Source organism: Pollicipes pollicipes, unplaced genomic scaffold, assembly GCF_011947565.3.
Source record: "Pollicipes pollicipes isolate AB1234 unplaced genomic scaffold, Ppol_2.1 Scaffold_7231;HRSCAF=8579_pilon_pilon_pilon, whole genome shotgun sequence".
Taxonomy (NCBI): Eukaryota; Metazoa; Arthropoda; class Thecostraca; order Pollicipedomorpha; family Pollicipedidae; genus Pollicipes; species Pollicipes pollicipes.
The window spans coordinates 24,924,006-24,984,632 of NW_023597034.1; the positions used below are offsets into that span (position 1 = coordinate 24,924,006).

Here is a 60,627-nt window from a genome sequence, read left to right on the forward strand (position 1 = left end):
CTTATTTACCTTTCACATGATGACGGTCGTGTTACACGGTTACACTGTCCCGGCGTCTCCGCCGCTCCCCTGGCCACCCCTTACGCGAAGCTCGGTACACCCAGTCCCGCATGGCGAGGGGTTGTATGCGCCCACGTTCGTACGCACCACGCATCACACATATTTGGACGGCTCGCGTGCGCACTGTCAATGCTTGGAGATTCCTCTGGCGTCAAAGATTCAACTTCACAACCATCTTTGCCGCCGTCGACATCGACTCAGACTTTCTTGTCCAGCGACGCCGACACGGCCCTGGGGTGTTCGAAGGTGCCCATGAACAATATGATTTCCTGCGAGTGATCGTAGATGACGTACATGAAGGGGTGGTTACAGATGAACGCCGGAGGCTCCGCAGGCCGAGCGCTGCGGAAGAGGAATAATGCCGTGGCCGCTGCCGCCTCTGCGCCCTCTTCGTTGATCTCCAGGAAGGACTTGTGTAGCGCTTTCTTGAGCGCCAGGTTGCCCGAGTCCGAGAAGCCGTTCAGGTTGACGGCCGACGCGTTGAAAAGGTTATCAAAGCCCAGGGCGCTCAGTTTCTGAAACACGTGGCGGACACGTGGTGAACACCCTGCCGTTGGACACGAACAGGCGGTAGCACACAAGCTTAATCATGCGATCCGTCAAGCGGAACCGTCTGTTCCGATTAGGAAATTGTGATTGAGTTACACAGTTTTAGTTTAAGATTCAGGCCGTGGCTCCAGGTCGCATGGTATGCCCATGAGAAGCCCCATTCTTTGATGACTGCGGGACGGTCTGCATCAGCCCCGCAGTCATACATCCCACACGAGTCCCTTCGGCCACCAGCATGGGGCTGGCCTGCCCCGCTCCGGCCTCTGACCTCCTTCATCTTGTAGCTCTCTTCGATGCGGAACTTGGGGATCTGCACATCAATATCGACGGGCCACATCATCTCCATGTTCGAACGCAGCGTCTCGGCCGTTAGCCGAGACACAGTCGTGTCTAGTGCGCCCTCTATGAACGGCGGCAGCAGGATAAACATGGTGATCTCTCCGCCCTGGTACGGAAGCTCCAGGATTTGCGCCTGCAGGTCCTCCGACACGCCTGGTGGCAAAACAGCGGCAGATAAAATCGCCGGCTATCAGTTCCTTAAGTGGGGGTCTGGCTATAGTTATGAACATGTAGTATTTGTCCAGTGCAGTTTTGAGGCACGTCAAGACATAATCAATTATCTGATTTAAGTCGTCGACAGGTTGAAAAGACATACCTGACCTGAAAGACTTGCCCCACCCAAACAAAATTATATTTGATAGCACTTTAGAGGTACCAGGCTCACCACTGCACCCAACCAAAACTCGTGCACAAGCTGTGCAGATTGTTGGAGGCATTGAGTCCACGAAACCAGAGACACGGCTTGTAATAAGAACAGGATAATTTAAACTAAATGATTAATTAACGGACAAGAATAGATCGCGCATATTTTACGACACATTAAATGAACGCTGGCTACCCGGAGGGATGTATCTTGGGCCCAGCATATTTTCTACCTAGAAGGACCAACAGACAAGACGGAAAAGAGCTCTGTTCTACTCTGACCACAAATCACTGCATGCATCAAATGGTACGCAACACGTAAAAACGTGCAGAAATGTATTCAACATTACATATCTCACTGGAAAGTAGCGTCAACCTTTGCCATAACTTTCACTTCATCCGAAACCGTTTGCCGCACATCTAGTAACAACGCTCAAAACCTCTAGCGGACCATGACATTCGCAAGACAAAAGATCTTCCTCACGGAGGGGCACAAATATCTTGGACTCATTTTGTATCAAGGCCTCACATCCCCTAACCGTGTCGACGAACTAGTCCGTAATGCTAATACCGTTCACAGCTCGCTGTGCTCTGTTGCATCCCAGTTCCGATGACCTATTTTGGAAAAACGTATGTGACCTACACCCTTGTTTCGTGTGCAATAGCCTTGAGGAAAGTAGCAAGCTGGTAAGTCAGTGCGAGCGTACCTCGGCTGTTTCCAGTGCAGGCACGACAATTGCAAGTTGAGCCATGCGCTTCTTTGCCTCCCATTTTGTAGTAAAGGGCCAGGGTTGCGGATTACAGTGTGATATTATAGCGGGTTATTATGTCATTGCGCTAAAAGGTTTTAATGTTTGCAGGTTCCTGCGCATAAACACCTTCACAATAAAGGACAAATATCTCAAGATAGACATCAAATATACAAGACATGAGGTTCTTGAGTAGTGTCTACTGAAGCATTTAGCGTTCATTTACCGTAGTTGAAATGTGCCTTCTGCTTCATCATCTTGACGAAGGTGACCTCAGATCTAGATGCGTAGAAGAGTTCCTGCTTGGTTTTGCTTGGCTTGAACTGCGATTGCCACGTGCCCTTGAAGTACGCCGCATTTGCCTGCGAAGTGTAAGGTGTAAACAGTTGGGCAGAAGGAAGATAATCAGGCCATTCGATAACGACCAGAATCCCGTCACGTTTATGCGTCGTGACACAACGTTACGTTATCATAGCCCGTGACTGATTAAGAAACATACCGCTTAAGCCGCTCGAACAGGTACTGTGCGTGAAATTCGCAAAAGACTAATTATCATTCTCCACGCGTCTGGAGTCCATGCGAACTCTTCACAACATGAGCTCAGTTTTCATGCTTATCGACTGAAAGATGCTCCCACATCTTAGTCACACCAACCGCTCCCACCATTTCCAAAAGTATTCTTACCATCGTCAAATAAATATTTCACATTTGAAGATGTTGGAGCTAACACCAGATATGATGGAATAACCGCGCTTTTATCTCGTAGTACACTGTTAAGTGGAAATGACTGCTCTCGACACCCCAACTGTTCTGTGTAAAAGTATGCCCCTCATCAGGTCATTTTTTATTGTGTCTTTGCACAGTGCAACAGTGATTAAAAGCCGATTAACGGCTATTTTATTTGTAAATCGTGTTCACGAACACCAGATATGAACGACTCGACTCGTTATATTCTTATGGGCCTTAGTCGTCGCATGGCTAAGAAAATGGCAGGATTTGAATAACGTTATTATGTCGTCATAGATGCCTTTGTGACCTTGACATAATCACCCCGAAATAGTCTGCGTATCTTCGCGGGCGTGTAGCTCTAGAACTACGAATTTAGATCTTAGGAAGGGCAGGGCTGTGACCTGCACCGAATTATCTTCAAAACGGCTATTTCATTTCGAAACCCCATACAAAGTGTAACACTCCCTTTCATCGTGGCATATAACATCACTGTCGTCGTATGCGACTAACTGACTCCCAACCCAGCTCGTTGTACTTATAGATACTGAGTCGGCTGTCCTTTCTCAAATACCGGCCAAAAACCAAGGGTTGCGATCCGGGCGGCCTCTTCAGCCACGTGACCTGCACGTCAACACCGCAGTTCAGAGTAAACGACCACCGGGGTTTTTCCAAAGCGGCGGCGGTCAGAGTGGCGTACCAAACATACAAACCCACACATCAACGTCGTTCTGCCAGGACAGGCCAGGCCAGGCCAGGCAGGACAGGACAGGAAAGGACAGGACAGAACGGGCGGGGCAGAGCAAGGTGGGACAGGGCACGGCACGGCACGGCACGTCACGACACGGCAGGACAGGGCAGCATACGGATAGAATAGAGTGGGTGAGTGCGTGATGTGACGAACGAAGCAAGCAAACACTGCAACGAACCGAAAACTTGAAAAGCCACCTTGTGGATGAATTTTGAGCATTCACATACATCATCGAAACATGGAGTATCGAGAGTGAAAAGGCCTTGCCGTCCTGAGTCAGTGCCACTTCTGAGTCGCCGCGCAACATCGACTTCCGCGCCGCCAGGATTACGCTTTTCAATCCCTGATTTTGTGAGAAGTCCGCTCCCAACTGTGAATGCTTTGCTTAAACTCGGCAACAGTTAATAATGTACCGTTCTGTTTGTATCATGTCGTCCAGATCCATTATGGGGGACTGGTACTATTTTCCTGGTCACATGACTGCTGCACTAAATCAAATGCCCCCACATCTAAGTTTCTGTGACCCTTTAAACTCAGTCCACTGCTTCAACTCATTTCTTATTCCTAGACACATAAGTTTGTTTTTGCTCAACCGCGCTTAACCCAATTGGTCTTAATACGCACTCCGGTAGCCGGCTGATTCCACGCGCTCTGGTGGGGGCTCAGTTGGGCACCGCAGAGATCTAAAAAACTGACAGCGGTAGAGACACTAAATTTACGGAGTACATTAGCCTTATGCGAACTCACTTGTGCGAAAAGTTCCTATGTCCTAAAAGTTCCTAGGTCCACAAGTAGCATGAAATCAAATAAGGTCAGATTCAAGATCAGTTTTCAAAGTGCTCCCAGACCTCCACATACAACGCCTTGGACCTAGATACCTGTTCTCAGCATACGGTCACTGGTGTTTGTCCTGGGTCAGTGACCCTTTAAGTCATATTGGCCAAAACACTGCAAAGCCTCTTTCAATTTTGAAATGGAATGAGAATCAAGAATGACGTTAGCGGTGCGTTCCTAAAAATGTCGCTCTGGGTCACTTCAGGTCAGTAGGTGTACTCTAACTAAAGAGTAATTGTACTTTTTCCCACAAGATGTTCATGGAAGATGTCGCTGTCGGTCCCGTTATCAAGACATTTAAATTATTCGACAGGGGCAACCCCATATACAGTCTCCAACACAAAAGCGGGTTCGTTTCAACCTCGGTCTGACCTTCATATCTGACCCAAGGTGCGTAAGTTACGTAACGTAAGTTGCATTCTATAATGCATTTTCATTCACAAGCTTAGCTCACAGATAAAAAATTTCAAATATGTGCCTGTTTACAGCTCTTTTTTAAATCGATGCGAAGAGTGTGACTGTATGTATTCAATAGGGCTGCTAAAGAGCATTAGATTCCATACGTCGCCACTTGCCCGATTAGTCCATCCATTGTGTTTGGTCACCACACGACAGCGTCTCATCTAACGCGGGCTGGACCTTCCGCAACAGCGATTTGCAAAGATTCGGCGACAAATTTAAGATGCGTTAGTCGTGCCGGTTGCGGATAGCTGGTGCACACAATGTCATTGTGGAAGTATTGCGGAAGCAATATCGGCATGCTATGGAATTCGCTAATCGGCCGACACGACCATTTTTCCATTAGTTTCTGTGGCCTGACCAAGGCCATACAGATACTAAGGAAGAATAGCCCTAGTCTCCGTAGATGCGGAGCCTGACTGGGGTCTGAGCCTGAACGCTCGTAGCATGATGGCTAGCATAAGGTGGCCGTTTAGATAAGTTGTAAGCGCACGTGAAGAGAAAGCCTGTGTACTTAAGATGGCGCTGCTCTACGAGTGTCATCTGCAAGCATAACATGCGAATTTGATAGTTGAGGTCAAGCTTTATGTGGAGCATTCGGCCCAGAGCACACCCAAAACAGTTCAAACACAATTACATTTATTCCAGCAACCGTATCATTCATTCGGTTCAGACCATACGACAGCATCTCAGTTCACGCAAGTCGCGCAACAGTGATTTTTTTTAAAAATCCGTATGATTGAATTCTCCTTTGGGCTTGCGCTGTGGGTGCAGCCCCATGTGTATGCAATGCCACTTTCGGATCACCAAGGCCGTACATGGCCGAGGTAAAACCGGCCGACGATTCTTGCTGCGTCTTGACTTGGTACACTTTTAGCCTCTCAGTCCATTGCATTTTTTTTAAAGGTTCGGCTGAATATCAGTTCGCAAAGCATATGATCATGCTTAGCTTCATTTCTAACTTATCAGACTCTGAATCTATGTACCTATCAGTAATAATCTGCATGCTACGTTTCTGGTGAAAAGGTAGTCTGAAGTTCGGGCCTCCGGCCTACAACAGTTCACTTTGTAAACGCATTCGCTTTTCACTTCTGATTGCATTTCACCCGCTTAGCATGCCAACTGCAATTAACACATCACCATTCTTTCTTACTGACATTTCCGCATCCGGATCGCTCGCTATATGCACTTACCCTCAACAGTTTGTCCATCATCGATACGAGGGCAGCCGATGTCTTGGCCGCCCATCTCTGCAGCATTGCTGCATAAGCGTGTTTCATTTCCGCGCGATTTCGTTGAAATGGTTAACCGCAGAAGCCTGCAAAGCACATAATAATATTCGACGTCGGATTCCTTGCAGCTGACTGCCTCATGAGCCTGTCGCTAACAATCTGCTCTATCGATACGAAGAGGTCGATGTTGTGGCCGTCCTATTTTGTATAATTCTTGCGTGTACGCATTCCACTTTCATGCCATTCCGTTATCAGTGTCTTTATTATCTATACGTTCCGATGTTCCGGCTGTCCGACGTAAACAAGTGACGTCACTGCCGTGCATACAGCGGTGACAACCTGACTTATGGTAAAGCCCATGCACAGCAGTCCTCCGGGGAGCGCCATCGGCTGGCAACTTAAATCGCTCATCGGCTGACGCGATCTTGTGCGTTCAGGCCTCCACTAGACTGCGCAATGATATCTGCGCCTGGACGCCCTGCAGCGTGGTGGCAGCTTACGGCGGTCTTCGAAAAACACTTAGTCGCGCACGAGTAGCGCGACAGTGAGCATTTCACAGCGCTATTCGCTATTCGCCATCTTTGCCTAGCACCTTTTCATACGGCTATCAGTTGTAAGCATAACACACTTATTCGATTACGACATTCATTTCATCAGTCGACCCCCCGCCCCCCCCCCCCCCCCCTTCCCCAAAAGGCGGCACACACAACGCTGGCGGCCGGCTGCAGCAGCGACCTACAAAGCTAGGGCGTCCAGTGTAAAATGGTTGCAGTCGTGTGTGGCGTGGAGACCACGTGCACACTATGTCATTGTGGGAGCACTACCGGCCGGCCATATAAATATGTGTTCGGAGGACATGAACTGTTTTGCATTTCTGCATGCGGCCAGCCAGCCTGTAAAATCATATCAAGCGTGACGCGGACGCCGCAAACACTGATAATCGCGCGCGAAGAGTGAGGCTCTGTGCATTCCGCAGCGCTGCTTTAGGGATATCAGCGTCAAGTACAGCTCTCCTGTCTGATTAGGGTACACATTTTATTTGTTCGATCTCCCGCAGCATCCCACCCAAAGCTGGTGCGCAGCGAGGGTTTTCAAAGATGTGACATATATTTTAAAGTTTTTTTGTAAGCTGTGCGCGGCGAGAGTGAGCACGGGCACACGATGTCACTGTGGGAAATCGATCAGCCGGAAATGTATTTCGCTCATCGGCGAACGCGACACTTTTTCTTCAACCCCCTCTCGCCCTTAACGGCGCAATGTTCACTGCTGCGTGCCGGCCTGTGGCGCTATGGCTAGCAAAAGGCTGCCCGGGAAAAATTGTACCACGCGCAAAACGTTGGAATGCGTACGTTAGATACCGCAGCTGTATAGTTATTACCTGCCATTACAATGAACTTGTCCGATTAAGATATCCATTTTATTCGGTCGACCGCTCTTGGCGGAGTCTACAGTGTTCAGACAGGGACGCGACCCGAAAGCCAGCGGCCTCCTGTGTTGGCCGAAGCCCTCTGACAATGAAAGTAGAGATAAAAGTTGACGATGTGACTGCACAGCGCGATAATGGAATGCCCTTTGTCAGACGGGGCCCCGGGACCGAATGGGGGGCTCTTTATCCTATTCCAGTCACGGACCCGTTATGCCGAACTGTTGTCTCCATGCTAATTATGGAACACCTATGACTATAAGAACTTTTTGCATCAATGAGGGCCCTTGCGTCCACTTGGGAACAAATGGCCGGATCCGGGGGCCCCCGGCATCAGGTAGGCGACCAATGTATGATGCATCCCTGTCAGGGTTTCTGTTTTGGCCATGGGAGCCCTGCGCCACCGGTATCATAGCCAGCAGGAACCCCACACTGCAACCAAATGACCCTGAAGCCCCTGACCAAAAAATATAATGTACCCCCTATGGGTTTAATCATTGGGTCCCTTGCCCACTGAACGAAAGAAGTTTCCTTAATGTTCAAAGGGGTGGATCACAATGAAGTCCAAAATGAAAAAAAAAACATCACAAACGAGGTGTCCATCCTTGTTTAGAATAAGCATGTAAAACTCATTGCATAAAACAGTTTTGGGCCTGTGTGCTCACAACCTTAAGAGCAAGAACACCAATGGCCGGGGTTGCAGCTTCCATGAGACCAGGACGGCGTTGGCTATTGCGGCCAACACCGGGTGGCAAGCGCCTGGCGCCCGAGAACAGCCATCGTGAAATAATGCTGCCGAAAGTCTTAAAACCAATCCGTACCGTTCAGAAATTGAACTACGGCGTATATCCCAGTTGAATGATTTTGAGCTCTGATGACACATACAGCGGCAGCAGCACGAAAATAGAGATTCTGCCTTTGGTTGTTTACTTCTACCATAAAAACCTTGAAACGCTTCGCTGAATGAATGCTTATCCGTCTATGTCATAAATCTAAAAATTGCACAGGTGAAGTAGACTCCTGGAACATCCTCCAAGCGCTCCAATTGACATCATAAAGCGTTCAAAGGTACTTCCTTCAGAAATGTTGCGCTTTCGTCGTCTGCCCGTTGGCCACCGCCCAATGTTAGACACGAGACCGACGCGGCACGGCCTCCGGAGACTGCAACGCTGGGCACTAGGGGTGCTTGTTTATGTCAGATTTACGAGCGCGCATGGCCAAAACCAGGTTAGGCAATTCTTGCCCTAGTTGATCCTGAACAAAGTTGAGCATTCTGAGACCAAAACAGGTTTATTTGACCGCAAATATACGACTTTAGTTAAATCTAAGACCTACGTTTACGATGTCCCTATACAACCCTGTCCCTGTAAAGTCCTGTAGGTACAGCCACTGAGTGCCACTGGCTTGGAAAGGGTTCACTGAAGCATTGTAAAGTGAATGGCACCGGTGTATTGTTTTCAGCTTATTGACGTCAAAATACAAACAGCATTGTATCTATTGGTGACTTCTGCTTTTTAAAAAGGGCAGGACTCTGCCCGAAATGAAATGGGCCGTACCCGATGACTTCTTTTCTTGGGTTAAAGCCTTTACCCAGGGAGAGAGCTTGGTCATCCCTGTGTCCCACCCACCCCCCCACCCCCCAATTACCAAGACTCTGGCTGGCTCGTCCCTGCGCTGGTATGCTCATTGGGCACCGGACATGTGAACGTAAGTATCACTGTATGAAAACTGAAAGGCCATCTCAAGTAGCTCTTGTAGCTCTTTTGTGCAATTGCACAAAGTGCAACAACAAATACACTTGAGCAAAAAAAGGTGCAATTGGGTGATATGGAGTTCCCGTCCATGGAGCCCGCGTTTGACCTTAAAGGGTGACCTTGAGAGCTCAGGACTTTTTGACGGACGCTAGCTCTTTTTGTGGTAATTGTTCTGATCTTTGTAAGTTAAAAATCGGCCGGTAATTTTTGGTTGATATGAAGCTGAAGCTGAAGTTGATATGGCCTGAAATCCTCTAGTTTATAAGCTACACGCCCACAAAAATGCGCAGGCTATTTCGTACACGCTATTTGAAGGTCATGCAGGCATGCATAAGCCATAGAAGCACAATTTAAAGGAACATTTCACAGCTGAAGATCTTGAAGCAAGTATCAGATATGATCAAACAAACCCACTTAAACTGTTGGCATGCATCTTAAGTGGAAAAGACTTCTCTAGACAGCACCGTTTTCTGTTTCGTGAAGATATTTCTCAATGCGTCATGATTTGATTACCTTGCGTACCTTGCACGACAATGGTTGAAAGCCAAATGACGGCTGCTATATCTGGAAGTCACGCTCACGAACACTCACGAAATACATATGAACGCCTCGACAATTGTATTTTTGGCTTTGCTCGCCGCTAGGCTTATAGACTGGCAGAATTTGAGTGGCGTTATTATGACGTGATGAAGGCCGAGGTGACGTTGAAATACTCTCCCCCATATACTTTTCCCCATTTTCGCGGGCGTATTGCTCAGAAACTAGTGGGGCTTAGGTCTTAAAAAAGAGAGGATCGTGAACAGCACCGATAGGTCTTCAAGATAGCTTTTTTAGTTCAAAACCTCGTATAAACGTGAAACACCCCCCTTCAACTCCTATCATTCCATTGGCCATGTGACGTTCAAGACCGAGACAAAGATAATCGTCGAGCCGTTCACATTTTGCGTTTGTGCTGACCATTTCCAGACGTAATGGGCGTAAATTGGCTCTCAATCGACGTTGAGCGGGGTGTGCAAGTTTCAATAACGAAGTAGGTTTTGTGCTACACAATAAGTTGAACATGGGCGCCGGGGTCTCAGATAAGGAATTGTCACTGGGGGGGGGGGAGGGGCAATCCAAAAAATCATCATAGCCTCCATCCCTCATTAAGCAAACCTCTCAGTCGATTTCGCTGATTTTTAAGATGGCACCAACCGGAAAATCAATGCAACAACTGTGGGTGGAGCTTTTCCAAAAATGTTGCTGGGGCCCAGGCCCCGCCAAAAGCATAACAGGAGATTCCGTCCCTAGAAGAGTCGTCCAGATCAATGATGAAGTAAAATAACTTCGAAGCTATCTCCATTTCAGGTTATTTTATCCGGAACTGTCAGCTGAACACAAACGAGACATGTTTGCTGAGTTTCAATTATCTCCATGGTGTACAGTTGTTCTACTTCTTCCGCAAACACTGGAGAACCGCTATAAGTTTTCGTCACGTAGAAATCGATCCGAATACAATGAAAGCCTGCACGACACATCTCACTTAACTCATTTTCAGCAATGCGGCTTCACGTCTTGACGTAAATGCATGGTAATGGATGAATGCAGCCTTGGGACATCGGACGCCAATGCCATCTTACTCAGGTTCCGAAGCTTCTAGGAAAAAGATGGATGTCGTGAATCAGGTTTAGATATTTCCAAGCTGTTTTACAACCTCACTGCAACTGACTCATGACATGTTTGAACTCGCTTCCTTAATGATTAAACAACAGGCAGTTTTACCCAGGACGGTTTGTTATATGCACATCCTGTGTCATGCACATGACAGTGCATCATAACATTTGAACTGTTGACAATTGGATGACAATCAAGCAAATCACGCCAAGAGTGGCATCAAAGCTGGAAACATTCAAAAGAAAAGTCAAAAGTAGGTCATTCACATGTATTGCAGGCGGCCATGGTCAGACTGGAACCAAGCAGCTTCTATGATGCCACAGTTCGCTGACACGCGTGCTCCCAACGTGACCCAGTACACTTTACAGCGATCCCTCGGAGCGGAAGAACCTCTTGGCAAATTCATGCTGCTTGTATTTCTCCGGGTCCGGCTGACGGTTGCGCCTGTCTTCATTTGCCAGGAAGGCCGCCACCGCCGGACGCGGTCAAACCTCGTGGTGCCCAAGCAGTTGGCACTGATGACAAGTCGGTCGTTCACCGTTGACAGACGCATGCCCAGACGATGGCAGCTGCGCACAGTGTTGTAGTGCGACGCGGCACGCTCGGTGCCCATGCTGTGCGGAGTGACGCAGAGGAGCGACGACAAGAGTTGCTTGCAGACGCCTTTGGCGTTTTTCGTCATCGCCATCAGCTTGCCTCTCATGCCAGGATGCCGGTCTCTGGCGTCGCTCATCTTGCGCCACTGGTCACAGGCATCTCTTGTGAACTGGGCCACGCTCTCTCTGCCAAACAGCCCGGATGCCAAGTTGCGACCGGCAGCGATGAACTGTTTCGCTGACCTGGACTCAATCATAGCGACCACGTCCTGCACAACTTGCTCATGCTCGACATCGAGCATGTCGCCAAGGAAGTTCGTCGCGGCCTGGTCGATCTCATCACGCACAGCTTCAAGTGTTCTCTTCATCAAAACGAGGCTGTTGTGTGCTAAAACGGCTGGTTCGCCTGCAGCTGGGACGAACTTTTCCTCCTGTCCACCGGACAGAGGCTCCTCTTTTACTAACTCAAGCTGCAGCAGCACAGCATTGCGGGCCTCCAGCCCATCTGCTAACACGAGGTCCCCGCTTTGAAATTTGTCTGCATGTGGCAGAAAATTCCGCAGATGTCGGCTATGACGCTCGTCACACGGACTGCGGTGTGGGCCGCGGCCGCCCGCGGGCCATTTCCTGATAAAGCCCTCAGCTTCAGGCTTCTCTTTCTTGCTGCATTTCGCTGTTGTCTACTGCGATACTTCTCTACAGGCCACTAGGTTCGTCAGGACAGCGTTGACTGACGACAGCAGGTGCTCGGCGAAAGGGACCTCGACGTGCTAGGGGAGAGTGACCACCTTCTCGCTGTTCTCGCGAAGCATTTTGTTCCTGGACTTCGATGTTCGGAATTGCGTTATTAAAGCACACAGGCCCGTCTTCCAGTGCAGGATCTCCGATACCGTCTTCTCCACACTCGAGAGAGCTGGGTCACCCTTGTGACACACGCACCAGGTGGTGACCAGGTCACGTCCCAGCAGGTCATTGAGCCTTTTCCAGAGACCACTGCTGCGACCCGTGTTGGCGCTCTCTCCGTCCGTGGTCAAGCCAACCAGCTTGTCGAGAGGCAGATCCAGCCCTTCAACAGCGGTTTTGACCGCCTCTAGTAGACCTTCTGTGCCATCTCCTTCCGGTTGCACCACGCTTACAATGTAGGTCTGCAGCTCAGCGTCAGCATCGCTCACTCTGGCAGTGACGAATTTGTTGTCTTGCTGCTAACGGTCCATACTTCCCTCGCCCTGTAGGCTATACAAAACTTCAGCGGCCATCTTGGCGCCGGTCTTTGCCCGCTCTAACTTGGCGACGACGCTGAGCATCTCCTGGTACATATCCGGATATCTGAAGTAAGGAGCTGCAGGAGGTGGCTCTGTTGGGTACAGGTCCACTTCCCAACCACCCTCGCTTATAGCTGTCCAGACTCACTGCTCGTGCAGCGCTGCGAGTGAGTGGGCTGACCACGACCAAGCGGCCAGAGTCTTGTGCAGGCTATCGTTGTAAACAGCAACGGCGAGATCCAGAAGCGTTTTGGTAACACCAGCGGCAGTTCTCTTGAGGATGGACGTCCACGAGTGTTGTGAGCTTCCGCTATTCCACTACTGCTCCAGGTTTTTTCGTATCCACAATAACAGCATGAGATTTTCCGTGCATGTGATCTACCACGCCCATCAGTTTCTCCTTGCTATCCACTCTGACGCCGCTGGCTATGTAAACCCACCCGTTTACCGAAGCATTGGCTGCCACCACCTCGTGCTCTGCGCAGATGGTGCACACCATCACAGCCCGCTCCCTGCCGCTTATCTGCTGGTTTTCTTGCACAAGGCAGTCGAAGGCGTTCAATAACCACTGAACGTTCATTTTGGCTCCAATGTACCTCTTGTCAGCTGTCGCACTGCTCTGGCTCGTTTCCGCTGGAGTGGCAGGGTGCGTCTCCGAAGCAGTAGGGTAGATCGTCGAAGCAGCGAGGAGCGCTCCAGAAGAGGCGGGTTGGGTATACCGGGTGGAATCTGGGAGCAGGGAAGTTGCAAGGACTGGAACTGACCAACGAAGAGGAGGGAATTCTCACCAAAGGGCACAAGGATAGTAAGACCGACATTTTCTGACTGCATGTATCAAGTTACCAGCTTTTGGTTTCTGATATTATTTTCGGAGATATCATGGCAGTGGCAGTAATGCAAATACTGAGCAAGTGGTTTCCTCCTTTGTGGGGAGTTTGAGGTCCAATCGTGTGTCGCGTCGTGTTTAGACAAACATCCTGATAAGATAGCACGACAACGCTCGTATACATTCTACATAAGCGTCAGGTTTTCAGGGCATAAATATCTCGCCGCGGGTCATTTACACCAGGGTTATCACCAAACGAGTCACTGAACATGATAACGCGTTTCGCACGCTATCTTCAGTCTTAGATCAATGGGATATGTTTCGCGCTGTATTAATTCAAAAGGTGCATTTTATGGCAGCTTACAGTAAAATGACGCGAAGCGCACCTTTGTGAGCTATTTACTGTCCTGCAATGCACCTAACATCAGTGAGATGCAAACTAAAAATGCAGCCCTCTCAAGCTTCAACAGGTCAGAGTTAAATTCATGCAGCCTGCTGCTGTTGATATATAACCAACAGCATGCCCCCAAAATTTACCTCCATCATGTCGTCAGAGGACCGCGACCTTAGGTTAGGCCACGACCCAACGATGTGGGTACATGTAAAACACAGCCTGTTCGTCCATAATTGGCAGTTTGTTAGACTGCAAGGCAAAAATGCACGCTTGATTCTAATTCTCGGTCAAAATAGCCTTTACTGACATCGAAGATCAAATAAGGGTCACCACGAGTCTTCCGAGGTCAGTGACCTGGTTTAACCTCAGGTGTGCGCGAAATATCTTTTGGTCGTAAATGGGCCGTTGTGGTACATAAGGACAATGTTAAAAAGCAAACAAAGACATTAAATTAGATGCTAGATGAACATAAGAACTTCCCTCATGCATGCCGTGGGCAGCAAAAGTAGCACTGGGGACCGGAGGTCGTACAAGTGCAAGACAGGTAAAATGCATCTATTGACCTCTCACAGTGATCCCTGGACGTGCTCTTACCTGAAAAACATTATGTTACAATGTCCTTGTTAAAACACTGAATTATTCGATTCTGAGCGTTTGAAATTCCGACCTCACTTGACTTCAATCTTGACCCTTGCGTCACCTAAAATGACACTAGGTGCTTTGTTACCTCCTCACCTTGGTGCTTTGTTACCTCGCATAGTCATACATGTAATTCAGCCACAAAAGTTTGGTCACGAGCAAAAAGAAAGAAAATATGTTGTCCTTGTCCATGTGGCCCATTTTGGAGTAATCATATACCTGACCTGACCCAAGTGAAGAGTTATGAATTGTTTCATTGTATCCCTCATAGCCTCAAGACTCAGTATTTACCGTTTAGCCTCAGTTTCCCCCGGCGAGAATATGACATGTGTTCATTTAATCCCACTCATGTATACTGATCTATTCGTGACCTGTGGTGACCTCAACATTGACCTGGGTAACAAGTACACGTGCTTTCGCCTTATACCGTCAATACTTTTCTGCAGGTGCCTTTTTTCCATGTCATCGATGGGGGCCGAGGTCACTGGGAAAGGGGGCGGAAATCCGCCCTTTCTCCGGCCGGGCGAAGGGCCATCTGAGGCCCGGCGGGGACGTGTTTGTTAATGATCACTGGAATCAAATCTCGGTAGCGCTTTGCTGCTGGTTCAGCTGATAATTTGATCGGGGACGTAACATTCACCCAGGAACAAATAATGGGTGGTGATCACATATCAGGAAAAATGGTTTACAACAAATGCTTTGATGGGTAGAAACGTAAAACAATAGAAACAAAATGTTGTCCTAACTAACCATGTTGTCCTTACTGACATATGACTGACCAAAAACACACGATACAATACACAAATCATTTTCAGCAAAGCAGACAACCAATAAGCGGCATCACTTGCTCACCCTGTTTCGGGAATCCAGAACACGCAGGTGAGAAAAATGCAAGCACATCTTTCACTTCCATGGTCATGCAGCATGCTGCAATCATCAAGCTGCTTTACTAAAAAATAACAGGAAAAATTTACATGTGGTGAAATGACACTGCAAACATGCTGACCTTGCACAAGCTGGAGACATGACAAGTAAATGTAGTTATGGTTGGATGGACAAAGTGCAAGGAAGTAATGAAGCTGCCAGTGCACACAAGGCTCATGATAAAAATATTATTAAGTGCTGTCCAAGACACCAACAGCAATACTTTTCCACCTTTCTCAGCACCCAGCATTCCACGCAAGTTGCAGTAACTATGACATTGCTTACTCAGGAGCAATGCTCGCCTGCATATAAGATTCGTGAAGACGTTGCGACGCGTATCAGTAATAATAAAAGCTTTATATTTTCAGAACTCTTTAGGGAGACACAATTTTGCAAAGCCATATAACTTGAGCCTATACTGAGCATGTCCATCAATGAGCTGCACGCACCAGCCCATTCCTTTGCCATGTTTAAACAAACATAAAGGTAGAAGCAGGTATTAATATATCCCATTTAACTGAGAGTCAGCATAAGCAAACGATACCAAAACAATGTTCTCCCTCAGAAGTACAAAACTCGCACGCACACTCCCCATCACATTAAGATCAATACAAGGCACTGGCGCACACCAACAGTGATCACTCACATTTCAGGCACCGATTCACACTCTTTTGACAAATAAGTGCGATCTCACACTTGCACAGCTCGCGGGACTATCAAATTGAAGGTTTCATCGCAATTTCCGCACAGATTTTCAGTCATAACACCGCATTTCACCGTGACCCTCTTAAAAACAAAGTCCTATGTGCAGGCTCTATTCACGATTGATTGTTTGGGTTTGCATGGATTAGAGCGCTTTCGACCAGAAATAATCATTTGCAGCGCTATGGGATGAAGGAAAGTGGTTAACGGTGGGGCAGACGTGCATGCGCCTGGGGGGCCAAACGCCGAGTTTTGACCCGCGCATGTGCGCTGGGTACCCGGTCGGGGGTCCTCCTTCCCACGGGGCTCCCCGCCCACTCGTAGCTGATGCATGCAGCCTGCCCCGGACAAGCGGGATGTCGCGAGGATGTAGGATGAAGCAAGACAGGGGATAAGAGGGACGCATGTCTATTCATGAATCACGTTTTGCGCTAGATGATGTAAGTAGTTGATCATGGTTGGTAGTTATTGCAGTAAGTTATTTTGCTAGTTTGCTAGTTATTGCAGTATTGCAGTGACATTTGTAATCGAACCATGAAAGAATAACGCCAAAATTGAATATTTGAACACAAGTACACATCCGAAACTCATTAATATCCAAGAACACAATGGGAAAGGCAAAAAATACGAGCACAGTGTTTGGCTCAGCCGCTACAGCGGTGTTCGGTATTAAGCAGCATATTTACTGCATAGAGAAGTTGCATCATCCAGAGCGGTCTTTTTCACTTAAGAGTGCAAAGACAGTCACAACTTACAGGCGAGCTTATTTCATCATAACTGATGCCTGCTCCAATGCCTTCAAATGTGGATCATGAAAGGGTGGGTCACGACCTTCCTGTCTCTTCCCTGCTCTTACGCCCGTCCGTGCTCCATTCATTTCAGAAAGCTCACATCACCGTTCAAATATACTGAGCAAAACAGCACCCTCCCACTCTCCTCCCCCTCCACTCATTTCCCTCCGCGACCCCACAACAGCTACGCAGACCGCAGACCAAACGCGTGTTCTGCGTTTCATTACCCCGCCCCTCGCAGCTCCCGCCCCAGGGCATGGAAACCGAGCCGCCGCGCCAGCCGTTTGCCCTGCAGTCAGCTGGCGCCAGCCGCGTGTGGCCGCGGAGATGGCAGTTCCGCTAGCCGTGCCCGTTGGGGCTGGAGGTGTGCCGCGCGTCTCTCTTACCTCGCCTTGGCCTTGTGCGTGGGGACGCGGCAGCTTCTGGAGGAGCGGGGGAGGAGGTCCGTGGAGGTATCGGAGGCATGCGGAAATATGAGTGGTGTGCTTGTGTAGCGTGTCTGTGTGCACAAGACCAACCGGACACGGTGCGTACGCGCGTGGTGCGGTTGTGGCGTCCGTTGATCTCCAATGCCCCGACGGTGGGACGCGGACTAGGACCTGCACGTCTGGCACAGCTGCAGCTCCCCGGCGTCTGGGCGGCGGAGAACAGGTGAGACACCTCATCTGCGGCATGCGGGGCTTTGGGGACGATGAGCAGGGGTGCACGTGGGCAGGGCAGGACCTAGCACAATGGGGATTCTTCAAGTACTTCACCTTTTTTAGAAGAATAAAAATCTCCACCGCGGGCATTTTATGCGCAGTACGAAACGGGCACAACCAGCTCGCGTTAGCAGGATTGCCCAACTTGGAAATCATATAACCCAAACAACATCTTTAGCACCAAAAATGATGAGCAGGCAATCAGCATTATTCATTTTGTCGTTTCGATCATTGCTACTCACAATGCTCGCATAAGCACCCATCATCTTCAAGAAATTGTCGTCTGACAATATAATTTCGGCAACAAACCAGTAATGTGATTTTTAACACGCAGGCAGCAACGGTGCGGTACACGGTTCGGTACGGTACACATACGTCTATTAGCGTAGTGCACCTCACACACTAGTCCGGATAACACATCGTGCTGACAATGTCGGTGGAGCTGCAAGACTTCAGTCCGATGAATAACACCCATGCATTGCCGTGAGATGTTGCCATCATGTGCGGACGGACTGCAGTAGCACCCTCTTCAAGTAGTGCACCTCTTGCATAATTCCAATTGGCGAGACCTAAAAACCGCTTCGACATCCAGACATAGTCTACCGAGATAATATGCCAATAGAAATCCTAAGGAAACGGACCACGCCCCGGAATTCGAAGACTGAAGCAAAGCCAGCGTGTTCGGTACGGCACATATACGTCCATTACCGTATATGTGCTGTACCGGAACATCCAAACCGTACCAAACTGACATCTTAAGACATGCTCTACTGAGAGAATATGCTAACAACAATGCCAAAGTAATAAGCCAAGCCCCGGAAACCGAAGGCCGAAGTAAATCCCACGTTTTCAGTACGGTACATGTGCTGTAATTGGCGCAGTGCACCGCATACACGGGTCCGGATAATGCAATTCACACTTGCTAGAAATAAATACGTCGTGCGGACAATGTCGGTTCAGTTACAACACTTCGGTTCAATGAATAAAACCCATGCATTGTCGTGAGATGTTGCCATCATGTGCGGACGAACTGCAGTAGCACCCTCTTAAAGTAGTGCACCTCTTGTATCAATACCGATTGGCGAACCTAAAAATCCAGCTCTGATGTCAAAGACATACCCTGCCGGACCCCGATTAATATGCGACAACGAACCCCAAGGAAAGAACCGAAGCCAACCCTGGGGCCAAAGCGAGGATCCGAAGGAAAGGCCACACGCTTTCTGGTACGGTACATATCTACGTTTATTCGATACGGTGGCACCTGTAAACAAGAGTCCTTATAATGCCATTCACCACTAAGTAAGAAATAAACACATGGTGCCCGACAATGTCGGTTGAGCTGCAATACTTTGGTTCAGTGGATAGACTCATGCACTGTCGTGAGATGTCACCATCATGAGCGGATGGACTGTAGTAGCACCTTAAAGTAGTGCACCCTTTTTATAATTCCAATCGGCGAGACCTAAAAACCGCTTTGACATCCAAAGATATACTCTACCGAAATAATGTGTCAACAGCAATTCCAAGGGGGGCGGGGGGGCGGACCAAGCCCCGGAAACCGAAGACCGAAGCGAGGCCAACGTTTTCGGTACGGTACATACATGTTTATAAGCGCAGCGCACCTTATACATGAGAGTACTATCTCTGTAGAGAATGTTCTTGGATGCCAGAGGCGCTTTCAGGTTTCGCCAACTGGAATCACGCAAGAGGTACACTACTTTAAGGGGCTGCTTCTACGGTCATTCCGCACAACATGATGGTGATATCTCACGGCAATGCATGAGTCTTGTTCATTGAACCGAAGTGCGGCATTGTCGCCACGACGGGTTTACTTCTAGTAAGTATGAATCGAACTATAAGGACTGGTGTTTCAAGTGCTGCGCGCCAATAAACGTATATGTGCCGTGCCGAAAACGTTGGCTTTGCTTCGTTACTCGGTTTGCGGGGCTTGGCCTATTTCCTTGGGGTTGCTGTCGGCATATTATCTCGGTGGAGCCTGTATTTGGATGTCAGAGCGGTTTTTAGGTCTCGCCAATCGGAATTATACACGAGATGCATTATAAGAGGGTGCTACTGCAGTTCGTCCGCACATGATGGCAACATCTCACGGCAATGCATGGGTCTTATTCATTGAACCGAAGTGTTGTAACTGAACCGACATTGTCCACACAACGTTTTATTTCTAGCAAGTGTGAATTGCATTATCCGGACCCGTGTATGAGGTGCACTGCGCCAATTAAAGCATATGTACCGTACTGAAAACGTGGGATTTACTTCGGTCTTCGGTTTCCGGGGCTTGGCTTATTACTTTGGCATTGTTGTTAGCATATTCTCTCGGTAGAGCATGTCTTTGGATGTCAGTTTGGTACGGTTTGGATGTTCCGGTACAGCACATATACGGTAATGGACGTATATGTGCCGTACCGAAAACGCCGACTTTGCCTCAGTCTTCAATTTCCGGGGCTTGGTCCGTTTCCTCAGGATTTCTATTGGCATATCATCTCGGTAGAGTATGTCTTTAGATGTCAGAGCGGTTTTTAGGTCTCGCCAATTGGAATTATGCAAGAGGTGCACTACTTGAAGAGGGTGCTACTGCAGTCCGTCCGCACGTGATGGTAACATCTCACGGCAATGCATGAGTCTTATTCATCGGACTGAAGTTATGCAGTTCCACCGACATTGTCAGCACGGTGTGTTAAGTTCCAATAAGTGTGAATCGCATTATCCGAACTCGTGTGTGAGGTGCGCTACGCTAATAGACGTATATGTACCGTACCGAAAACGCTGGCCTTGCTTCGGTCTTATTTTCCCGGGGCTTGGTCCGTTTCTTTAGGATTGCTGTTGGCCTATTATCTCGGCAGAGTATATCTCTGGATGTCAGAGCGATTTCAGGCCTCGCTCGTTGGAATTGTACAAGAGGTGCACTACTTTAAGAGGGTGCTACGACAGTCCCTCCGCACGACATGGTGGCGGCATCTCACGGCAACGGAGTGTTCATATTAATTGAACCCAAGTGTTATAGCTTAAGCGACATTGTCGTCACGATCTGTTTGGTTCTAATGAGTGCGAATCGCATTATCCGGACTCGTGTATGAGGTGTACTAATAGACGTTAATGTACCGCACCGAAAACGTTGGCTTGGCTTCAGTGTTGAGTTCCCGTGACTTGGTCCGTTTTTTTTTAATATTGCTGGAAATGCTTCGGTTCAACCGACATTGTTGGCTCTTTTTCTGTGTTGTCCGTTTGGAAATGTCAATTTAAGTTTCACAACTGGAAATGAATTAGGAGTGCAATAATAAAGTAAGAAGTAGAAAGAAGTGCAATGATAAGGTAAGAGTGTAGGAGCCTTTCTGGTCTGCGCGCGATGAGCCGTAAGTTATCAAATATTTGATAAAAGTTATCAAAATTATGTTACGCACGAAGGCTCAGCGCACCAACAGATAATTCGAGACACGAATGTGCAGAACTGGGATACTATTCTCGGTTTCTCGTGTCCGCGATTTGGTGCTTATATTGCCCTTTAAGTATGTGTTATAAATCGTCTGCTGTCTGCATGTTAAAAATCACATTACTGGTTTGTTGCCGAAATTATAATAGTGTCAGATGGTAATTTCTTGAAGATGATAGGCGCTCGTGCGAGCATTGTGAGTAGCAATGGTCGAAACGACGAAATAAATAATGCCAATTGCTTACGCATCATTTTTGGTGCTAAAGATGTTGTTTAGGTTTTATGATTTCCAAGTTGGGCAATTCCGCTAACGCGAGCTGGTTGTGCCCATTTCGTGCTGCGCGTAAAACGCTCGCGGTGGAGATTTTTCTTCTTCTAAAAAAGGTGAAGTACTTGAAGAATTCCGCACAAATGGGCGAGGGCTACTTCACTCGCGAGGATGCGAGGAATCAGACGTGCGGCGTCGGCGTTCACTAACCTTATCACAACGACTCAGACATGCGCGTGATCGCCCTCGCTGTCAGAAGCGTGGACACGGCAGGGACTAAACGGCAGGGACTGATCGACCAACGTAATGTGTAGTATGCGCCATGCTTACGAGGCGTGCGCACGTACATACGTACACATGCCATCAGCAACATGTAAGGAAAGCCTGACGTCAAGATCCGCGTATTATGTGCCTGACATGTATCGGTTTAATACTTGCCGTTCCAATGTCATTGCATAAATTTAGCACTTGGTCGCCCTGCGTGACAGCCATCCCAGGGCCCCGTTCTTGATGGGGAAATGCTTCCAGATGCTCCGCCTTTTCAGGTAACAACCTGTGACGTTCCACAGCTACGTCATCTACGCCACGGGGAACGCTTTAAGTAGCTCCTAAACATGGCGGCTGGTAAAATCAGCGGTGCAGGTATACAGTGGTACCTAATGTTAGACGAAATCATTGCACGTCATTCGTCATGTTTAAGGCGGAACATATCGTATATAATCGTAAAACATGTATACTCATGCTCCTACCTTCGAATTTTAATAACTACGATAGCGAGCTGCCGAGTGCCGCACGCACCCCACCGCCTCGACTCCCCAGTGCCGTTTCGTTTCGTTTCGTTATCGTTGCGTAATTATAATATTTCTGCTGATCAAGAACCATAAAAATTGTACAGGGCCAAGGTAACAATAATCATGCAATGAAAAGCGTTTCTTTCCGCGTCTGGGTACGTTTATGAAACGGACAGGCCAGAACAGTCCAGAAAATAGCCTAAACTAGCCTAACCTAACCTAACCTAACCTAACCTAACAGAACCTAACCTAACCCTAACCCTAACCCGACCCTAACCCGACCCAACCCGACCCGACCCCGACCCAACCCAACCCAACCCAACCCAACCCAACCAACCTAACCTAACCCCCCACCGTATCCCCTTCAGCCCAGTGTCCCATTGGCATCCATGTTCCATGCCATATGTATGTACCATATTAAGAAGTTTTGTTTCGCCCGCCATATTCTCATTTTGCTTTTCATTCCCACCCTAAACGTCATATTTCCCCACCATGTCGACCAATCTACAAACAATACGGAAGACTGCTTGGATACGCAAGAAACATATTTCATTGGATTCCTGTTGCCTTGGCCTCCACATTTTTATGGTTCTTGATGCGCAGTAATGTGATCACGCTGTAATGTGATCACGCGTAGCAATGGCGCGGGGATCGCGGTTGCTGCGTGTTTGCGCTCGGATGTTCGCTATCGTAGTTATTTGAGTTCCAAGGTAAGAGCTTAGATGATCTGTTTTACGATTAGTTACGATATTTTCTGCCTTAAAAACGACGATTGATGTACAATGCTCTTTTTTAACATGGGGTAGCAATGTATACCGTGACCAAATCAGCTGTTTTCCAACAAAGACGTTTGACGCGCAGCGGAGATGATATTGACGAGTCAGAACAGTTGAGGTGCAGCCCTCATAACGGCTGCCTACACCACGACGACGTTGCCTTAACGAGAATATTACAGGGTGCCGGTAGTGTAGTGGTTAACGCGTCTGCGTTAATTATAAATTATATATAAATTACATATAAAAATACAAAGTTAATCACTGCACGTCTGGGAAACCAGAGGTACGGAATTCGATTCCCCGCGGCGTCCGCCCTTGCTGCCAGGGTGAGAAGCAGGCGACGCCATATAGCCTCAGCAGCTGAGTGCGTCGTAAAGCCTCCACGACACACACACACGAGAATATTACAGCCAGAGAACGGCTGCTCATCGCCCTCGACTCCGAAAGACGCTTCATTATTTCAAGTGTTGCGCGAGCGTAACCACATGCAATCAGTCATCCCACGGACACGAAGTTCAACAGGCGCTGGTAACTTAACGCCTTATGCCAGCTAAGATAATCGTGCACGTATTTTGAGGTCGTCCACATGCCATATGTTATATGTTACGCATGGATGAGTTTTGGCGCGTGTGGCTGCAAGCAGGGATACAGTTTTGCTCGGAGCACGTGTGCAGGGAGGAATCTCATGTGACAAGTCGCATGAAGGAGAGTTCTATAGATAGACACACAGACGAACAATACCCATGGAAACATTTGACGCCGGGTTATACAGTATGTTTACACTCCAAAGCATTCAAGGTACAGATAAACTTTCCCACAAGCATACTGTCCAGGCAAACGATTTGTTACAAGATCCAGAAAGTGTAACACATTGATGCAGACGCCGACGTAGCGGTTCTGGCCCTGCCAGAGCACCAGCGTTGCGTAAACAAAACAGAAAATTATGTACATGACGTCGTCCAGGACATGATGACAAAGGTTTCAAATCGCAGTATCGTATCTCGCGCACATTTTTTCTCTCAGAATCTGTAGGCAAAGCTGGCTCCTCATTATGACAATCCTGGCCAGCGCAGGGGCAACCAGAAGTGTCCGTTGGAAGATGTGATGCCCGCGCTGCAATATCTTGCCGAGCCCCGACACTATCTTGCCCAACACTGTCTTGCCCAACACTCCGTTGGCGACAAGTTTGGAACTTCAAAATCTGGGTCACACTATTATCTGACAACATTTTGCGAATATGTTGCTGTCGCGCACGGTGACGCCATCGGGTGGCCAATAGGAGCGCGGCTACATGAAACCATCGCAGGATGCAGCAGCGTAAACCGGCTTCCCGGGTGTAGTTGCAGCCATCGACGGGTTCTTTCTCTTCATGGATGCACCCAGCAAGGAGATAGCAGCTGCTCATAATACCCACAAGCATCGCCAAAACAGTACATCTCTTGGCTGCTTGTGATCACCGCAGCGCACTCACTGATGTACTTGCAGGGTTCCGCGATCCGCCCACGATTCTCGTGTTTTTTTCGGAGAAGGCCCCCCTCTGCTGCGACCTCAGAGAGCATCGGCAGCAGCTTTTCCAATCTAACGCACACCTCGTCAAGGGCAGGAGCTTTCCCTTCCCCCAGAGATCATCGCCCCTTCCCGAGACAACGATCACCTCAGCCCCACTCAGCGCCACTTCCACAGACCATACAAAAAAACACGTGTCCAAATTGAACGTGCTTTCAGCATGCTGAAAAACAGTCTGCAGCAACTAAAACATGTAGAAGTGAAAAACATGGGCAATGTGGCTGAGGTTATCATTACATTGGTCATTGCACCATGCATCGATCACTACATTGTGCATCATGAGCATGGGGCAGGGGATGACAGTGCCTTCAGAGCCCCATGAGGCAGAACCTGTGGAACGGATCGACATAGGTGCACAGTTGCTTTCTAGCATACAGAACCTGCAGGTGCAGTGCGTGGGCATCACAAAGCGACGGCACATGGCTGACCACCTCATGGCAAAGATGATGCATGCAGCCTGATCCAGGTAAATGTTGCAATGTGAAGATGGAGAAAGATAAAAGCAGATCAGAAATAACAGTGAATTCATTACATTCAAATCAGCACACACACTTTGGGAAACAGATCGTTAAGGGGCAGCAGGAGGTGTCTTTGGAAGGATCATAGACTGAAAAGCTTGGAGACTCTCCACGTCTAGAAACACAACAATTCGTGTGCACCCAGTTACTGGGACTACTTTGGGCAGCGTACATTGTGGCAATTCCATTGTTTATTTGCCTAGGGCATGTCAAATCTCATCGACACGTGTTAACATTTGGCACATAACATTTTAAGAATTAAATGTTCACTGCTTTCCATAATTTACCATTTAGGTTATATCATGAGAGTAAAAGCTCATTCAAACAAAACTTAAATACAAGATGATGACATCTATGACATGCATCAATTTTTTTACAACTCACCCACCTTGTCAAACACAGCAGACAAAACCATGGCCATAGTGAATGTTTCTTTGGCAAAGTAAGCATATATAATGGCCACATTAGGAAGATTCAATGTAAGTAAGATAAGGACAGGCCATAGCTTCATGTGTACAGAACAAATTGCTCAAATTATACATACAACCTTTATCATCAATACAAATATTCAACTATGACAATTTTATGTTCCTATCTTGCCAAAACTCGACCTTCCCCTTGTTGTTCATAATCTGTCACGCATGCAATGAAGTACAGTTCTGTGAAGAAGTGACCTAGAAAATAAGTGCAAGCATATCAATAATATAATTTTCATGCAGCATAATAATCATGCCTGCAGGCCACAGAACTGCAAGTTTGTCTGGTTAACCTCTACCAACCAATGCCTGTGCAGTCCAGTCATTCAAAATAATCAATCAGGCCTATGAAACAAACCAGCTTGCATTACAGGAACACTTAACTGATATGCATATAAGTGTGTATCTACGATCAAATCACTAAGCGGGCAATGATGGCTGACAAATCAGCGTACCTACTGCACCTTGGCCAGGTATGTCGTGACCTGCAACCCTTGAACTATCATTAACGGAAAGCAAGCGAGTCTGACTAATGCATTTTTCAATCAGTAGTAGTGAACTACTCTATGGCAATAGCGTAACTTACAAATGGCAGATCTAGGGGGCTAGAGGAGACCCTCCGCATCCATCATACCCCATCCGCAAACGCGTCGTGGGCGTTGCTATGCGTTGCTATGTAAATAAATGCGAGCTACCGCACTTACTTCGTCTCTCGGCCAAGTAAGGAATGGGCTTGGGCCGTGACGTCATAGGAAAATCGGTAGCTACGTCATCCATCGACTGGGCTTACTCGAAGTAGGGAATGGGCTTCGATTTGGTCATGAAGAACGGGGCCCAGGTGCAGTGTGTCACCTACCTGAAGACATGAGACCTGAACAGCTGGGCGTTCAGTGCACGTTTCAAACAAGAATCACGTTTTTGCTACGCAATACAGGAAGTTAGTGTTGTTAGCGATTACAGAAAGAAGGTTTTTCATCAAACAACACAAGAGAAGTGCCATATCCGAGCACGTGAATGCAAGCTAATAATTTTAGATCATGGATTAAAGAGAGTGTTCCAAGGCCATGTAATAAGGTATGATCATCCGGGGATTTTTCCGGCACTTTTCCTTCACTATTACGGTGACGTCACAAAGTCGCAGCCTGGCATCACCGCGCCGCCTGCATTACCTTCGCGCCTGCCACACCGGTGCATCTACTAACAAATGCATTTGGTGATCGCCACAGGGCACTTCAAAAACTACGATGAGGAAATATGAAAGGGGATTTTTGTCACACATGTTGTAAAACAGCGGACATAGGCCTAGGAACCAGGAACCCATGTTCCATGGCACTCCCATTTGCTGGGGATGCCAAACATTGAGTCTATGGGGATGCATTGAAGTTGACCAGCCTACAGCTGCTTAAATGCAAGTTAGCGAATCTGCCCAAGGTCCAGCCACTGCCAAAGGAAGAACTGAGCGGCACCAGTATCATCATCCGACCTGTCGCGTTGGACCTCAGCACTATACATAATAACGCGCTGGGTTGCACTGGTGTGCGATTGAGGCAGTTTGAGACGATGGAAGTGGTACGCTGCCTGGTAGGACCTAGGGCATTGTGGACATTGCACATTGCGTCAACTGTGCCGCGAAGCCTCCGAAGGTCGTGGCACATGGCGTTAATCAAGATCATATCCGTCACGCCATGCAGCCAATTTATCGAACACACGTATGACCCATAATTCGCCGTATTTTACTACAACGATTCTTGCGCCCAGCATACACTTCATTGTGCACACTCGGCGAAGACCCAAAATAAACAGGGGGGGGGGGGCGTAGAACACAGCGATAGGTTTTTCAGCATAAATCCAGATTTATGCGACATGATAACCAGTCTGAAATAACCCAAACGTTTATGTGCGAAGGAACCGTCTATACCTCAGACAGACACACAAGCATGCAAGACAAAAAAAGAAGGCATGACGATGCTCATTTAAGCTCACTTTCGTATGTTCACATAAGCGCAACGATGTTCACTTCGCGCTGTCCACCTGATGTGGCACCTGTTTAGCTGCGCGCCTGGCAGCAGCTCGCTCAGCCCCAGCCTGATTAAGCCACTTGAGGTGCAGATGGATGCGCGTCTTCACCAGCTTCCGAGCAATCCGCTTGTCCAGCGCAGAACTTCCTCAGCAGGAGTTTTGTGGGGCGGTCCACGATGCGAATGGCTCGGTTCATGCCTCGGTCAATCACTAGTTGGAACACGATGTCGAAAGCCTCAACAACGCTCGTCCAGGCCGGCAGCGGCACCATCAGACCACCCTGTCTAATCGTGAATATCCAGCTGTCTGGCACACAGCTGGGTGGTGCCTCTCGGGTCGACAGTCCCATGCTTGGATCGAGGTGTTTGCACTTGACCGCCACGAAGCCCGCAACGAAAGCCAGCGCCTCGTGTTCGATGTGTGTCCTCGTCCATCTCGTCGCCGCAGCGGGGACTATTTTCGGTCCTCTCGCCGTCACTGCCATGGAGCTTGCCTTTGGCCGACTCGTTGAACCCGCCGTTCTCGTCCACTTTGCTCAGGACGGGCATTGGAGACATCGCAGCTGCTTGCTGGTAGGCGGCCTCCATGTCGTCCGTATGCGCTGCCGCTTCCCCCACAGCTGGATCTTGGATCTGCGACACAACGAAACAGTCATTTCCGTGTACCTATCAGGCGCATTAATCGGATCCTTTTACAAATCACCAGTTTTGTTTTTCATTACGACAGCAAAACGTCTTGGACCCGGACATGCCCATTCTTTTGTTATCGCATGCTTCTTTTTATACACAACCACCTCTTTTGTGGTCCAGCGTGATATAATCCGAGCGGGTAAGAGGGACGGCCATCAGCCGACGAGTACCGCACTGCGTACACCACTCTGGTATCTCCGGCTCCTGGCCATAACCACGGATCTGTCTGGATGGACCCGTTTCATAGTCATTTCATTGCATCGGCTGTCCCAGGGCGCTGGCGCCGCCATTACTGTTTTTCGACGCAAAAATACACCAGAACAGCACGGCCCTCCGAGGCTCCACCCCCCCCCGCCTCCATTCGTCTCTGCGCGTGAGGTTCAAGGCCTATGGTTTAGGCACAGCAGCAGTTTTTTACCACGATATTAGCATACGTGATCCCGGAGTTTGGTGACGTGGCAAATAGCCTTTATTTGAAATCTCAGGCATTACCATGAACAGTAACACGAAGAACCCAAAAGTGTTTCAAATGTAACAAGACTCGCAAAAAGTCGAGTGAACATTTATGGTACAGCTGAAATAACTGTTTAAGGCACCAGGGCAAACCAATATTGGAAGCTCATTGATGCGCTAGGTACTGTACCTATTAACGGTTGTGGGGTTTGTTGGTCAGTTCACAGTGCGTAGATGTACTGTCAATGGGACTGGGACTCGCTCGTGGAAACTAACCATCCCCCCGTCGCAAACTTTGGCTACGTCCCTGACCTTCACCCCCTATGGATGGCTGTGCCACTTGTGTGCAGTGTCTGAAACTTGGGTGTTTCTTGGTGTTTTTAGCCTCAAGACATTTTGTTCTCCACAAATATACACCTAACGAATGCAAAAAATTCTTCTCTGTGAGCGATGGAGGCAAACTGTTCCTCCACCCTTAACAGGATGACGCGCCAGACTCACGGCTGAACGACGGATACTGCTCGCGGGTTACAGCCGAATTTCTCTACCACATCACACATAATCTTTCCTTGCCATGCATTCAGCGCCCAGTTCTGCTGCGGCTCACCAGCACATGTTCAACTCACCTACCGTCCAACAACGGCACCAACGCGCTCACACAACGGGCCCGAGCCCGCACCCAAAACAACAACAGCGTCTCTGGATGGACCAGGGAGAAGCGCAGAGAATATCTCGTACACGGCACGACTCAACGTTTCTGGGTTGTGCGTAGAAATCATTGCAACACAAGAAAAAGAAAGTATATAATGTCACACTTACATGTACCCCTAAATATAGCCTGCATTTGTCATATATTGATGAATGAATTTTAATTTTTTTCTTCAAACCAGCGCTTCTATTGATGTTGCGTTTGAAACTATCAAAAATCGGTACTGTATAGAACGTATAATGGTGACGTCAAACACCATCCAAATCACTCGCTTGGGCACGCGGAAAACCACGGTCCCTCGAGTCTTCGGCCCTCGGAGAGGATTTAACATTGGAGAAAAGACATATTCTCGGCCAAGAAATCCAAGCTGAACACGTGATAAAAATGCATTAAATGGTCATTAAATAAAAGCATGTCATTTTTATATCGGTCTACTGAGCGTCGCCACAGAGTCATGAGCTAAGTATAGGGCTGAAGCGGGCTTTTTTCTTTTCCGTTCATAATAACTTTTGCTGGTGTATTTATCTGATTATTTACGTCTTTAGAGAGCTACCTTTTGTTCTAGTCGGATTTTGCCAGCTAATAGCTAGAAAAAAACAAAAAGGTCCTAAAAAGCAATACCAAAACCGATAAATAACCTACAGCGTCCGTGTCGTTGAAGACTGCTATTGTGTGGTAGTCAGGTCCCACTTTGTAAACAATATTATGGTCGGAAAATCTCGCTTGAGTGTCGTATAATAGTCTACAAACTGCACAGGGCGGCATGGATCATGCATGCATTAGTGACTGAATCGGGTTCAAAGATTTCTGCATAAAACACGGTAATTTCCCTTTTAAACACGCGCATGCTCACTTCGGCGTGCCGGCGATGTCCAGTCGCATAGAAGGAACTGCACTTGGTCGAAGGCATGGTTTAACATTGGGTATGAGACTGGCCTTAACCAGATGGCCAGGATCATAGTCATAATCCTGAAAATGATCAGATCAGATTACCGCATTCTCCGCATTTATAGTCTAAGTCCAAGGGCAACGGTGTACTCATGTTTTCAGGACAGTTGCATCGTTTTTTGGAAAAGTAAAAAAAGGATTCATTGTGCTGTTTCACATTCTTGCAAGAGGCCACTTCACAGGATGGCATCTTGCTGCCAAAAAAAAACTGACTGATGCTCACTTTTGCCCCACGCCCACACACCACTTCAAAACCCTCCCATCTGCGATATAATATCACGCAATGAGGCCACACAACAATACAAACTTGATGCTACACTGCACGATGATCACGATATTACATGTGCTACCTTACATTGGTTTTACACGGCCTTGATGAAAATAGACAAGACCAACCACAGCATTTCTGTGCGACGACTGCTCTTCACGCAACGCAGTCGACGTTGCCATGCAACGCCGCAGCGCGAGCCATTGCGACTGTGTGACGTCACCGCTTAACGTTAACCAGGCGCCAGCCCGACAAATTTCCCAAGCTGCGATGATGGCCCCCTGGAGTGTTCCATATTTCGATGCGGTATCTTTGTTCCACATTTCCGTTTAATAGCCTTATGTAGAAATGGCCATAGTTTATTCTGGCCATGAAACACGACGCCTGCAGCTGCGCTGTAAATTAGTTATTTTCCTACGAGTAGGAGCAACTGATTGTGCATATTTGCTAGAGGACCGTATCCTGGAAGCCGTGGGGTTCTATCCTTACTCTGGTCCGCGAGTCTCGTCGCCCCGTAACAATCAGCATGCTATGTGTCGGCGCCGAATGTCCTTACAGGGGAATGAATGCGTGGCTAAATCTCCGCAGCGGTTGTAAGTATTGTTCTTTCCGGGAAGGGATTGGTACCGCCCACAAAAGTTATTGGTGTCAACATGGCCAAAGTTATGGCATATCTGCGCTCTTGATTTAAATGGGTCTTTCGTTTTGCCGGAAGTTTTTTCCATTACGCTGAAATGATTTGGCAAAGTTTCGACCTGAGAGGGGTTGTAACGTTGTTCTATAAATGAGTTGGTTCTAGACGCAGATTGTTGAAGGTGGTAGCAGTCGAAAGTAGCTGCATTTTCCCGTAGACAGTATCATCCGCGTAAGCTAACCTTTCAAAATGCGTGGTAATGGCATCGCGTGCTTTCTGCAGGATGCCTGATGCACTGTTGTTCATCTCTGAAATCCCTAAGCAAACACAGATAATGATGGCATGCAATTTGTAAAGGGAAGTTTTTGGCGACCACGTTCTTAATATAAAGGTATACCGTCATACGAGTATGCATTTTTCTTCGCAGAATGCGTAATTTGCCCGAAATTGTTGAAGTTGGTGGTTTGCCTTGTACCATCGGGAAATGGTCTTGATTAAGCATGCATTTGCTTCGTCAAGTATTAAAAACCGTCCACCCTCTGACGCTAAGTTACCACGGTAGCGGATTTCACGGGCAGTGGCCTGGCTTTAACAGTGTGTTGGCTTTTTTGCATCTGAAATTGATACATAAGACTGCGTTACTTGTCAGGAAGGACAACCGCCCAGCCCCTGTGGCACTGACGTTGGAGGCGGACCTCACTTGGGCCTGCATTATGGCAGCATAAATAGCATTGGAGCTTAATACCAAGCGTGCGAGCGGTACGGTTTTCTTCGTCTCAGGCGGCAACGTTTCATCCATGTGATCACCCGCCGTCGGATGCTCACGTTCTCTCGCATTGTCGCCGCCTTGAAGTCGGACGGCGACCCTGTGACTAGACGATTTGGCGATCTCGCAGCCCAGTGCGGCTTACGAACGACGAAGTCAGTTTGGGTGAAATTTGGGTTACCTACTTGGCCCAACGTCAACACGGTCCATGCTATTACGTGATCCAGCTGTTAACACAAATAGCATAAGAGTGTGAATGTTGATTTGCGTGCTGGTATCGTACAAATGCTGCATTTTCTGCGTGGCGATAGTACCGGGCCACGCGTCTGGCGCTCTCGTCTCGGCGCCATCGTGTGCATGGACACGACCAATGTCGTGAGTACCTCGCGACACGTAATTGAAGAGTCGGATCCAGTCCGGTGATGTTTGAGGCGTCGATGCGCCTCGTGGCCAACCATGGAGTCCCAATGCCCGCGGCCCAAGCCGTCACCGCTGACCTCAGCGGCGAGCTCCGGTACGGTCCTGAGCAGTGCGGTCAAGCATGGTCCTGAGCGGCGAGCTCCGGTGCGGTCCTGAGCAGTGCGGTCAAGCATGGCCCTGAGCAGCGAGCTCCGGTACGGTCCTGAGCAGTGCGGTCAAGCATGGTCCTGAGCAGCGAGCTCCGGTGCGGTCCTGAGCAGTGCGGTCAAGCATGGCCCTGAGCAGCGAGCTCCGGTGCGGTCCTGAGCAGTGCGGTGCGGCGCGGTACTGAGCGCTGCGCGTGGCGTCGTCCGGCGCCGCACCCTTGTGCGCGTCCTTGTTTGCAGTTGGTGATGTCACGTGTTTCCTCACGACCGGACAACACGGCCCTCTTTATGGAGGCGGGAGTGGCCGGTCGGGTGGCAGCCTTGGAGGGGGGGGGGGGGGGGGGGGGGCGCACCGATAACACAGCGTCCGTGACCCGAGACGAGGGACGGGGTGGCGGCCGTCCGGCTCTCCCTCGGCGCCGGGGCCGGCGGCGGCGCCGCGGGGCCGTCTGTCAGTGTCCGGCTCAGAGACGGGGCGGGTGGGCGGCGATCCCACTCGCAGTTGACGTGGGCACGGGCGTCCGCGGGGTGGCGGACGGCGGCGGAGACGGTCCGGCGCCGACCCAATCAGGTTTGGAACGCCTCCCGCGCTGTGCCTCGTGCCAAACGCCTGCATGCATGGCACGCCACGTGTCGTGCACGTGTCGTGCTCATGTCGTCACCGTCGTACCATTTAGCGTCGTATTCCCGCCGGAGTCGGACTACACTAGCCTGCCCTTGATGACGTGAGCCCTGTTGCCGCAGCCGCGCGTGTATTCTGGAGGCGTGCGTTCCGCCGTTCTCATGACATACTCTGGAGGCTGGCAGCGCGCAGTGCAGCGGCGAGGACCGCTTGAGGTCGGTGCTCCGGATCAGCTCGGCCAGCGCGGCAGCGGCATGAGCACCAACATAACTGCTGGCTCGGCCGCGGTGTGCCTGCTCACACGGGTGTAGTTACGCAGATGGAGGGGGGGGGGAGGGTTGAAGGGAGTGTTCCACATTTTTATGGGATTCTGAACTGAAATAACCATCTTGAAGGCCTTTCGGTGCTGTTCATAATCCTGCGGTTCTTAAGAGCTAGGGCCCTAGTTTGTGAGCTATACAACCGCGAAAATGGGGAAAGTTATATCGGGGTGAGTATTGCGATGTCACCTTAGCAGTCATGACGTCAGAACGTCATTCACATCCCGCCGTTCCGTAAGCCATGTGGCGATCAAGGCCAAGAAAAATGTAATTGGTGAGGCGTTCATAGCTGGTGCTCGTGAGCGCCATTGCCAGATATAACGGCCGTCAATTGGCTCTCAAACAATGTCGTGCAGGGTACGATGACGTAATCAAACCATGACTTATTGAGGAGCGTAGTTCCCAAACATGGAGTTGGGCTCTCCAGAGCAGCATTTTCCACTTAAAAAGTATACCAGTAGTTAAATGTGAGCGTGTTGTATCATATCTGATGCTTGCTTCAATATCCTCAAGTGTGAAACATTCCCTTAAACAGTGAAAAATGGCTCAACCTGCCCCCGAATATGCCAACAAACAGGCTCCTCCCTGGATTTTGTCCACCGTCTTTTCAAGTCGGGGCTAAAACTCATTGTTGGGGTCTACCCCTGCCTGCTCGTGCGGTACTTGGTGGAAGTTAACATGTTCAATCTCTTCCAACGTTGATTTCATAGTTGGTATGTTTAATCTGTCCCAACGTTAATGTCGCTCGCCTTTGTTAGCTTGTGCTCCATCGTCTTTTTGCTGTGCCAATACAAAACGTGAAGGAAAACTTTTAATGCAAAACGAGGCCTCGGCACCCTTCCCCCTCCAATCTAAATATCAGAGCGACCTTCTTCAGACATAAACTGCGGCTGATGACCTTACTGCTAAAATAAATGACTTCCATGCCACCAACTTGAAAAGAAAACTGCCGTATGTTAAAATAAAGTAGCCTAATAGGCAGTGAAAAACGCAATTAGTGCGAGGTGAGGTTCCGAGTTCCTCTCAATGGCGTAATTTCGCTTCATTATTTTTTTTGGGGGGGGGGCTGGGGAGTGACCGGAAATGGCTCGCCCATGGATCTTACTGGATTTGGCCGACTTTCAACTAATAGTTGGGGCCGTGTCTGTCCCTCCCCGCCCCACATACACATTGTCCCTCAAACACAGTAGCTGAATAGGAAGCGACGCCCCTGGGTCCTGGGCTTACCCCCAATCATTTAAGAAAGCTGATGCCCCTGCGTACAGGATGACAGAAACACTAACCGAAAGAGCACGACCTTGCTTGGTGCTTCTAATCGAGCCGTGGATAGCTTTTAATTGCTTTGCCTCCAATCACTTTGAATGCTGTATCTGCCATGTGTTTCTGCTTTAGCATAGCGACGGAGCCAGCAGCGGCGGGGCCAATGGCACATCAGGGCACCAGTGACATCATTGCCCCGCGCTGAGTCGCACGGGATTGCTCCATTAGGAAATCTAATGATGCCCCCCGTCCTCGTCCAGTGTTTTAACCGCCAGCTGACGTCAATGTCCGACGAGCCTAGGAAAAAGGAAATCATGGCAGCTCCTGGCAGTGACTTGAATGCCAGTAGGCCTAATCGCGGAAAATGATAAACTTCGTATCAGTGTCTTCCCATTTCCTCAACACGCAAGCACGAGACAACGCGGGATTTGGATCGGGTCGGCACGGCTGTCAAGGTCACTTATAGTGATTGGTAATAACGCAAAAGAATATATTTGCTGCGTGCTTGGTGGCACAGGCCATACGGGGAGCTGGAGATTATTATATCCACCAACACAGTCACTGATTCGCTCCCTCTGAGCGTTGTGTTCTGCGAGCTTGTTTATCCTTCCACGTCCTCTGAGAACTTGCTTGTTTTGCCCCGGAAGATTCTTGCAAGCCTCCTTCTGCGAGCTTAATGTCTACAATCCATTTTCGCTACTGGCATTGCCCTAAGGTTATGATCGCGTTTTTTGCAACGGTGTAGGCCATCGTTGATTTGAAGTGATTTGTACCTTTGTTTTTATAACTGCACCGCGGCTGGAAAATCAGCTGGCTTTTATGAAACCAAGGTACGTTTGTAGAACTTCTCGAGAGGTTTGTAAAGTTGTGTATGTATTTGTAGATTTGTAATTTGTATTTGTTGTTTTTATGTTTCTGCCTTAGGAAACTTTCTGTCGTTACAAATATGCCCACCAATTTACGAAGTACAATTAAATTTACAGCGAACTGCCTTATGAGAAAGGCTACGGGCTGCGATTACAGCGCCACCTACATTGACCATGTAGTGAAACTAGCGCCATCTATACTATGCCTCCGATATCTGTTCGAACGATACGTTTTGAGAGCGTTAAACTCTTGTTTTGAAAATGATATAGAATCATAACAAGACATCTCACAGCCTCATCTGACCTCTTTCTTATAAACTTGTTTCAAATCGCTTGTGTGAGGTCATTTTTATTGATTGATGCTTCAAGAAACTGGGATAGCTGACCATGTTGTCCGTCTCTGCTAGCACTAGCACGAAATGAGCATGCACGGATTATGTGCTTAAATTACGTTAAGAATATCATTTTCGTGGCAAATTGATGTCACTTGTGTCGTCTTGTGATAGAAGACGTCTTTCCCGGGACAAAGGTGTGTTTACGGCCGCGGTTCGGTACTCATTGGTCTTTTAAGAAAGTTTGCCATTTAAAAAGTTGAAAATGTATTCATTTAGAAAAATTAGGAACGCTTCACGATTTTGCGTGTCATCCTTGCGCAGGGGCCATGCTAATCTTCTCTGTATCGTTCCAATTTTAGTATATGTACTGCCGAAGCAAGTACATTTAGATACTATCAAGATGTGCTACATGAATGATGTGCGTTCCGGCACCCTTTGTTCAAGTTTGAAGTCTCTACGATGCTCAGGAGTTGAGTTATGGTTATTTTGCGTATTCAATGCGCCCATATTACTAAGTATGTAATTTTGTTCTCGGTTTTGTGATGTCGAATGAATATGATGTATAATGTATCAACAGTAATCCGTTCTTTTCTCCTTCTCAGAATCCTGCTCGCGCTGCGGCTGCGGTCGCGGTCCCCTGTGGGAGTGGAGGGAACTAACTGTGGAATGGTTCCGTCACTGACCGTGGATATACCTGGCACCCCCTAATTCTCAGAAATGCGACAGTGCCCCCTCCCCCCGTGAACTTGTAAAAATCCCCATACTAAGTACCCCAGTGCGAACAGGAGAAACCGTTATGACTTCCAACGCCATTCATGTGGTCTCACCATCGTACGTTGCTCTATTCCAGGTTGAACGGCTGGTGACGTCATATCTGATCGGAAGTGCAGCAATCAATAACGGGGCCACAACCGACTGACATTCACTTTCGGCTAGTCAGCTCTCAGCCAGCGACATCGGTGGCGTGCAGCAGTCGCCAGTGAGGATCCCAGCTCTTTATCACCTCTCCCTGCCAGTCAACTGGACCCAGCGGTCGCCAAGGAATCATACAGCAGCCGTTCTTCTCTCCGCCGTCCGGCCGGCTCGACGGCGGGACGGCCGCCGGCGGCCGCACGCCGGCCGTCTGCGCATGCGCACCGACCGGCGCGTGGCAGATGTAGTGCAGACGGCAGCGGCGTGTGGGTTGGCTATTGGCACGACTGTTACTGTCTTAAGACATTGTCAGAGCATGTGAAGACATCCATTCTCAGCTCACGTGCCACCAACCCACTCATACTGTACTTGGTACTGTATATACATACATACTTGGTACTTGGTACATACATACTGTACTGTACTTGTGTACTTGGTCTGAAACCGAGTTTTGATCATTTTGGGATGGGTCATGAGTTGTACTGGTTCACCAGAAAAAATGACACTTTGAACCATAAGCTGAATCACATTCTTGGTAAATTTCATGAGAGGAATTGTGAGTCAATCATTACTATGTCGTGTCATTGAGTCATGCAACTCAACTAAAGATAGTAACATGAAGGAACACAGCAATCCCTATGCAAATTAATACCACTTCAACTGTTAAACTGGACAGCATGCAGCATTAACGGAAAAACTTTTTGCGAAATCGGCATGAAGTTTGTGACTCATTGCGAAGCATCAAACATAATATTTTTCATCTTGAACTAAAGTTTGCCAAATCTCAGCTAGGAATCAGATGATATTTATTGCATGGTGCAGACATTCGTGATTCATATATCCTACCCTAAAATCAGTGCTAGGTTGTCTGCTGCGTATACAGTCAAAGAAATAGTCATTTTTCATTGTCAACGGTCACAACAACGAACTAATCCGCACCTGATCCCTCATTCACTACTGCTTGGACCGCTCTAAGTATGCTTTTGCTGAGGCCGTATGAAATAAACAACAACGTCGTCTTGCCTCGTATGCGCATTATGTGTCGCAGCATTTTGCCTCCAAATTAAATCGCCTCGGAATGCGGGCGATGTGACGCCCAGCACTAACCTCTACGCAGCGCGAAACTTGTTTTAACTTCTAGCCCATTATAGAGTGACCTGGTAGGATGAGGTTAAGACCAGGGCCCCCATCATCACTGTTTGAGAAATGGTTGGGGGGGGGGATCGGTAACGTTAGCGAATGACGTCACAAAGTCGCGCGGACCCGCGCGGCGGCGTTGCATGGCAACGTCAACTGCGTCGTTCGGAAGGCAGTGGTCACGCAGAAGTGCGGAAGACTGGGTGTTGTGCGGGGTAGTATTGAGTTTGTAATGCTACATGGCTTTGATGCATTTAATTACGCCATGTATGGCAAAAATTTGAAGTGGTGTGTGAGCGTTGGACCAGTGTTAGCAATCAAGGCAGCTTTTGGCGGCAAGATGCCGTCGTGTGCAGTGAGCATATATTTTTCGTACATGCGTTTCTAGGCAACCCACGTAAACAACGTGAGCAGCAGTGCTGACAAATTCCGGTTGGTTCGTCAAATTTCCCTGCATTTCCGGCGCACAAGCGACGTATTGAAAACGCGTTTCTATAGCCTTGGTTCGACTTCGGCATCACAGCATTACTGTGGGGCGCAGGGGGTGCTGGCGGTTTGTGCGGGTCTTTCTTTGGTTTTAGTTGTGCTGCTATTGACTGGTCATCCCTGCGTGGGGCAGGCCTTGTGGTGTGATATGCTCACAGGTAGGTTTTGGGTGTAATCGGGTGGATTAGGTCTGGTTTTAAACAGTTGTGTCGTAATATTTCTATTGGCCATGTGTATAACCGCACGGAATTATAGGCGCATACACGAGTTTTCCGTATGCTGTATGGTACATGATATTATAATATGCAATAGTGCTCCTTTTTCTTGACATATTGCTGTTTCAATAGAAAATTGACCATTTTAACAAATCAGACACTGGATTTAGTGAAGAGGTGCACAAAGATCAGTGGTAGGAAGTGATGCATAGGTGTACTAACTGAAGCCATCATAACACAAAATGTTTGCATCCAGTCCGAAAAAAATCATCTGCTTCGCTGGATACCTACAATACATCTTTGCTTGGATCCTCACGCTGGGATGTGAAACTCTGGCCAGGCCAAGTCACACTGAATTTTGAAATTATTGGTGTGTAAAGAGATTTTTCAGCATATGTCTATCTGAAACTACCTTTGTGATGTCATGATTTCTTGAAACATTAGCTCTCTTGCCATTGGAGTTGGAGGCACCTTTGTGCTTAACTATGAGCTCTTGGATTTAGAAGGTATGTGCTTGAATTGTTCCCATGATCTCACTGCTATGCTCTACATGATCTACCCTTACCTCAGACATTTCAAATGTCATGTGTGCTTTGTGCAATATGTGTTTATGTTGATGTTATCATTTGTTACATTTAAATAATTTTCTCTCACAAACGAGTAGCAGAATGCATGTGCAACAAGATGGAACATAACAGGACTATTCTCCAGCATCTTTTTTTAAGAAGCATAGTGCACTGAATTTCTGTGGATCATTTTAAATGAGCACAAGCAGTGATGGGATCTATATTTCATAATTCTGACCTGCATGCTTAAATCATCAAAAATCACTGACTGCTATGAAAGTGTTTTAGCCTTGGTTTACAAAAACAAGTTTAACATGTTCATGGCTCTAGCATGCTTTTCACATGCTTTCAAAGGAATGCTTTGGTTTCTTGTGCCGATTTACAACTTAGATGTAACCATTGACTTGTAGATGGAAAAATAGGAAACTTTCCAAATCTGTGCAGACCCTGACAATATATACCAAAAATAAACAATCATTCCAACTCCCACATTATAATGTCTGATACCTGTTACAAAAGGTTATGGCTACAGGAGATGCAGATGGCTAAGCCAAAAGATCTTGATGACCACAACCGGGCATGGGGTTTGAAATTCCTGTCCCAAGAGCATCAGTATAGTAGTGCATCTGGCTCCCACATCCTAGCACCGGATACCTAGTGCGTGGAAAGGGTTGCCTAAAATATGACAGCTAGGATGAAATGTTTGAAGTTCTGTACTGAGTGTAAGGTTTCAAGGTGACTTCCTACAGGACATCAGTACTCTGGTCATTGTTCCACCATCTGTGTGCCTCACATAAGCTGCACTACATTTTGCAAAGGATATTTGCAGTGGGTGTTTTTGATAGGTCAAAGCATGTTGAGAAACCGTGTCAGGCTTAAACATTTTCAGGGCGTTGAGACTAAAAGAATGAATTAGCTTTCAAACAGGATCACGCTGAAATAGTTGGTCAGATACCAAGTAAGCCATGATGAAGTCAGTCGTCTCTGTAGATCGCACATAATTTTGGGAGGACGCACATTACCTTCTTGCGATGAAATCAGCCGATTTTCAAAGGATAATTTGACTGTTATTTCTTGGCAGGACGATGTGATACACCATCTAGATGGTTTGCCACCCTGAGGGTGGAGGCCAGCCCGCCATAGAGCCGACGCCAGGACCGTCCAGGGAGGCCGCCGAGACGCCAGCTCTTCAGCCTTTCACGGAGAACCCACGGGTCCGAGTCCATGACGACAGCGATGACGATGACTTTGTGGATCTCCCGTTACGTCAGGCCGTCTGACCTGTCGGCGCCCGCGGTGGTCCGCAGCGTCCACCCCCACCGCCTGTGGCTAACCCAACGGCCAGTGCGCACAACATCATGTCGGATCCCCAAGGCAAGATGCAGAAGTCCATTCTTCAATATCTGGACGATCACCCTAAGCATAACCCGACATGGGACAAGGCGCTGTCGGCATTCATGACTGGTGCGCCGCCACGTCCTCCGTTGCCCCCCCCCCCCCCCCCCCGTCAGAGCCAGCTCTACGCGCAGCGTAAACTAGGTTAGCGGAAAAGCGTGGCCGCCATCCCTGTCCCCCGGCTGGAGAGGCGGAAAGCCTGTCCACTTCGTGGACGGTAGCGTGTGTTCGCTGGTTGTCTTCCGAAGACCGGAAGGGATAATCACCCGTACCAGCGGTATCTGGGTCAGCGTCGTGCCGCAGCGCCGCACAGTCTGCACGACTTCGTCGAGCAAAATCGAGCGCTGGGTCCCAAAACATGTCATGTCAAGTTGAGGTCATGGAACGGCAAGCTGGGTAGTTAAACAGACTACACACCATAGAAATGTTCTCATGCAGGCTGGTTTCCCTCATTTCAGTGTTATGATCATTGCATGTTCATCAGATGCCTTGTGGAAATATCCTGGTCTTTCAGTAAATGCCTATAGCTACAAGCGTAGGCTTAGTGGGGCTTTGCTATCTGAGACCTTTCTAGTCGTTCCAGATGCAGAGTTTGAGGTGATGTGCAAGTAATTTAAGTCTAAATGTGCTTGAGTAAGTGTGCAAGATATCTGGTGTGTGCATGTATTGAAGAAAAGAGGCGGTGCGCACAGGAACCTACAACGTTTATCTTGGGGCACCCAGCCGCTCCCTGCATGCCTGTACCGGTTGCCGGCCCGGCCCAGGCTCCTGCTGTGTGGAGGGCTGGGAAAGTCCGATTGAACGTTGCGTAGTCTTTGTCTTCGTTGTGCCTATGGAAGCGGGGGTGGCTTGATACGATGATGTATGACGATGGTTTGTGATGGTGTTATGATGACGATGTGTTTGCCTGCGGACGGGAAACTGCGCCGTGCCTGGTGCCGTCTCCTTTTTGGCTGCAAAAGTCACGTGGACAGCTTGTGAATGTTGTTTTATTGTGTTGGTGAGAAGTCTTTTGAACGGAATGTGTTTTGTCTGGTTTAGGCGGAATGCGTCTAAACGGTCGTCGTTTCGTGTCTGCTAAGGTGTGTTCTGTCGATCTGAATACACTTGCATGGCATGTTGAAGCTGATGATCTCGTCCACATCACCATCCACGATTTGTAGGTCTTCGAGTGTTAAGCCGGGATTATTGTAGGAGGACCACGGTACCATTGCCATACGAAGTCAGTGAAGTCTGGTACAGTGCACCATCTCATTTAATGGCTATATCATTAAAAGAGTACAACCGACGGGGTTCCAAGAAATGATAGTTGTCAGTTGACGTAGTGCGAGACCTGTCTGCTCCAGTTCGGATCCCTTACATTGGGTAATGTGGGATTATCCGGGATTCCGGTTTTAGGTCGTTTTTTATACAAGTTACGACATGGAATAAACTAGCAATCTAGGCACCTGTATAATTAACATGGCTTAGGGGCCATTGCTTTCAGAGCGGATATCCAGGAGCGTGTGCAATTACTAATAATGTTTAGTGGTCATAGTTTCCCATCAGAGCTCTAGTGTTGTCAAATTTGTTGAGGAAAGCATTAAGCACAGGACTGACAAACCTGGGGTACGGTGAACATGATATTTGAATGTACGAAATAAATGCAATTGAGTCTAGATCTGGGTCTGAATGTCCATTCCCTCATTTGTTACATGCCCATTCTCTCCTTATGTGGGTACCTTAGGTACATTTATAAGAGTACATTTAGGTTTCTATGTTTTTATGTTTTCCTTTGGTATCTGAGGACTGAGTGCCAAAACCGAGCCAGAAATTGTGAATGAGATGGAAGATATTGCATCGTCCAGAACTCTTCAAGGAGGGCTGCATTCCGCGGGATTTTCATCAGCATGACGTGCTATTTTGCAGGGATCCACGTTTTACGACAAAATAAGATAGATGGAGGTGGGAGAAAGAGAACGGGGCGGGGCGTAAGCTCGTTAGCTCAGCTGCGATTTGTCCGCGGCCCGAGAAGTCGAAGCCCTCAACGAAATGCGATCTTAAGGCCCTGGACCACGTGGCGATTTATGGACGTTGGACGGATTTGTTGACGTACAAACTACGTACAAAAAAGAATGCATAGAAATCATATCAAGAGGCAAACGCAAAATATTTGGGGAAGTTTCGCTGCATTTCCATTGCTTTCATTCAATATATGCTCGACAATGTAGGTTTTAGTGGTCTCAGCTTTCCTGCTCCAAAACCTTGTTTCTCGTTGTTCTTGAAAGCTAGTTGTTGAGCTGCAGCAAATATAGATGTATATACAAAACTATATTTTAAACGTATTTTGCATCACCTCTGATAATTGGTAGGACAAAACGTTTTTGCCAGAACATCAGCAGCTAGGCCATTTCGCTCAGCACTATTTCTAACACCGCTGACAGCGGTTGCTAGGATACGCATGTACGGAAAAAAATATATGCGTGCAGTGACTCGTGCAAGAGTGGCACGGCACAAGAAAGGCGTTTCACTTTCTACGTTTCCAAAAAACTATTCAAGCGGCCTGAAAACATAGCGTAACGTTGCTCCAGGTCTGATGCTATAAATGTGGAAAACGCGGCAATCCGCTTTGATCATTTTCCAGACTGACTGATTCTAACTATCAGGTTAGGCTAGGATATGGCCGATATGAAACCGCGCATGTGACCAGGTGCAGTTCTATCGATGCAACTGGACACCGCTGGCACGCCGAATTGAGTATGCATGTGTTGAAAAGGAAAATTTCGTCTATTTTGTTCATCTTTTTGGACCTAATTTACAGTCACGAAAGCCCGAAGAATCTGGGCTACTCTGTGCAGTGTGCGGACTACAATACAAGTTTCGAACAGAAGTTTCCAACCATAATCTTATTTACAAAGTGGGACCTGATTGCCACACAAATGGTTGATCCATCCATGCTGCGCTGGCGGGCCGGGAGGACTGCGACTAAATCCTTCTAATTGGTTTGCAACTCCGTAAAAGTGAAAAATACTAATACAAGGAGGTACCGGTAATTGTTCAAGTCTAGCACACAACTGACGTTCACTTAGCACCGATCTCTGGGCCCGGGTTCCATGTCCTTCGTTGGTCAGCTGACCTTTTCTATTTCCCTTAGATTATCCGAACGTCGGTCCACGATCCGCGAGTTGAAGTGTACTGGACCGTGGATTAGATTGGTCACATTCAGTAGTTTTGACTGTGTGGTTCGGAAGATGATTTTAGGTTCGCGATGGACAAAAGCTTCTTTAAGTCCCGTTCCAGATATGTGAGTACATACCAACTGAGTTGTGAACATACCGAATGAGTTTGCGGAATTCTTACATCCTGCATGCTTAAAAAGCTGGTGATGTTTTGAACCGAAACTTTGAAATACCAGGCTCGGGAATTGTTAGCGAGTTTTGATTTAGTATGCTCGGATGCAGGATTTTTGTTGGTCAGTCTGCAGATATATATCCACTGCGCCGCATATTTAAACCGCATCAGCGTGTTGGACATTGAGCTTGAGCCTGCATAACTCGGGGCAGGTAAATTGCACTAAACTTTGTGTCAGCTCTTGTGAAAATATGCTCAGCATTGTGTGAAATTACCTTTGCGACATCGTAATACTTTAAAACATCAGCTCATTGCAGCTTGAAATCGGTTCTAAGTTTGAGCCAAGCTCAGGACTAGAATTTATGGCATACATACATTCAAACTGCTGGAGTGATGTTGGTATTACTGCAACAGCAGTAGAGGCCAGGAAGCTGGGTGGGTCAAAGTGGGGAGAGCCCGATCAGTCCCATCCATCCACTTGTTTGGATGCTTGTATGATGTCAATGGCGGAGCTCAGGGCTCTTAGCTAAGCTCTAGCTTGGGTCAGGACAAATTGTGTTGAATCTGTGTGAGTAAATGATCTAGAAACACCAGTTCTTGAAACATTGGTTCTGTTCGTGCGAAAGAGTTCGTTAGTCTTCCGGAGGAGCATCGACTTGAGACGTTAGCATTCCGGAGGAGCATCGACCTGAGACGTTGAAAGGGAAGAGTTTCTGTTAGCCAAAGAGTTGCAGGGCAAAGGTGAGAGAGGGGTTGGAAGGGCGGCGTCGCACACTCCGAAGTCGTCGTCGTCGTAAACGCTGTCGCGGCTCGCGTCAAGCCGCGCCGGCGGAGTCTGAACGTGGACTGCTCGGCAGGGACCGTGCGTCCCCGCCCGCGTATCCCCATAAACCCAGGTGGGTTTATGGGCCTTAGATGTTGGGAACCAATCGGCAGAGGGGCCGCTCACACCCTCGCGGATCCGCTGCCGCCACGCCGGCAGCGACGGCCCGTTTGCTCGCTAACATAGCCGCCCGGTTTTTCGCGCCATTCGCGGAAAATCCGAACTACAAGCGAGCAAACTGTAGGTCATGAACGCTACACATGCCGAATAAATATAACGTCATCCCAACAACACTGCAAACATCAACAGCTAACTAGCGGACACTGTTCGTCCGCGGGAGGCGAGCAATTTTGCACCAGCTACATCTAGAGCTAATGAGAGGCTATAAACTAAGGCTGTAGCTACGTCTACGCTGCGACGCGAACGCTCGCGGCGCGCGTCGGGGAAGAATGACAGTATCCCAAACATCATAAACCGTCAACCACAGTATCGCGGAGCACATGGTCACTGCGCGGCGGTGTCGCACGGCACCGCCATAAACTACTTATTAGGCGGGACGCTCACGGTCACCGTCCCGTCACATCAGCGCTCGTCTGCGTCATGCTCAAGACGGCAGAGGCGGGTGACAGGCCGCCTACATTGCCTGGTGGGTGTCGTCACGTCCACAACGCGAACCCGGCCGTCTGGGCCAGGGAGCACGCGGGCCACTCGTCCCACTGGCCAGTGTCCACGGGGCACGTTATCGTCCGCCAACAGCATGAGTTTGCCGACCTTGATGTCGGCCGTGTCTCTGCATCACTTCGCTCTCGTAGTCAGCGTAGGAAGATACTCCCGCCGCCATCGCCGCCAGAAGTGATCTAGCAGCACCTGTGTGTGCTTCCAGCGCCGTCGGCGGCACAGGTCACCATCCTCGAACACGCCAGGAGGCAGCTGAGGAGAAACCCTTCCGATGAGGAAGTGGTTGGGCGTTATGGCTGATAGTGGTCGGGATCGGTGCTGACGTGCGTCAGCGGTCGGCCGTTGAGGAGCGCCTCGACTTCGGTGACCGCCGTCCGAAGCGTCTCGTCATCCACAACCCTGTCACCCAGCACGGTCGACAGGGCACGTTTAGCTGAGCGCACCAGACCCTCGAACACGCCGCCGAAATGGGGCGCAGCCGGAGGGTTAAACTTCCACTCCACGCCTTCTTGTGACAGCGTGTCAGCGATCTTGGCCTGGTTCCACTGCTGCAGCGACTGGCGCAGCTCGCGCTCACCGGCTCGGAGATTTGTCCCGTTGTCCGAGCAAACCAGCTTGGTCTTGCCGCGTCTCGCCGTCATGCGTCTCATCGCCATGATGAATGAGTCGGCGTCCAGTGAGTGAGCCAGCTCAATGTGGACTGCTCGGGTGGACAGGCAGGCGAGCAGACAGCCACATCTCTTCTCCCTTTTACGCTGTCTCTTCACCGCCAAGGGTCCGAAGAAGTACACGCCCACTCTAGTGAACGCTGGGGCCGGGTCACCCACACGGAAGGCTGGCAGGTCGCCCATCAGTGGTGGCATTGGCCGAGCTGACCGTTTACGACACACCATACAGGCGCGGGTGTATCGCTTTACGGCCGCCCGGCCACAGATGACCCAGAACTGATGCCGGATGTGAGTCAGGACGTGTTCGGCACCCGTGTGTGCGAGCTTCTTGTGATGGTCAGTGACGAGCAGCCGTGTGGCGTCTCCCTTCGCAGGTAGTATTACCTGATGCCTGGCTTCGTAGTCGGGCTGGGAATGACGCAGTCGCCCTCCGACTCTCAGCAGGCCGCTCGAGTCCATGAAGGGCGCTAGCTGGTGGAGATAGCTGCCGGTTGGTAGTCGTCTTCCTTGTTGCAGAGCTGCGATTTCGGGTCCGAACTGTTCTGCCGGGGCGTTGCAGAGCCAGACATGTTCAGCGTCACGCAGCTCGTGAATAGTCAGTGGCCCCGATTGTCGATCCGTCTTGGCACGGCTGTTGTGGTCGAAGCGGTGCACCCATGCTGTCACGCGCAGCAGCCTCAGCCACGATGGGTACCGGCTGGCGTTTATGGCCGGCGCCGCCGGAACAGTGACGCACGCTGTCACCCTCATTTCGGCCGCCTCCTCGTCTCCGGGGCGAGCTGTCGGGTCAGTACCGAATCCCCTAATGTTTGTAACCACTAATGTATCGCAACGCCTAATGTATGAAAACCGCTAGTGCTTCATAACGAGTAATGTACGCAGCACTTGATGTGTCATAACCCCTAAGGTATCGAACGCCTAATGTATCACAACACCTAATGCATCGCAACTCCTAATGCATCATAACTCCCAATGTGTCATAAGGCCTAACGTATTGTAATCCCTAATGCTCGTAGCCTCTAATGTAACACAACTCCTAATATATCATACTCCCTAATGTATCATAACACCTAGCGTATCATAACACCTAATGTGTCGTACGACCCCGCGCATCGTAATTCCTAACGATCGTAACCTCTAATGTAACACAACTCCTAATATATCATAACACCTAATGTATCGTAAGACCTCGCGTATCATGACCCCTAATGTTCGTAACTCCTAAATCAGCTGACTGCAATGGGTTTGTCGCACACGATTCTGACCCGCACAGCTGGGCGATGTGCAGTCTACTAAAGTCTACCGAACATCATCGTGCTGCCATCTCTCGGTGAGTGCTAGGATGGGACCGTATATTGGAACATTCCGATCGGTCAAATAGAACCGTAAAACCATCGCCGGCTCTCAAGCAGGGTAATCAACGCGCACAGCGGCCGTGGTTTCGCAAAATGAATTGCAAAGAGGGCCCGAACAGCAAAAAATGACTCAACCTACCACGAAAAAACACCAACAAACGATTTTTTCTCCGGATTTGGACATCTCTTCTCGAAGTTCGTCGTGGCTTGAAGCCAAGCGGGGGGGGGGGGGGGGGGGTGGATAACTAAGTGAAACCCCGTATCGGAAGTTGCAGTCGTGTTTCTGCAACAATACGAGGAAGGAACTTGTCCTATGCCAACAACGCATATGACACATATGTTACACACCGCCATAGCATTGGCTGGCGACAGACCGCCTTGCGGTCGATGCTGTGACCCATTGACCGCGCTTCACCTGGTTGTCGCTTGCCGCCAACTTGCTGCAACGCAAATGCAGATTGTCGGATACCATGTCCAGAGTCGCCCATTGCACAAAACATTAACTCTTTTGTTATCATGCCCAATGCAATAATCACCAACCCATTCGACGAATGCTATGCGTTGCCGTTGTTGCAGTCGTCAGCGCGGTGTTTCGTGCCGTCGTCGCAGTCTATCCAGCGCAAACCATTTTCCTGATACCTATTTCGTTTTGTTGCGGGAGACACCGTAGCGCGGTGTGCTGCACAGGATGGCCCCTGAAAATGGCGATATTTGGTTCCTCAGATTACTGCTCCACAACGTGAGCGACGATGATTTTTCATGTAAACAGAGTTTACTACTAAAAAGAACTGATTTTATAGCAAATCATTTGCCGAGGTTGATAATAACGAACGCAGCTATGCTGAATAGCAGTGCAGAAATGCACTATACACGCACTTTCTCGGGGTACTTGTATGGGAAACGTTTACGTGAGGCCTCTTGCATGGAGTACTTGCCTGAAAGCAGACATGACTTAGTCTTCATACGGTCCCAATAACATCAAACGATCCGTGGTGCCATTTATGAGTGTAATCAATCAAAACGTTTATATTTCATGAGAAAAAGTCCGTCCCGGTGGCTCAGTTGGTTAGAGGCCCGCCTTCCGCTCCACCCACCCCCGGCAGGGTGGGTTCGAGTCGCTTTAGGACGCTCGCTATATGCCCTTGACATGTATGGCTTGCGGGCGGTGGCAGCGGTCGCGTTAAAGGTCAGTTGACGTCAGAGGGCAGGACGGACCGTGCCGAGCATTGCGGCACTTAAGCTTTCGCCACTAAATTCTGTTGTCTGGAATTGCGTGATCGGATGGTGGAGGTCAGGGCTCACACAACAAGCACCGCTAAGCGTGAGCGCTGTTCCCAGCAATTGATCCACTCAAAGGGTTCGTATCAAATTCATAAAAAGTAACTGAAGCGTTGTAGTTTATTTCACCAGGACGATGCTAACAAGCTTATCATTGTCATGATCAGACAGACTGGAGCATAGTAGCTGTCATCGGCCGATGTGAGAAGACGATATTATCTCGATAGTAATTTCTTGTTCTAAAGCGGTTGGTTTCCTATCCACTTGACTCATTAAGGGCTGAGTATGGGTCGTTTTAAACACTCGCTGTTTGCCCCCGAAATGGATGGATTGTGGCTGATGGCAACGAAACCAGTCAAGGATGAATAGGTGCACTTAATCAGTCTTTGCCATGTCCATGGTATGGAATTACCAATAATCGTGGCAAGGAAATCATCGCCGTAGATTTGGGCAGAATTGTTCGTGAAGCGCGAACTGAACATTACGAGCCCATATGGTACAATGCCTACTTTCCTAAAAATGATGATTCTGGAGCAGCACCAGATGACTGACAGAAGCCTCTGATTGCTGTGCCAGCTTGCTGGCAGACAAAATGCTTCCGGGCGGCCAGCAGCACTCCTCAAACAGCCGTCCAGAGCACAGTAGCTGCGTTCTCAGCAGCAGCTCATCAGTTCAACAGCGGAGCACCTCCCCAACCAACGAAGGGCTGAAGTTGATGTCCATCCCGCTGCCATCAATGTCCGCAGCAGCGAGCTTCATCCTGCCGGAGAAAATACGCAAAAAAGGCCGCAAGCTGAAAACACCAACAACGCATCGTTCGCATATTGCAAGCAAGTACATCAGAATAAACGGTCGAGAGATATCGCAAATGTATTGTTGCACAATAAAAAGTTATGCAGGTCCAGGACCTCGTCTAGAGCCTTTTCAGTCAGGGGAGGGAGATTTCTTACCCATACATAAATAAGCCTTATATGACGCTGTACACAATGCCTGGAACCGACTTTTTTAATTGAGGTTCCTTTTACTATAGGAGGGGTTTCCATGTCCAAGTGTGTGTCCAAGTGGCCAAGGATGCGCGATATTGGAGGGATTTTCGCCCTCCAAGCAACATGGCGCTGCCCTGCGAGCGGACCGGTCGTATCAAAAACAACAAATCAATAAAAAAGGGTCCTGCCACACGACAGCACAATGCACGAAACGGAAATGATATTGCACAATGTACACTCACCGATGCGCCCAGCTGGCTCACCAAAACACTTCCAGGAGCCGTCCTCCCCATGCGCCAACTTGTCTGGGGGTGGGTGTGGGGGGGGGGGGGGTGCAGCCATCCCTCCGCGACGGGACGGGCCAAACAACCCCCGGCCGCCAGCATAACAACCGGGACGCCGGGCGGGGACGATATGACCAAGCATAGGCGAGGGAACGATCGCGTTATTGGGGGGGGGGGGGGGGGGTAGGACCTTGGGGGATAGAGTCCACTTCCCAACAACTGAGATAATTCAGCACTAGGCTTGCGGCGGTACATGGAAAGAAACGACTCAAATGCCTCTGACCCCCTCTCCCATTCCTGACAACTTCCCTCGCTTCCCAGTGCCGCCGGCGCGGCGGCACTGGGGCCGACGGCACTGGAGCCGGCGGCGCTGGGGCCGGTGGCACTGGGGCCGGCGGCGCTGGGAAGCTCCTCATCCGGCCAGACCCGGTCGGACGGCCGGACAGGGGCGGCGCCGACTGCAGCAGGGGACGTCCGGGCCTCGGCCTCCAGCTTGGCCTCCAGCACGCGTCGCGGCTGCGCAGGGTCCATCCGACGACCACTGTCGATGTAGCGCTGCACGGCGCCGGACAGCGCTACCCTCTGGAGAGATCAAAGACATGACTGAGACATGCAAAGCGATCGCGATGATGAAACGGCTAGCAGTTGAACCGCCAGAAAACAATGAGCCGTTCGAGCTGTTTACGGCCACTATCGTATTCGACATGTGAGGACGCCTACACACCACTTTTCTATGAAAGGACGCTTCGGTACAACGCTATCGCTCACCGGTGGCCGGGATGGCCCCTGGACAGGCTGTGGCGCTGGTGCCGGCTGGCTGGCAGAGGAAGCGGGGACGGGGGCAGGGGAAGTGGCAGGCCTTGCCGGCTGGCTGGCCAACGGGGCGGCACCGCCGGAGGGGGCAGGACGACCAGTCGCACCACCCACATCCTGAAACGGTGCGGACATTACAATGGGCAGCAATGCCAATCATTGAACAACACACATGGAACATGCATTGGTCATCAGCACTCATCAACGTCAATTCAGCCCGACGACAGAATGTGCGCTTGAGCCAGATGCGCGACATGGCACAGCTTACCCGGTGGTAGGAGCAGGTGCACGCGACTGGCCGGTTCATGAGATCCCGCCGGGCGCCAGAGGTCCTTGGACACGTCTGGATGGCTTGGATAGCCCTTGCCCAGCGGGAACCCTGCCTGGGTACTGCCCCCTGCCGAGGCGCTCCCCCGCGGCAGCGCGAGACAGAATGGCCCGCCACTCCGCATCCGACTTTCCAAGTTTCGGCATCCTGCAACAGTGTCCGACTCCGACTGACCAAGGGGGAATACTGCCTGCTGTAGGGCCCACGTGATCCACCATGCCCCGCGCCCTCCCCTCCCACCTCGCGACAAACACCATAAACCGCGCGTACCCCTGGCGGCGACAACCATAAACGTTATTGGCACACGGCAGCCATATACCACTGATCCCTTCCCACGAGAAGCACGCGGTCCTTCCAGAACACAACCGCGCCATCGATATCAAGAGATACTCATGTAACACCTACATAATGACACCCTGCAACCAGCTTCTGCCTGTCATTGATTGCACGTCTCGTAATCGATGATCACATGAAGTCTCGGCCGGATCCCCCCCACATGTAAAGTAGAACTGCCGCACGCAACGCCGACAGCGAGACTCGCCCTACGCCCCCCGAGGAGCAGCACCTCTTATCCTCCTCCCAAGCCACCCGCAACAAGATCGGCGTGCGACTCGCCGGCGCCACCGCGTCCCACCCCATCGGCGTGTCCACGGGCTAACGCACTGCCCCCGAGCCGTGACCGTTTCTCTCACTTGGACATGAAACATTGCCCCACTCGGCTTACATGCTGACACTGTCCTGGGGCATGATCTATTGCTACACACCTTGACCGCATTCACCCGACACTTAGTGGATTTGGAAATGGTATAACACATGGGTTACCCTCTTACCTTGCAGAGAAGTGACCTGCGCCTCTTATGCCGCGTCGCTTCGAATTGGCGTCTGTATCATGATGTTACTGGCGTACCCCTGAGACCGCCCCTGCTCGCGCCGCCAGTGCTGCTGCACTTTGGTACGCCGCGGCCCCGAATGGCGGTGTACTGCCTGGGGCGCCACCCGCCGGAGTCGGCGCCGCCCGCTCGCTTCGCGGGATAATAGAGTTGCCGTTTAGCAGCGCTCGTGTCTGGTCTGGGCAGACAACACGTAGACTTGAATATGGCGCAGCCGCATTGAACCTAGAGTAAGCTTAAGCAAGCATGAGCAGCACATTAATTTAAGCATTGTGAGTTGTGAACCAAGTCGAGATGCCTGGATTTCGTCCTCCTGAGGAATTCGACTTTACATCGCCTGAGAGGTGGTCGACCTGGCGTGATCGGTTCGTCCGCTACAGACTGGCATCGGGACTACACAAAGAGGACGGTGACGTTCAAGTAGCTGCGTTGATTTACAGCATGGGTCCGCAGGCTGAGCATATCGTACCAATATTTAAGCTTACTGCTGAGCAGAAGGAGGATTTTGAAGTTGTTGTCTCAAAGCTAGACGGGTACTTCATTCCGAAAAGGAACTTTATTGCAGAGCGTCACAACTTCGAGCTTAGATCTCAAAGCTCAAGCGAGACTAATGAATCGTACATCAGAGCTTTGTTCTCTCTAGCTGAGCATTGCAGCTTCGCTGACGCTGATGAGCGTATCAGAGATCGTCTCATCTCAGGAATGTCTGACATGGAGCTGTCCCGTAGAATTCAGCTGAAGTCACTAGAGGAGGAAGTGTCTGCAAATACCGTCATTTCGATGATGCGTAATGTCGAGATCGTGAACGGCCGTGACAGCTCTGGTCCGCCTGATATCAGTAGGGTTTGTGCACCGGCGCGGCACAGGCAGCCGCGCCAGCAGCACCAGCAGTACAGACGTCAACCGCAGCCTTCCACCGCGCAACGGCAACAGCATAGTCAGCGTACCGACTTTTCAACAGCATGCAGATACTGTGGAAGAGCACGTCATGCGTCTCCGAAAGATTGTCCTGCTAAGGGAAAAATCTGTGACAACTGTCAGAAAATGGATCATTTTGCGTATGTTTGTCGCTCCAACGGTGTCAGAGCGAGTGCGTGGACAGAGTCCATTGAACAACCATCGCCGCCCAACATTTTTGTTGACGAAGTAGACAAAGCTTGCGCGCCATGGAGAGTTTCAGTCCTTCTAGATGGTCAACGAGTCGCTTTCAAAGCTGACTCTGGCGCTGATGTTAGCATTCTGACGCTGAAAACGTACAAGAAGCTGAAACTGCCGCCGCTTCAACATGCTTCAAATACTCTGACAAGTGTTGGTAGCGTGCTAAAAGTAGAAGGAAAGATGCACGGAACACTCCTGTTCAAGAACAAAGCCGAGCCTGAAGTGTTCTACGTTGTTGACTCAGCTGATGATCTCCTCTCCAGGTCTGCTTGCTCGCGCCTGGGCGTACTGAGATTCACAGGTGAAGTCAACGAAGACGTCTTCGGAGAGGCAGGTCTCCTGAAGACAGCACCGGTCAGCATTCAGCTCCGTGAAGATGCTGTTCCATTCACCCTCGCCACTGCAAGAAATATCCCGCTGCCACTGATGAAGCCGGTGGAAGAGGAGCTGAAGAAGATGGAGCATCACGGCATCATCACGTCGGAGACCGAGCCAACGGACTGGGTCTCTGCGCTGGTCCCCGTCCCGAGGCCGAAGAGCAGCGGTGTCCGCATCACGGTTGACTACAAGAGACTCAACCAGTCTGTGAAGCGACAGGTGTTCCCGATCCCTACTCTGGAGCAGCTGACCTCCAAGCTGAGTGGCGCGACGCTCTTCACCAGGCTGGACGCCTCTTCCGGTTTCTACCAGATCCCGCTGGACGAGGCGAGCTCCAAGATGACCACGTTCATCACTCCGTTCGGCAGGAAGAGGTTCCTGCGACTGCCGATGGGGATCTCGCTCGCACCGGAGTGCTTCCAGCGGAAGATGGAGGAGATGCTGGACGGACTGCCCGGAGTCATCGTCTACATGGACGACACCGTGGTGTTCGGAGATGCTGCCAGCCACGATGCACGTCTCGAGGCCGTCATCAGGAGGATCCACGAGTCTGGCCTCAAGCTGAACAGGAAAAAGTGTGAGTTCCGGAAGAACGAGGTCAAGTTTTTGGGGATGAAGATCAGCAAGAACGGCATCAGCATGGACGAAGAGAAGCTCGAAGCGATCCAGCAGCTCCAACCACCAAAGAATGTCAATGAACTAAGGTCTCTGCTCGGAGTAATCAACTTCCTGGGCCGGTTCGTTCCACACATCCAGGAGTGTTTAAGACCACTAAACGAGCTTCTGAGGAAGAACGTAGCATGGATCTGGACACCACAGCAGCAGCAGGCGCTGGATGACGTGAAAGCAGCCGTCACTTCAGCTCCAGCTCTGGCGTTCTACGATCCAGCACGAGAGACGGTGGTCAGCGCCGACGCCAGCAGTTTCGGCATCGGAGGATGTGTTCCCCAGAAGCACGGCTCCGTCTTCAAACCCGTCGCGTTCTACAGCAGAAGCCTGACTGACCCAGAGACCAGATGGGCCCAGATTGAGAAGGAACTACTCTCCGCGACGTGGACGTGCGAGAAAATGCACATGTTCCTGTCCGGACTGCCGTCGTTCGAGCTGCATCTGGACCACAAGCCTCTGATCCCGCTGGTTAACACGAAAAATCTCGTGGATGCGCCCATCAGATGCCAGCGCATGCTCATGCGCTTGATGCGATACAACCCCACAGCGGTCTTCGTTCCAGGAAAGCAGCACCTGGTGCCCGACTTCCTCTCACGTCACCCGCTCCAGAAGCAGGATGAAACCAGCGCTGTGCTTCAAGAAGACATACATGGATTCTGTGAGAGAATCTTCAGCGATCTTCCTGCCACACCGCAGCGTCTGGTGGAGATCAGCAAGGCGCAGCAAGCAGACGAACCCCTACAACGCGTAGTTCAGCAGACTCTCTCTGGCTGGAAGGAGGGAGCGAAGCATCCCGACCTGCTGGACTACTTCGCCTCTCGGGGAGAGATGAGCGTTCTGTACCTAACGTGTGGTACACTGCTGATGCACGGGCGACGCATCGTCATCCCTCCGAGTCTGCGAGATGAAATGCTCACCCGACTACATGATGACGGACACTTCGGTCTGAACAAGTGTCGCCAGAGGGCAGCAGAATCGATCTGGTGGCCTCAACTCAGCATCGACCTGAAGCGTCATCTCGAGAGCTGCTCGTTCTGTCAGGTGAATGCGCCAGCCCAGCACGCTGAGCCACTGGTGACAACCCCAACGCCATCAAGACCGTGGACGCACGTTGCAGCAGACGTCTTCCACTTCAACAACTGCAACTGGCTCGTCACGGTGGACATCTTCAGCAGGTATCTGGAGATACAACGCCTCCCGAGTCTCACCAGCAGCGCAGTCATCGAGCGTCTGAAGCGCCTGTTTTCCCGCTTGGGGATACCAGACCTCGTGACAACAGACGGAGGAACGCAGTTCACTTCAACCTCGTTCGCCAACTTCACAGCGTCCTACGGCTTTACAAACCGCATCACAGACCCGCACACACCGTCTTCCAACGGAGCAGCTGAACGGGCCGTGAGAACCGCCAAGTGGATACTTCGCCAGAGGGACCCCCACCTCGCCCTCCTCAACTACCGCACGACGCCTGTGGAAGCAACCAGATACTCCCCAGCCCGTCTCCTGATGGGACGCGAACTTCAATCGCGTCTCCCCATCGCTCAGCCAACCGGAGAAGCGACATGGCAGCATGCCAAACTCCGAGATCGGCAGAGGAAGAAGAAGCTGGAGACATGCTTCAACCGGAGACACGGTGCCCGCGATCTTCAGCAGCTACAGCCCGGGGATCATGTTCGGATCAAGACAGAGAAGACAGCTGGTCCGAGCCCGCCACCGTCATAGAGAAGCTCTCTAGACGCAGCTACCTTGTGGAGCTCAAGGGTGCTCGCTATCGTCGCAACCGACGTCATCTGATGCAGATCCCTCCGTTTCAGGTGTTGACACAGCACGGTTCCGCGCGGCGTGCTGACTGTTCTGCACACAGGGTGCCCGCTCCAGACCTCCTCTCTGGCCGCCATGCTGAGGTGGCGCCACCGGCGCTGCTGCAACCGCAGCCGCGCGAACCGGCGCCTGCACCACGATCGGTAGTGCCACGGCCACCACCAGCTGTGCCGTCGCCCGCGTCGAAAGCGGCGCCGCCGCCGTCGCTGCCGCCGCTGACAGAAGCTGCGGCCCAGCCCTGCAACGCGCAAGTGCCCCAGACACAAGACCCAACGCCACTGCTTAGTTTTAGTCCGCGTAAAACACGCGGTGGCCGCGTTTTCTGAGAGGCATCAAAGAGAAGCAGCAGAGAAGCAGCAGGAAAGCAGATGGGAAGCAGCAGGAAAGCAGCAGAGAAGCAGTCTGAGAAGCAGAAGGGAAGCAGCAGCCTCAGAAGCGGCATAGCAGCAGCAGGGAAGCAGCAGTCTGTCGCCAATAATTTCGTTTCGCAAGCGTTTTTTTATATATTATACATTTATTTGCATTTCCTCAAGGGGGGAGCTGTATCATGATGTTACTGGCGTACCCCTGAGACCGCCCCTGCTCGCGCCGCCAGTGCTGCTGCACTTTGGTACGCCGCGGCCCCGAATGGCGGTGTACTGCCTGGGGCGCCACCCGCCGGAGTCGGCGCCGCCCGCTCGCTTCGCGGGATAATAGAGTTGCCGTTTAGCAGCGCTCGTGTCTGGTCTGGGCAGACAACACGTAGACTTGAATATGGCGCAGCCGCATTGAACCTAGAGTAAGCTTAAGCAAGCATGAGCAGCACATTAATTTAAGCATTGTGAGTTGTGAACCAAGTCGAGATGCCTGGATTTCGTCCTCCTGAGGAATTCGACTTTACATCGCCTGAGAGGTGGTCGACCTGGCGTGATCGGTTCGTCCGCTACAGACTGGCATCGGGACTACACAAAGAGGACGGTGACGTTCAAGTAGCTGCGTTGATTTACAGCATGGGTCCGCAGGCTGAGCATATCGTACCAATATTTAAGCTTACTGCTGAGCAGAAGGAGGATTTTGAAGTTGTTGTCTCAAAGCTAGACGGGTACTTCATTCCGAAAAGGAACTTTATTGCAGAGCGTCACAACTTCGAGCTTAGATCTCAAAGCTCAAGCGAGACTAATGAATCGTACATCAGAGCTTTGTTCTCTCTAGCTGAGCATTGCAGCTTCGCTGACGCTGATGAGCGTATCAGAGATCGTCTCATCTCAGGAATGTCTGACATGGAGCTGTCCCGTAGAATTCAGCTGAAGTCACTAGAGGAGGAAGTGTCTGCAAATACCGTCATTTCGATGATGCGTAATGTCGAGATCGTGAACGGCCGTGACAGCTCTGGTCCGCCTGATATCAGTAGGGTTTGTGCACCGGCGCGGCACAGGCAGCCGCGCCAGCAGCACCAGCAGTACAGACGTCAACCGCAGCCTTCCACCGCGCAACGGCAACAGCATAGTCAGCGTACCGACTTTTCAACAGCATGCAGATACTGTGGAAGAGCACGTCATGCGTCTCCGAAAGATTGTCCTGCTAAGGGAAAAATCTGTGACAACTGTCAGAAAATGGATCATTTTGCGTATGTTTGTCGCTCCAACGGTGTCAGAGCGAGTGCGTGGACAGAGTCCATTGAACAACCATCGCCGCCCAACATTTTTGTTGACGAAGTAGACAAAGCTTGCGCGCCATGGAGAGTTTCAGTCCTTCTAGATGGTCAACGAGTCGCTTTCAAAGCTGACTCTGGCGCTGATGTTAGCATTCTGACGCTGAAAACGTACAAGAAGCTGAAACTGCCGCCGCTTCAACATGCTTCAAATACTCTGACAAGTGTTGGTAGCGTGCTAAAAGTAGAAGGAAAGATGCACGGAACACTCCTGTTCAAGAACAAAGCCGAGCCTGAAGTGTTCTACGTTGTTGACTCAGCTGATGATCTCCTCTCCAGGTCTGCTTGCTCGCGCCTGGGCGTACTGAGATTCACAGGTGAAGTCAACGAAGACGTCTTCGGAGAGGCAGGTCTCCTGAAGACAGCACCGGTCAGCATTCAGCTCCGTGAAGATGCTGTTCCATTCACCCTCGCCACTGCAAGAAATATCCCGCTGCCACTGATGAAGCCGGTGGAAGAGGAGCTGAAGAAGATGGAGCATCACGGCATCATCACGTCGGAGACCGAGCCAACGGACTGGGTCTCTGCGCTGGTCCCCGTCCCGAGGCCGAAGAGCAGCGGTGTCCGCATCACGGTTGACTACAAGAGACTCAACCAGTCTGTGAAGCGACAGGTGTTCCCGATCCCTACTCTGGAGCAGCTGACCTCCAAGCTGAGTGGCGCGACGCTCTTCACCAGGCTGGACGCCTCTTCCGGTTTCTACCAGATCCCGCTGGACGAGGCGAGCTCCAAGATGACCACGTTCATCACTCCGTTCGGCAGGAAGAGGTTCCTGCGACTGCCGATGGGGATCTCGCTCGCACCGGAGTGCTTCCAGCGGAAGATGGAGGAGATGCTGGACGGACTGCCCGGAGTCATCGTCTACATGGACGACACCGTGGTGTTCGGAGATGCTGCCAGCCACGATGCACGTCTCGAGGCCGTCATCAGGAGGATCCACGAGTCTGGCCTCAAGCTGAACAGGAAAAAGTGTGAGTTCCGGAAGAACGAGGTCAAGTTTTTGGGGATGAAGATCAGCAAGAACGGCATCAGCATGGACGAAGAGAAGCTCGAAGCGATCCAGCAGCTCCAACCACCAAAGAATGTCAATGAACTAAGGTCTCTGCTCGGAGTAATCAACTTCCTGGGCCGGTTCGTTCCACACATCCAGGAGTGTTTAAGACCACTAAACGAGCTTCTGAGGAAGAACGTAGCATGGATCTGGACACCACAGCAGCAGCAGGCGCTGGATGACGTGAAAGCAGCCGTCACTTCAGCTCCAGCTCTGGCGTTCTACGATCCAGCACGAGAGACGGTGGTCAGCGCCGACGCCAGCAGTTTCGGCATCGGAGGATGTGTTCCCCAGAAGCACGGCTCCGTCTTCAAACCCGTCGCGTTCTACAGCAGAAGCCTGACTGACCCAGAGACCAGATGGGCCCAGATTGAGAAGGAACTACTCTCCGCGACGTGGACGTGCGAGAAAATGCACATGTTCCTGTCCGGACTGCCGTCGTTCGAGCTGCATCTGGACCACAAGCCTCTGATCCCGCTGGTTAACACGAAAAATCTCGTGGATGCGCCCATCAGATGCCAGCGCATGCTCATGCGCTTGATGCGATACAACCCCACAGCGGTCTTCGTTCCAGGAAAGCAGCACCTGGTGCCCGACTTCCTCTCACGTCACCCGCTCCAGAAGCAGGATGAAACCAGCGCTGTGCTTCAAGAAGACATACATGGATTCTGTGAGAGAATCTTCAGCGATCTTCCTGCCACACCGCAGCGTCTGGTGGAGATCAGCAAGGCGCAGCAAGCAGACGAACCCCTACAACGCGTAGTTCAGCAGACTCTCTCTGGCTGGAAGGAGGGAGCGAAGCATCCCGACCTGCTGGACTACTTCGCCTCTCGGGGAGAGATGAGCGTTCTGTACCTAACGTGTGGTACACTGCTGATGCACGGGCGACGCATCGTCATCCCTCCGAGTCTGCGAGATGAAATGCTCACCCGACTACATGATGACGGACACTTCGGTCTGAACAAGTGTCGCCAGAGGGCAGCAGAATCGATCTGGTGGCCTCAACTCAGCATCGACCTGAAGCGTCATCTCGAGAGCTGCTCGTTCTGTCAGGTGAATGCGCCAGCCCAGCACGCTGAGCCACTGGTGACAACCCCAACGCCATCAAGACCGTGGACGCACGTTGCAGCAGACGTCTTCCACTTCAACAACTGCAACTGGCTCGTCACGGTGGACATCTTCAGCAGGTATCTGGAGATACAACGCCTCCCGAGTCTCACCAGCAGCGCAGTCATCGAGCGTCTGAAGCGCCTGTTTTCCCGCTTGGGGATACCAGACCTCGTGACAACAGACGGAGGAACGCAGTTCACTTCAACCTCGTTCGCCAACTTCACAGCGTCCTACGGCTTTACAAACCGCATCACAGACCCGCACACACCGTCTTCCAACGGAGCAGCTGAACGGGCCGTGAGAACCGCCAAGTGGATACTTCGCCAGAGGGACCCCCACCTCGCCCTCCTCAACTACCGCACGACGCCTGTGGAAGCAACCAGATACTCCCCAGCCCGTCTCCTGATGGGACGCGAACTTCAATCGCGTCTCCCCATCGCTCAGCCAACCGGAGAAGCGACATGGCAGCATGCCAAACTCCGAGATCGGCAGAGGAAGAAGAAGCTGGAGACATGCTTCAACCGGAGACACGGTGCCCGCGATCTTCAGCAGCTACAGCCCGGGGATCATGTTCGGATCAAGAC

At 50.2% G+C, this 60,627-nt stretch overlaps 1 protein-coding gene and 1 non-coding gene across 2 annotated transcripts; both read right to left on the minus strand.

Annotated features, from left to right (window-relative positions):
* Positions 1-43: 43 nt before the first annotated feature.
* LOC119109597 (serpin B4) lies at positions 44-2,822 on the minus strand (the record flags this gene model as incomplete). The annotated part of the gene is given in 3 exon segments (XM_037233287.1): positions 44-575; positions 878-1,101; positions 2,287-2,822. Coding segments are annotated over 3 exon segments (573 nt in total). The 5' UTR covers positions 2,318-2,822.
* A 33,479-nt stretch (positions 2,823-36,301) lies between these two features.
* Positions 36,302-36,408, minus strand: LOC119110754 (U6 spliceosomal RNA). The gene has a single exon (XR_005095554.1). It is a non-coding gene; the product is annotated as a U6 spliceosomal RNA (small nuclear RNA).
* Between the last annotated feature and the right edge of the window lie 24,219 nt (positions 36,409-60,627).